The sequence below is a fragment of the Carlito syrichta genome, unplaced genomic scaffold (assembly GCF_000164805.1).
Source record: "Carlito syrichta isolate Samal-C Ts95f unplaced genomic scaffold, Tarsius_syrichta-2.0.1 Scaffold312208, whole genome shotgun sequence".
Lineage (NCBI taxonomy): Eukaryota > Metazoa > Chordata > Mammalia > Primates > Tarsiidae > Carlito > Carlito syrichta.
In genome coordinates this window covers 1-50,779 of record NW_007256304.1, presented here as the reverse complement: position 1 = coordinate 50,779, position 50,779 = coordinate 1, and the positions used below count along the sequence as shown (strand labels likewise).

General features: G+C 41.8%; 1 protein-coding gene across 1 annotated transcript; it reads left to right on the top strand.

Annotated features, from left to right (window-relative positions):
- The first annotated feature begins 24,359 nt into the window (after positions 1 to 24,359).
- On the top strand, positions 24,360 to 35,200 carry LOC103272303 (zinc finger protein 43-like). The gene is made up of 5 exons (XM_021718476.1): positions 24,360 to 24,392; positions 27,890 to 28,016; positions 29,110 to 29,205; positions 32,510 to 32,593; positions 33,411 to 35,200. Exons 1-5 carry the CDS (start codon positions 24,360 to 24,362, stop codon positions 35,198 to 35,200), a joined length of 2,130 nt encoding a protein of 709 aa, XP_021574151.1.
- Positions 35,201 to 50,779: the final 15,579 nt, after the last annotated feature.

Here is a 50,779-nt window from a genome sequence, read left to right as displayed (position 1 = left end):
AGAGGGGGGATGGGAAGGGGAGGGTAGAGGGGAAGAGGAGGGGGCACGACAGCCCCACCCACAGAGACAGTGCTCCCCCCACCTCTTCTAAAGCCTTTCTCCCCAGGTCCTCCGGGGACCCCACACCAAGACCCCTGGTCAGGGTTCGAGATGCAGATCTGCTGTTGGCCCATGTGAACTCCTTAAGGCCATGATGGAGTCTCCATTTAACCACAGGGAGGAGGGTGGGACGGGACCAGAACCACTGGCCCCTCACCACAAACGGGTACCTATGCAGGTCGGATCTTCCCCATGACCCTCCGGAGTCCCGCACATCCGGAGCTGGGGGTCTGTGGGAAGTGGGTTTGCAGGTGGGACAGCATGGCAGGCAGGGACCAGTCCCAACCCCACCTACACCGAGGGGACCGGGCCAAGCCGCCAGAGGGGGCGGGCCCAGGATGGGAGCTGACTGGGAGGCCCGTCCCACCACAGCTGTGTTATCCATGTCCATCCTCTCCCTCTCAAGACACCCGCCCTACACTCACCAACTCCTGGCTTCCAAGCATCCCGACATCCTCACCATGGATTCCCAGGACAAGCTGGTCACAGGGCGACAGAAGAAGAAGCAAAGATGTGCGATCCCCTGGGAGGTGATCTGCCACTTCCACAGTCACCAAATACAAAAAAAACCCGGTCAGAGACCAGAAGCCACCCCCTCACTTCCGCCTCTCGTCTGATTGGCCAGGTCAGACCTCAGTGTTCGTGGATTGGATAAAACTCTAGTCCATCTGGTCTTGAGTGACAGGAGATGTGGGCTACAGTAGGCGGGAAAATATGGAAATTCCTCCCTGCGCCGGAACTGTGGTGGGGAGTGGTAGGGTTGTGGGCGCCTTTCAGAGCTTGCTGGGAACACTGTGTTAAACCCAAAATTTAAATCCGAGACCACAAAGAGCCAGCTCCGATGCAAACACACGAGGGTCTTTATTCAGGCTTGAGTCTGGGCTCACGTATGAAGCTGGCAGCAACTTCAGGGACGAGAGCCCCGATCCAGTATGGCAAGCAGTTTTTATGCACAATTACAGAGGGAAGGGAAAGAACTTTAAACTTGATTTTTCACGATTGGGTGATTTCTCCTAATGGGTATGGGAACACTTGGGATTGGTAGGTTCCTTGCATGGGCTTTAACCTGACTGCCTGTGATTGACAAAAACCCACTTAACAGGCAGAGTGGAATGTCAGATAAGTTAGGTTTATACAGTCACTGCGTGTAAATTAACTTGAGCAAGCAGGCAGGAGGTTGCTAGCACCACCAAGTCTGCTGATCTAAACAGAGAAATGCTTAGGAGGGCTTGTTTGCTTAACATTTACATAACATAACATGGTCATTATGGGACAACAAAAGCTAAACTTAACAAAGTTTTAAATGCAAATGCTGCAAACAAATACAGTGAACGTGTTGTAGGAATTCATATAGTACAGTACTAGTTCTAGGGATTTATAAAATTTCATAGTAAAGTGTTTTTTCTAAAAGTCTTTTGATTCTCTCAGGTTTACACAGCCACTACGTGTAAATTAACTTTGGCATGGGAACCGGAGGTTTAAACCAACATGGAGCCCACCTGAAGAGCGGCTAGTGCCTCAGAGTCTACTGCAATAGCAAAGGAATGTTTGAAAGGGGCTTATCGCTTTAACATTTATATCCCATTGTAAAAGTAGAAGTCAGCATGGCAATTGGGACAAACAATGCTTAACCCATGAGTTCTAAATACAAACACTACTTAAGACATTGTATAACCACACAATCAGTCACTACCCAGCACCCGACATGTGCCCAATTCTACGGGATCTGAGGTAGGATTTAAAGTACAAGAATTCATAAAATACAATGAACGTGAGGTAGGAATACACAAAATATATAGTGAACGTGAGGTAGAGATACATAAAATATAATGAATATGAGGTAGGGATACATAAAATATAGTGAACGTGAGGTAGGGATACATAAAATATACTGAATGCTTCTTTTACAGCAAGTATGGCTTTTTAAGTTTCTTGGGTCCCTCAACTGGGGTCTACATGGCTCCTGGTTGGGGGTCGTGGAGTGGCAGGTCTACTATCCCAGCATGTCCTGGGAGAGGCAGAGTCGACCTATAGTCCAACCACCCACCAACCAAAAGCTACGGACAGTCCTATCATGCTCTGCGATGAGCCCACAACCCTCCTCCTCCCACCCTTCAGCTCTGACTCTGGGGCAAGGACAAATCTAAACACGTTTTTGCCTATGGAGTTCCTCTCATTTTGCATCTCGTGTCAGTCAAGACTGGAAGGGCAGGGTCTTGAGTCTTGTCCAATCAACGGAAGCTGAGGTCTGAACTGGCCAATCAGACAAACACCAGAATCGAGTGGGCAGATTTTGGCCACTGACCGGGCCTTCATCTCCTGCGCCTGAGCACAGAGCTGGGTCGCCCTCTCAACTTTGACCTGCTCTCCGGAATCCACACGCCTCGTGGGTCTTCGCTTCAGCTTCTGCCGCCTTGTGACCTGCAAATCCTGGGAGCCCATGGGAAGGACGCCGGGACACCCAGAAGCGGGGAGATCATTAGTATATTTGGGAATATATATATTATATATATTATATGGTCTCTCTATATAATATATTCTATATATTATATTATTATATATCATATTATATGATATATTGATAATATTCTATATCAATCATATAATATAATTATATAATATATAATCATGTGATATATTAATATATTATCTATTAATTTTAATTAATATACAATTAGGGTTAGAGTTATGTGTAATCATTTATTAATATATTATATAGTCTTTAATTATAATTAATGTATAATTAGGGTTAGGGTTATATGCAATCATATAATATATTAATATATTACATAGTAATTTATTATAATTAATATATAATTATATAATAATATGAATATATATAATTATATGTTATACTACTATATACTATACATACTGTGTAAATATAATATATCATATATATTATATCATTATATATTATACCATGAAATATATTAATAATTATTATATATTAATTATATATAATATAATTATTACATACTAATTATACATAATATAGTTACTATATGTTAATTATAATATAATTGCTATATATTAATTATATATGCTATAATAATCATATGACATATTAATAGTCTGTTAATTAATTATTATATTAAGATTATTAATAAGGTTAGGTTATATAGAATTATATATTGATATATTATATCGTGATTAATTATATATGTATTTTTTGAGTTAGAGTCTCACTCCGTCACCCAGACTGGAGTGCAGTGGCTGCTCTGCCACTGAAGCCTCGACCTGCTGGGCTCCGGCGAGCCTTCCATCTCATCATTCCAAGTAAATGGAACTACAGGTGTGCGCTACCATGCCTGGCTAAATTTTTTTGATTTATTGTAGAGATGAGGTCTTGCCAAGTTGCCCAGGCAGATCTCAAACTCGCAGGCTCAGGCAATTCACTCACCTCGGCCTCCCAAAGCGCTGGATTACAGGCTGAGTCACCGAGCCCGGCCATTCTTTCCTTTTTTCTGATGAGGTATGTCATGGAAGTGCTTTACAATTTCCTGCTCTTAATACACATGAGCACTGAGTCTGAATGATTTTGCACTGGGTATTTTCTCATCTGAAACTAAGTGAATAGACAACCCCTTCAGGTCCCCTCGCACTGTGGGAGTTTTTCTGTCCTCTCAATAAGTCCTGCTTTCTCTAAATAAATAAATAAATAAATAAAATGAAACAAAGTGAGTTAACCTTAACTGGGCCCAAAGATTCCAAGCCAAAGTCAGTCCTGATTCTGCAAAAAAAAAGTCTTGGAGGCCCAGCTTGTTCTTCCAGGTGAACTCCCCTGCAGGTGCACCCATCTGTTTATAGCAGTCATAGAAGGAGTCCATGATAGTGAGAAAAGCCTGGAATGCTGTGGGTCTGCTGGGAGATGTGGGCAGAAGTGAGTAGAAATAAAAAATGTGATGCTCTTTCTGAAGGTAGGATTGGTACTGCACTGGAGCTATTTCTAGACATTGCCACATAAAATACATTTGAGTTTGGATTAAAATAACTACAATACATAAGTATTGCAGAAGCATGGAAACCTATTATAAAATTATCTAGCATCTCAAAGTTTTGGTATACTTGGATTTTGTTTCATGGGGAGGAAAAAAAAAAGACCAGAAAGAGTGTGGAAAGGGGAGAACAGGTTGGAGAATGGCACCAGCAGATCCTGGGTCACAGAATGTCTCGCTTTGAGGTCAGACTGTTCTTTGGTGGGCATAAAGAGGGGTGTGTGTTGGTTCAGGCTGAGGATGGGTTAGAGTTAAGGAGTATGGGAGAAGGAGGAAAACTAAAGCAAAGCTTGGTTTGTATAAGTTTGTTCAGACCACTGATGACAAACGTATTCATGTCTTTGTGAGGCAGAAAGTGAGAAATTGCCGTGTCTGTGACCGGCTTTGAGATAGAAAAAAGAAGGGAACATTACTTAAGTCCTAATGGAAAGAGGGATTATTTGCAGTAAGCTGCTCATGTAGAACAGGAATGATGGGGTATTTTCTATCAGAGATATTTACCAGAATTTATTTCCCACCCATGTTTCCTTCCACTGTCCCTTGCCTCACACTTCTCTTTCACTTGGCTGTTTCTAAGTGGTGTCCTTTATAATAAAGTGGACAACACAAGTGAAATGCTTTGCTGAGTTCAGTGAGCATTTTATCAAATTATTGGGCTGCAGGGGGTGATTTTAGAATCCCCTGACTTATAGGCAGTTCCTCAGAAGAAAAGAGGGCCCCTGGGTTTTCAACTGTCATCTGCAGTGAGGGCAATACTGTGAGACTTAGCCCTGAATTTGGGGGTTTGTGCTAACTCTGTGTGGTGACAGTTGAATTGTTGGAAAAACAATTGGTGTTGCAGACTGGTTGGTGTCCAGCACTCTTTGCACAGTTGGGGTTAGAAAAAAGATATCACAGATCAGAATTTTGAACTGCCCCAGGTGAGTGTTTGGTTCCTGTTGAGTATTGAGACCCTGGAGGATGGAGAAATTCCACACTAAAGAAGGGACAGTAGAGCAAGTGTGAGGTCCCAGAATTAAATTCCCAGATGCTCAGATTTCCCACAGATTTCCCTGGGAGTGAGCCCTCCAGGCTACATCTCACAGTGAGCCCCAAGCCTGGGGACATGATGCCACTGATTATGATTGGAGTCTCACTCTATTTACCAGACTAGAGTGCAGTGGCATGCTCAATGAAAGGGCAGACTATGAGTTGAAGCCATTTTTCATCTTGTTCTTAAACCCTGACACAATGATGAGAAAGTAGAAGCTATGCTTTTGAAGAAATGCACACTTTAGGTAAAACTAACTTTACCGACATTGTCTTTTCAGAAACAGACTTCCTGGTGCCAGGTATCAGCGGTATCTCATAGAGGCAATCAAGTTTGCCTAGAGTAAAAGGGATTTACAAGGCTTAGGACATCATGCATTGGGCAAGGACTGTAAAAGTCATCACATTTGTAATTAGAAAAGTTATAACAGCTCAGAGGGAGAGCAGGTGGGGATTCAATCTTCCAGGAAATTGGGCACTATCTACAGGGAAAACAAGGATCCCCCGAAGCTGGGCTCAAGCGATCCTTCTTCCTCAGCCTTCCAAGTAGCTGGAACTGCAGGCACACCACCACACCCAGCAAATTTTCTGATGAATTGTAGAGATGAGGCCTCACCAAATTACCCAGGCTCGCCTCAAATTTGTGGACTCAGGCAATCCTCTCACCTTGCCTTCCCAAAGTGCTGGGATTATAGGCATGAGATACCACACCCGACCTAAAAGCAAGGGAATTTTTGCAGTATTTAGAGGTTGACATGCCTGTCCTAGGAAGCGGGGCATTGCCTAAACTGCAGCAGTCATGAGCATGCCACTGCACTCCAACCTGGATGACAGTGCAACTGACAAAAATAAAAAAGACACAGAAGCAACAGTGCCAGAAAACAATTCAGTATTACACAAGCTGTCACAAGGGTTCTGATTACAGATTGCTTTTCAAATCTTTTATAACATAGACCTTTCTACTATGGGACACTAAAACTAAAGCTTATAGTAGAAGTAGAATTGGTGCCATATGGAAACGTTTTTAGAAAAATTAATATGTAAAACTTTTTTTTTTTTTGAGTTGTAGTCTCACTCTGTCACCCAGGCTGGAAGGAAGTGGAACACTCCCGGCCACTGCAGGCTCAACCTGCTGGGCTCAGGTGATCCTTCCACCTCAATTTTCCAAGTAGCTGGAACTACAGGCATACGCCACTATGCCCAGCTATTTTTTTAATTTATTGAGGAGATGAGGTCTCAGCAAGTTGCCAGGACTGGATTTGAACTTGTAGTCTCAGGCAATCCTCTCACCTCATGCTTTCAAAGTGCTGGGATTATAGTCATGAGCCACTGTGTCCAGCCTCAGACAGATATGAAGATGTGTTTCTGTGAAACTGCACCAAATGTTCAGCCTCTCCTGCCTCCCCTCCCCCTCTTCCACCTCTGTCACCCAAGACTTCAAGACCAGGCTCCCCCATTCCACCACATTCTCAGATTCTCATGGTGAAGATGATAAGGATGAAGAACTTTAGGTTGACCCATTTTTACTTAATGAACTGTAAAGATATATTTTCTTCTTCATGATTTTCTGATTTTTTTCTCTTTTGATTTTAGTGGGTATCTGCAGGTTTGTTACATGGGTATATCATGTAATGGTGAGATTTAAGCTTCTGTTAAACCCATCATCCAAACAGGGATGATGTGATCCAATAAGCAGTTTTTCTATGCTTGACTCCCTCCTTCCCCCTTCATCAGTCCCCAATGTTTGCCATTTTCATCTTGATGTCTGTGTGTCTCCAGTATTTAGTCCTCAATTATATGTGAGAACACTCAGTGTTTGGTTTTATTTTTCTGAGCTAATTTGTTAAGATAATTGTAAACATACAATTTTTAATACACATAACATGCAAAGTATGAGAGTGGACTGTTTATAGAATCCACATGTAGAATCAATACAATTTCATCACTCTGGCTATCTTCAGTTTCTTACATAAAGCCACCAACTCACTCTAAGAGACATATTTGTATTTAATTATGAAATATTTACTGTATGCCAAAAACTGTCTTGTTTGATAGACGAAAACAGACAGAAGTCAAAGCAACCTCTTAACTTATAAAATCGTCCTATTTATCACCTGAATAAATTGGACCAGTAAAATAAACAAAAGCAACTATGTTAATTATACAAAGTTAAAGGAATGATACCACAAAAATGTGTTCAATATTATTCTGCAGTTGAGAACAAACATATGGAAAATACTCCTTGAAATGTAACCAGGCCAGGCTCGGTGACACAGCCTGTAATCCCAGCACTTTGGGCAGCTGAGGCAAGTGAATTTCCTGAGACCATGGATTCAAGACCAGCCCCAGCAATTTTGCAAGACCTGGTCCCCACAATGAATCAAAAGTAACCGGGCATGATCACGGATGCCTGTTGTTCCAGCAACTTGGAAGTCTGAGGTGAAGGGATCACCTGAGCCTATTGGCTCTACGCTGGCCATGAGTATGCCACTGCACTTCATCCTGGGCAATGGAGTGAGACTCCAACTCAAAAAACAAAAAAAGAAAAATGCAACTAAATACACTCACTATGAATGACTTCGTCATTGTGCTTAAATTTCAGCTCAAAAAATCCTTGAAATTTCTAAGTAGGCTAAATAATAAACACTGTATGAACCTATATCAATGTATGTCCTCATGGACTGGGTGGGGCACCCTGAACACTCCCAGTCCTGGAGACTACCCTTGACATGACACAGATGAGAGGCAGTAGTTTGATGAACATTTTCCTGCCTAGGCCTTTCTCTGACCATGCCCTCCTGGGCACAGCTGAACTGCATCAGTGGCCAGAAAGGACCCAGCACTGAACAAGTAGGTGGTGCCCAGGGTTGGAGCAGGATGAAGGAACAGACGTTTCACAGGGCACCCTTTCCAGCCTGGCTCTCACCAATGTGTCTACAGTACCTCCTGAAGCTGTTCCTGTTAGGTCTGCAGGAGTTCTTTCAGGACAGGCTATCCTGGGCCTAGTCCCTGGAGCATGACATGGTGCTGAGGCACCTTCTGATCTCCAGGGCTCAGCTGAGAAGGATACAGTGTGATCTGTCCCTGAGGTTGAGTCCAGCACCAAGTCAACTCCCAAGTCCTCCTCTGGGGTAATAAAGAGGGGAGAACACAGGCCCCATTAACTTATTTCTGTGGGTGTTTCACCTCATCCTCTACTCTAAGATGCTTCTGAAAACAAGCTTAGATGGGCCCCAAGGCAGGTGCAGATCTTGAGGTTACTAAACATGCCTCAGAGACAGGGTAATGGATGATGACTAGACCTCTCCAAACCCTTCTGCCATACCCTCCTGCACCTGCTTTTGAAGGTACCTGTAGGAAACCAGAGAGATCACAGTCATATGTGTGAGCCAATAACATCCCCAGGAAGCAACAGGAAATCCTTCAATCCTAAGCACCTTCCTCACAAGATGGCAGGAAAAAATATGCCCTGAACAAGGGAGTGGAGGAAATTAATGTCAAGACCCAGGAAGAATTTGGGAGAGAACCAGTTGGGAACACAGGACTCAGAGTTCAGTTGAGTGTGGCAATATTCAGTCCTTCCATTATGTGGAGTGACAGCCCCAGAGGGTAGGGGGCCCAGTGCCTGGGAGCATCTATTCTGCAGTGGAGACAAGTTTCACATTAGGATGGCAAAGGAGCTTGGCTGATAGCAAAGGCCGCTCCAACCTGAGTTCTTTGCCAGGGCTGAAGGTGAGGTGAGAGCATGAGGCAGAGAGCCCAAAGCCAGTCCAAATCCTAGGGAGACATCACAGGAGAAGCCTGAGGTGTCCCAATGGCAAACATATCCCAGGCTGTACACACCCTTAGCTCTGGTATCAGTTTGCTGCATGGGTGTCTTTAATGTTGGAATGGGGTGTCACACAGAAAACATGAGGACTACAGGGACCAGGGTCCATGGGGTCCCACTCAGTGAGAGCCAGATAAGCTTAGTGGAGAAACTAATCTACTCTGTAGGCATCCATCAACTTGGAGACCCTCTCCAAGTTAGATAGCCTGGGTCTCTCCAGCCCACCATCTCGGCTTCTAGAAAACCATGGAGCAGGCTGGGCACAGTTGCTCACACCAATAATCCTAGCACTTTGGAATGCTAGGTGAGAGGCCTGCCTGAGCCCATGCATTGGAGACCAGCCTCGGCCATTTGTCAAGGCCTCATATCTACAATAAATGAAAAATTAGGCCAGGCACGGTGGCTCAGACCTATAATCCCAGCACTTTGGGAAGCTGAGGTGAGAGGATTGCCTGAGAACACAGGTTCAAGATGAGGCCGGGCAACTTGGTAAGATCTCATCTCTACAATACATGAAAAAACTAGTTGGGAATGGTGGCATGTGCCTGTAGTCCCAGCTACTTGGAATGCTGAGGTGGGAGGATTGCCTAAGCCCAGCAGGTTGAGGTTGTGGTGGCCGGGAGCATGCCACTGCCCTCCCACCTAGGTGACAGAGTGGACTCCGACTCAAAATACATAAAGAAATAAAGAAATAAGTGGACATGGTGGCATGTGCCTGTAGTTCCAACTACCTGGAAGGCTGAAGTAGAACCATCACCGAGTGCAGCAGGTTGAGGCTGTGGTTGCCATGAATGCTACTGCACTCAAATCTGGATGACAGAGAGAGATTTCAACTAAAAAAAAATGTGAGCCAGGCTCGGTGGCTCGGCCTGTAATCCCATGCCTTTGGGAGGCTGAGGTGAGTGGATTACCTGAGCCCGTGGGTTCAAGACCCGCCTGGGCAGGCGAGACCTCATCTCTACCATAAATCAAAAAATTAGCCAGGCGTGGTAGCATGCACCTGTAATTTTTGCTACTCGGAAGGCTGAGGTGGAAGGATCGCCGGAGCCCAGCACGTCGTGGCTGCAGTGGCCGGGAGTAGCCACTGCACTCCAGTCTGGGAGACAGAGTGAGACTCCAACTCAAAAAAAAATGTGGCAGCACCCCTCAATTAGTAGACATCCTCGCCTGAGATCACCTGACTGGACTGATCCCAAAACTAAGGCACAATTGCAGGTAGGAGCTTCCATTGATTGCAGGGAAACAGGTTGCTTTTCTGGGGCCTGGAGGCTCAGGTGTGGCCAGCATTCCATGGCTGTTTAGTGATGTCTTTCTTGAAATTTGTTCCTATAACTTCCCATGCATCTGGAGACCAGGAGTCAATGGTTTTCATTCACAGCTTTGAACAAGGATGCTGGGCTCCTGTCTTATCCTAGGTTCCCTGTGAGATTAGGAACACAGGACAACCTCACCTTGCTATCCCTCTGAGACTCCAACACCGGGGCCTGCCCAGTCCACAGGAAATACTGAGATATCCTCCTCTCATATGGTGACACCTACATATTAACTTTCTTATGAGAAAGTGACCCACATGGCCCAAAATAAGTCAGGGCAGCACCAAGCAAGGTGCCCCAAAACTCCACATAACTCCTCAGCTCTATGAAATCAGTGTCAACAAGGAAACTGGACACTGGAAGCCTCTGGATGGGAGGGTGAGTATGACATTTTCAAAGCCTCAGCCAGTCAACAGCATGTCTTGTTTCTCATGCTTCCAATCTGTGTGACAGTGCCTTCTTTAAAGGGCACAAATCTCACACCCAAAGAGGCCCAATGTGGCCTCACCTGACCTCTGTGAGAGCATTTGTACTAGGGATATCTAGGATGATCATATAGTGAACATGTGGCCTTGACCAAAACTAGGATTTTGCCCAAATAGGGTAAAAACCCTAGGAATAGTGTTTGGGTTCCTGAGGCCCACTCATGTCCAGCAGGGCCAGACCAGTAATTTCACCAAGTTTGAAAAGCAACAAGTCACCTCGACTAGGGTGCACAGAAACTCACAGATCAGCCATCAGCCTTATCCACTTAAGAAGGGAATGATGGCTGAACTTCTGTGTCCTGAGTGGCCATGACCTGACCACTGAAGCAGATGTCTGAGGCCAACAGACAGCACTGGGGCTATGATTTCAAGGTACAATCCTTGCTCTCGGTTACAGGTATGGTGACAATTGAGCAAGTGAGGTCCCAGGAGGCCACATCCCTAAGTCTGTCATACTTGTGGGTTCTTTTCAAGGCAAGAAATAGGAAATGTGGCCCCATTTTGTGCAAGGCTGCTCCAAAATAGTGCCCAGAACTGCATAACGGGGAAAAGTTCCTGCCTATGCAGAAATAGGCCTTACCTGGATCCTACAGTCTGCAGTCTGTCCCCGTTTTTTCATCTGGCTGCTTGGGATTCTCTTATTTTTTTAATTTTTTAGTTGGAGTCTCATTCAGTCTTCACAGCTGGAGTGCAGCTCACATCCACCCGAACATCAACCTGCTGGGCTCTGGTGAGCCTTCTGCTTCAGCCGTCCAAGTAGCCAGAACTATAGACGAGTGCTACAATGCCTAGCTATTTTTAAAATTTTTTCTTTTAGAGATGATGTCTCGCCAAGTTGCCTGGGCTGGTCTCTAACCCACGGGTTCTGGCAGGATTCTCCATTTTTTGTTGAATCTGCAGGTACTGAATATCACCGAATTCCTTTTCTTATCTCATTTTGCTTTCAGGAGAAAAAAAAATATCCTTCTATCAAATGAAAGGTCAGCAACCCTTTCAGCAGCCTGCTCTGTGGAAAAGCACAGTGCTGTCTTTGTACAATAGAGTGTCCAGTTCTCTCCAAACCCATAGAGATGAGTTCTTACAAGAGTGAACATCCCGAATTCTCCTAATGGATGGAGATGATTTGTTAGATCTGTCTCAGTAATGGCATCATCCAGATCACTAACATTGTCCTTTGGGGGTTCTAGAGAATATGTCCTTGGTAGCCTGTTTTAGAAGTTCATCTGTCCAGGGTCATTGAGTGCATAACATAAGTTTTTAATTTTTTTTTTTTTTCTGAGTTGGAGTCTCACTATGTCCCCCAGGTTGGAGTACAGTGGCCCACTCCTGGCCACTGCAGTCTCGACCTCCTGGTCTCAGGTGATTCTTTCACTGTAGCCTTCCAAGTAGCCGGAACTACAGTCACGCACTACCACACTTGGCTAATTTTTTGGATTTATTGTAGAGACGAGGTTTTGCCAATTGCCCTGGCTTGTTTTGAGGCCCCAGCTCAGGCAATCCACTCGCCTCAGCCTCTGAAAGTCCTGGGACCACACAAAGCCTGGACTAGAGTCTTTAATACTCTGATACGCAAGGAGATCATCTGAGTTTGTGGACTTCTTGCATTTGTGTATTCTCTTTTCTCTTACACTCTCCCTCTTTTTTTAAAAAGCAGAATTTACTGAGGACAGAAAATCTCCCACAGTGGGAGAGGACCTGGAGGATTTACCAAACTCTCCTTTCATCCAAGAGCATTGGGGGCTTATTTCTTTTTTTATTTATTTATTTATTTATTCATATATTTATTCCTTTTTACTTTTTACTCTTCTTTCAGGGGGCTTGTTTCTTTGGTACGTGGGTGTGGTAATGGCCAGTTTGTCCAACATGTCACTGGTGGATGTGGATTTCCACAGCATGGCAAAACACGTGGACTCCCCTTCAAACTACTCACAGGGTACCTTGAAGTGTTTTGCTGCCTCTGCTGACCGGGATGGAGTCCTGCAGCTCAGCGATCAAGTCACCAGGCCTCATTCTTGAACTACAGTTCCCAGCATGCTCCGTAATGCAGGGCACATCCTGCTCCTCCCCCCAACTTCCGGTGCAGGGAGGCAACTCAACCTCAAAATGCTACAGGGAAAAACATGCTTTTCCTTTTTCTTGCCTCCTCCATCCCTGTTGGATCACATCTGCTGTCATTCAAGATCAGAAGGGTGGTGATCTGTCACCTTATCCAATCAGCAATGCTAGTTCGGAAGCTGCCCAATCAGAAAAGAGATTAAACTAAGGTGGTGGATTCCAGGTTCTGACCGGGTCTTTTATTTTCTGGGCCTGCGCACGTTCCGAATCATCTCGGAGACAGCCACGTGTATTTGCTTCTTCCCTTTTCACCCTGTGACATGCAGGTCTGGGGAGTCCATAGGGAGGGCGCTGGGACACCCGGAAACCGGGAGATGGTGAGTACGGGTGTGGGTGCGAGAATGAGAGGCAGGATGGACCCAGATGACCCGGCTGTGGCCGACCGGCCTTCCCCTCACTTCTGATCCTGGACCTGTGCCCGCAGGCAATTCGGCCCCTGTCCCCTCTTCACAGGGTGGATCTGGATCGGTCCCCAACATCCTGTCCCATTGGCGACCTCGATCTACTGGAGGCTTCTCTAGTATGTATGTGTGAGACCCAGGCGTGTCGTGAGTGATCTAACCGGCGTGGAGGCCCCTGGGGGAAGGAGTGGTGGTTCTTTCCCCATCCCTCTCTCCTCCTAGAAGGTAAACGGAGGCTCCAGCACAGTGTTAAGGGATTCCTTTGGGCCAACAGCGGATCGTGAATCCCTCAGTCCCAGTCAGGGCTTGTAGTCTGGGGTTTCCGGAGGACCTAGGGGTAAAGGTTTGGAGAAGAGGTGGGGGAGCCGATCATGGGCCGGTGGCAGTGGGTGACAGCCCCACAGTCGCCTGATCTGTAATATCCAGGTGGAGATCCCTAGATCAAGTCATCAGGATTGTTAGGATACTGGACAGGGTGAGGGAAAATGGATGGAGCAAGGGGCGCAGCACCGCCAGGGCTGGCAAGCCAGAGGTGCGCACTGGGAACCCAGAAATACGATTAAATTGCAAAGAATTGCAACGCAAAGAGGTGAAAGAAGAAAAGATTTATTTAAGAAAATTTCACCCCCCAGAGTCCTGGTTTAAAACGTTTTCTTGGAGATGTTACATGTGACTGCCTTGTCGACCACCTGTGGATGTCTTGGGGATCCTGTGACACAGAGACCTATTAACGTCTGTCCATATTATCATTGCCCTAGGTGTGACAAGAATTCTAATTCTCCTGCACCTTCCCAAATGACATTCCTTAGAGTTAGTGGAGGGTGCACCCCCCCTTATCTTCTAGGCATTCCCAGTGAGTAGCTTCGGGGGATCCTTGGCTTCCCTGTAGATAGTGCCCAATGTACTGGACGATCGAATCCCCCCCGTCTCTCCCTCTGAGCGGTCATAACTTTTGTAATTACAAGTTTTGTGACTTTTACAATGGCTTCCCACTCTTGGTCTGTCCTTTCAAGGATCATTGGCAGTTTGTCACCAGGTTCTGTGTGGTGGAACAGCCAAAGTCAAGACAAGGTGTTGGAGCAGGGGCTGTGACTTTATTTAGAAGATGATTAAAACCGAGAATATGAGGGGCTAAGACCCCTCTTGGGTTTTGTGTACTTCTGGGGGTTTTTATCCAGGTTGGGGGAGAGAGAGGGGAGAGAATTGCTTGAGCCCAGAAATTTGAGGTTAACCTGAACAGCATAGCACATCCATGTAGATATAAAAGCTGAAACAATTTAGCTAAGAGTCGTCTCACATGCCTGTAGTTTCAGATTCCTAGGAACCTGAGAGGGAAGAATCTGTTGAGGTCAGGCAGTCAAGATGGTGATAAGCTCTGTGGTCACACTTCACACCTGCCTGGGTTACGGAGTGATACTCAGACTCATAAAATACATTTAATTTAATTTAAAAAAAATAAAGGCATATCTTCAACATGTAGATGTGACTTGTCCAGATAATGTCATCTGATAATAAATTCCAGAGGCAGTGGTGGCATAAATGGCTGGTTCTCAGGTAAATGTGTTCCAGGTCAGGGGCTGTGTCTCCCTTCCTACTGGAATGTCAGGATTTTAGAGTGTGCAAACCTTGACTGATACTCATCTGTTTTCTTATTTTTAAAGTTGGAGTCTCACTCTGTCACCCAAGCTAGAGTACAGTAGCATCCTCCATCCCCCGTAACGTCGACCTGCTGGGATCAGGTGATCATTCCCCCTCAACCATTAAGGTAGCTGGAACTACCAGCACACAGCACCATGCTCGTCTAACTTTTTGATTTATTGTAGAGATGAGGTCTTGTCAAATTGTCCAAGCTGTTCTCGAACCTGTGGGCTCAGGCAATCAATCCTCTCACCTCTTTCTCCCAAAGTTTTGGGATTATAGGCATGAGCCACCATGCCCGGCCTTCATATATGTCTTATTCTACTTTAAAACTGTGTATTCCCTTGATTCATCAGTATTTATTTTTAAGATGTGGGGTACAATTCAGAGCTATATATACAAATGTCCATTATGCAGGTACACTTGATGAGGTATGCCCCACACTTCCCCAGCAGTATTCCACTTTCAGTCTCTTTTTTTTTTACGTTATTATCACACTGTTTTACTTTTCAAGTCCTTATTATGGATAATAACGTCTTTGAAATTTTTTATGGATTTCCAATTTAAATATTGTTTGCAAAACAATTTGCTTTCATCAGAACACAAACAACTGTATATCATTATCAAACTCAATTGATAATCTGATTAGAGGATTATTGACTTAATGATACCATTTACTTGATAATCTGATTAGAGGATTATTGACTTAATGATACCATTTAATCTTTAATCATTAAGTCAATAATCCTCTAATTAGGCACGTGCTACCACACCCGGCTAATTTTAAATGGTATCATTAAGTCAATAATGTATTTTCATTATTTTCATGTATTTTCATTATTTTTTCCTATTTTTCATGTATTTCAGAAATACTTTACACTTCTTTATAATTTGATCTTTAAATGTAAATTGTTTTGTAAATTTTACAATATCTTTTTTAAACTATTAAGAAGATTATATGTCTTTCTCATCAATTTTATTAATATGACTAATTGTATTTATGGATTCCCAAATGTTGACTCTCCTAAGCATCCGTGACATAAAGGGAGCTTGATCATGATTTAATATTGCAGCATGCTGACACAGTGTTTCTACTGATTTTTTTTTTCTTTTTTGAGTTGGAGTCTCACTCTGTCACCCAGACTGGAGTTCAGTGACTGCTCCCAGCCACTGCATCCTCCACCTGCTGGGCTCTGGCAATCCTTCCACCTCAGCCTTCCAAGTAGCTGGAACTACAGGCCCGTGCTACCACACCTGGCTAATTTTTTTTTGATTTATTGTAGAGATGATATCTTGCCAAGTTGTCCAGGTGGGTCTCGAACCTGTAGGCTCAGGCAATCCACTCACCTCAGCCCCCCAAAGCACAGAATTACAGACTGAGTGACTGAGCCTGGCTGGTTTTTACATTTCTATTCAAATGTAATTTTTCTACAAAGAAATGACTTGAAATCCTTAATATGGAATAGAAATTGTGCTTTGACATTTTCCTCATCCAGGGAGACAGGGTTTATGTGGTTTTCTCTTTTGTTTTTTCTATTTTTATTTTAAAATGTAGGGTATGGCCAGGCTTGGTGACTCAGCCTGTAATCCCAGCACTTTGGGAGGCCAAGGGAAGTGGATTGCCTGGGGCCGCAGGTTCGAGACCAGCCTGGGCAACTTGGCGAGACCTCATCTCTGCAATAAAACAAAAATTAGCCAGGAGTGGTAGTGAACACATGTAGTTCTGGCTACTTGGAAGACTGAGATGCAAGGATCACCAGAGCCCAGCAGGGTGAGGCAGCGGTAGCCGGAAGTGTGCCACTCCACTCCACTCTAGACAACAGAGAGAGACTCCAACTCAAAAACAAAATAAAATAAAAGATAGGGTACAATTCAGAGTTAGGTCATAAACGTCATTGTACATGTAATGCTTGGGGACCCATACTGAAGTTATATCCCCCACAATGGCAGTGTCCCATTACTGCCAGTCACTTTCTTATAGTATTTTGATAATTGTTCAGGATCCACTCATGAGTGAGTAGTGTTGTACTCAGATGTTTCTTATGAGATAAAACATTTGTGTGTATTATATATATTTTAGTTGGAATTTCACTCTGTCACAAAATGTATTAATAATGTTGTGGCCACCTCCTGTGTTATGTGAACTACAGGCATATGCTACCACATCTGGCTAATTTTTTATTTGTTGTAGAGACGAGGTCTCATCAAATTGCCCAGGCTTGACTTGAACCCGCAGATTCAAACAATCCTCTCCTCTTGGCATCCCAAAATGCTGGGATTACAGCTTGAGTTACCGAGCCCAGTTTTTCTTTTTTTTTAGTAGGAGTCTCACTGTTTCCCCTGATTGTAGAGCAATGGCACAGTCATGGTCACCGCTGCATCCACCTACTCGCAATCCTTCCACTTCAGCCTTCCAAGTAACTGGAATCACAAGTGTGCACCACCATGCCTGGCCAATTTTTTTATTTATCGGAGAGATGAGGGCTCATCAAGTTGCTGAGGATGGTTTGGAAACTATATGCTTAGGAAATCCTGTCATCTCCTCCTCCCAAAATGCTGAGATCATGGGCATAAGCCACCTCACCCATCCTGAAAGATTCTTAGTGATTTTTATTATGGGTTGTCCTATTCTTACATCTTATGAGATTTTCTTTTGATTTACCAAAAGGTGGGAAAAGCTGCCAGATTGGTCTATAGTAAAATGTAATTTTAAAATGTCTGAATGCTTCCTAAAAGCAGCCTACGGGAAATTTATCTATCGATGTCTTACCTGTCCTGGCTACCCTTCCTTATTTTGACATTTCATGGTTATATTCACTGTTGTTTTAGTCTAAGATTTGTCTTCTTCCAAGATAATAATTTATAGGAAATACATTAAAGTTGATTAGGTAAGTGGTTTCTTTGCATTTTCCACACATTGATGGTATTGAGGGGAAAAGGACAGAAATGATTCCTGTCCTCTGTGTAAGTATAAACTGTGGTGAGGTGGACCATTGTCATGGGAATAATGCAAGATTGCAACAAAGGGGAAAGTAGAAAGAAGTAAAGTTTAATAACTACCTTTCACAGATTGGAAAGGGGCAGACAGAGGCAAGTGAGGTGTGGAAGGGCCAAGTATTTGGTTATTTAAAAAGCCTTTGGGGAAAGGGAATTTAAGTCCACAGGACTGTACAGAGCCATGGGTTTTGGATATAGATTGTAGCCACATGAGTTTTATATTTTGCTGGTTGCCAGACACTAGCATCTCATGCCCTCAGGTGATAGGCTAGATGGGAGGAGTCAAAGGGAAGGGGTTGTCCAACAAGAGACTTGTGACATGTTTGAAATCCACAAGCTTCTTGACCAAATAGTGGTCTTAGTATAATTTCTATGGCTTTGGCCAGCCAAGAGGTGACTGTTGATTCCCCCTTGACAAGGAACCTGAAAGTTTCCTAGATGTTAGTATGTAAACCTTGAGTTGAAAGGTTGGGTTGTTGGGTTGCCCTGGTTTTGCATGTGATGGAGATTTCTTGAGGGGAATGAGGTAGGCTGCCTCTTGACTTGCAGAAAAATGTAAACTTAAGATTTCTTAATGCCTCCTAAAACATGCCTATTGGAAATTAACTATGTCTAACCTGTGCTTGATTCAAAATGTGTCTAAGGAAAAATAGCTATGATGAGGCATAATGTGAACTAAGTTGATTTTAAGTTTCTCGGAGTCCTCAGTTTCATTCTGGATTAAGTGCACTTGTGAAAGGAATACAAAAATCCAAAATTATAAAATAGTTCACCTACTGAGAATGTGTAAGATCCCGTATGAAGCCTCTCAGACACATGGGAGGGCAAGTTCAGTGTCTCCTGGGAGTGTAGTCATTTTAGCTCTAGTTATTCACCATAAAATGTATTTTATCAATACAGCTTGAAAAGTTTTTTTTAAAATTTCAGTCAAGATATAGATAGATGTCTGGAAAAGATTAAATATCTAAGGTTGGTGAAGTGGCCCATGCCTATACTTGCAGCACTTTGGGAGGTTGAGGTAGAGGACAGAGCCCACAGGTGCGAGACTGGCCCGGGCAACTTGGTGAGACCTCTTTTCTACCATAAATCAAAAAAAAAAAATAGCCAGGATCCATCTGACAACTAGAATTATGCAATAAGATAATTTGTAACACAGAAATATTCACTAATACATTAGGTCTGAGAAAAAAGAATGAAACGAAATCCACTCAGCCAGTGTACACACTATTTTTGTGAATGATACAGCATAAATTTGGGCATCGACGCAGGCATGTACAATTGCGAGTGCTATATGTACATCACACAGAAAAAGTTGCATATACTGCTCAGAGGGAAAATTCACAGTAGGTTGGAAGGTCCTCATCATTTTAATGTGTACAAAATGAACTGAATAGCTTCTTAAAATGCAAATCTGATTCAGAAGATTTGGAATTTGCCTGAGCTTCAGCACCTATTTTTTTTTGTTAGGAGGATCTCATTCTCTTACCCATGGTGGGGTGCAGTGGCATATTCACAGCTTACTGCAGCCTCAATCTCCTGGCCTGAAGCCTGCTGGGACAAATTTGTATCAGGTGCCAATGCACACAAGTGCAACACAATATCCATGCTGAGATTTATAGACACCTGAAATAGTAAATTTTAACGTCAATCTAATAATAAACAGGTCTTAGGCAGAAATCCATGTACAGAAATCTCCCATGGTGTGTAATCTTAAAATCTGTACTTACATTGTTTGTTTTTAGCATCTGGAAGAGCAACTCGCTTCTAATAATTCTTTTTTCTTTTTTTTTTTTTGAGTTTGAGTCTCACTATGTCACCGACTGGAGTGCAGTGGCTGCAGCCTTGACCTGCTGGGCTCTGGCCATCCTTCCGCCTCAGCCTTCCAAGTAGCTGGAACTACAGGCACGTGCTACCACACCTGGCTAATTTTTGAGTTCTTGTAGAGATGAGGTCTCACCAAGTTGCCCAGGCAGGTCTCAAACCCGCAGGCTCAGGCAATCCACTCACTTCGGCCTCCCAAGGCATGGGATTACAGGCTGAGCCACTGAGCCCAGCTTAATATTTCTTTATTTAGTCATTTTTGTGTTGTTCTGGGCAGTAACTGCCATCCTGTGTAAATGTGCTTGCTATTAACAGTGTTCTCCATGGAGCTGATGGAGCATCATGTGAAATCTTTTCTTTTTTTAATTTAATTTATTTTTATTTATTTATTTTTTTTGCATTGGAGTCTCACTCTGTCACCCAGATTGGAGTGCAGTGGCCGCTCCCAGTCACTGCAGCCTCGACCTGCTCGGGTCCGGTGATCATTCTGCCTCAGCCTTCCAAGTAGCTGGAACTACAGGCACATGCTACCATGCCCGGCTAATTTTTTGATTTATTGTATAGATGTGTTCTCACCAAGTTGCCCAGGCCTGTCTCAAACACATGGGCTCTGGCAATCCACTCACCTCGGCCTCCCAAAGCACTGGGATTACAGGCTGAGACACTGAGCCCGGCATCATGTGAAATCTTAATCGTTCACAGTCCCATCCTTTGCTTGTATCTGAGGATCCACCCCATTTCCAATGGGAAGCTTGGATATCCACACATTGCCATGTTCCCCAAGCACAAGGAAACATTTTTAATACTGCAGGCCATACAATCATGGTGAGAGCAGTTTATAGCAACTAGGCAACATGGATGCTGAGAACAATGGAGCCTCTAGTATGTAGGAAGACATGTCCTTCAAAGCCCTTGAATATCCAGAAGAACAAAAAAAATGGAAAAATACTCATTAGGCAAGACCATCACAAGTAGCAGTGTAGTTTACAAGTTTTAAAATTGACATTCCTTCTGACTTGGTACACATTTATCTGAGAACCAGGTATTTTTTTCCTTTTCCTCCAGCTTCTCTGACATTTTTTCTTTTTTTTTTGAGTCAGAGGTCTCACTTGCCCAGGTTGGAGTGCAGTGGCATGCTCACAGCCACCCCAAAAATGACCTACTGGGCTCAGGCAATCCTTCTGCCTCAGTCTTCCAAGTAACCATAACTGTAGACTAAGCTACACTTGGCCAATTTTTAATGTATTGTAGAGAAGAGGTCTTGCCAAGTTGGCTGGGCTGGTTCAAACCTGTGGGCTCGGGCAGTCCTCTCTCCATGGCCTCCCAAAATGCTCAGAATACAGCCAGATGCATGCAGCCTGACCCTCTGGGATTTCATTTCAGGTGAAATGATCTAGACAAGTCACACCTACATGTTGAAAATATGCCTTTATTTATTTTTAAATTAAATTGAACATATTTATTTTTTGTTAGCGTCTCACTCTGTCACCCAGGTAGGAGTGAAGTTGCATCGTCATTACCACAGCCTTGAACTCGTGGGCTCAGGCAATCCTTCTGTCTCATCCTCCAAAGTAGCTGAAACTACAGGGCTTTGCTAATATTCCTGTCTAATTTTTCTTTAATTATTTTTTATAGTGACATGAATATGTTATGTTGTAGAGGTTGGACTCAAACTTCTGACCTCAAGCAATATTCTCACCACAGCCTCCCTAAGTGATAGGATTCCTGGCATAATTATTATGTGCAGCCAGCATATTCCTTTCACATAAGTATAATCATTTCCTTGCTACCACCACACCCACAAGCAGGAGGGTCCAGAAAGGGTGATAAAGGCTACTTTTTTTCTGTGTTTTGTCACAGGAGACAGATTCAAAAACAGTGAGCTCCTGCAAGGAGTGCAAAGTGTGAGTTACTTCTTTCCTTTCCACAAGTGCCCTCCCTTGCCAGAAACACTGGCAATTTCTCCTACAGCAATAAATATATGGCCCCACTGGCTTACCTGCCTGACCTAACCCAAGCAGATCAGGACAGGTGATCTCCCTTCTGAATTCAACTTTCATGAACATACCTAGCAACCCTCAACTTGACAATGTCACCATGTTAGAATCACATAGGGGAATAGCTGGGCACAATTGCTCACACCTATAATTCCAGTAGTTTGGGAGATGAGATAAGAGGATTGCCTGAGCCCCGGGGTTCCAGACGAGCCTGGCCAACTTGGCAAGACCTCATTTCAGCAATAAATCAAGCAATTAGCTGATCATTGTGGCACATGCCTGAAGTTTGACGTGGAAGTATTGCCTGTGGCCAACAGGTCAAGGCTGCAGTAACTGTGAGTGTCCCACTGCACTCCATCCTGGGCACAACAAAGAAAATCTATATGGTTATTTTTAACAATGACAACCCAGCAGAAATGATAATGAAAGTAATTCTGTCTGTGAATGTTCTCTTAAGCAGTAACATCAGAACTCACAACAACAAAAAATCAGGTACCATGGACACCTGCCTTCTTTGTATGGACCACATGGTGCTGATTCAAGCATTTACTCTTTTACAAGAGCTGGAAGTTTCTGAGGTATACGGATATTGACCACTTGATCTGTTTTTTTCTAGTGGCTTTGTAATATGGTAGTAAACCAGTTATCTACTAGTGTGTTTTTCCAGACCTACTCCTCATTATTTACCCAAGTAAAAGGAAACTGGAGCCAATCCATATGGCTAAATTCATTCTTGTCCATGGAGAGTTATATTCTTATTACTGAACTCAGCATTAAAAAATAATTTACTGAAAGTATTATCGGTAGGCTTGGGAGGTCGTGGCGAGTGGATCATCTGAGCCCGCATGTTCAGGACCAATTCAGGCACCTTGACGAGACCTCCTCTTTACAATAAATAAAAAAAAATTAGCTGGGTGTGGTAGCATCTGCCTGTAGTTCTAGCTACTTGAAAGACTGAGGCAGCCAGGCTTGGTGGCTCAGTCTGTAATTCCGCACCTTTGGGGAGGCTGAGGTGTGTGGATTGCTTGAGCCCGCGGGTTCAAGACCCACCTGGGTAACTTGGCGAGACCTCAACTCTACAATAAATCAAAAAATCAACCGGGCGTGGTAGCGCATGCCTGTAGTTCCAGCTACTTGGAAGGCTGAGGCGGAAGGATTGCCGGAGCCCAGCAGGTCGAGGCTGCGGTGGTTGGGAGAGGCTACTACACTCCAGTCTAGGCACCAGAGTGAGACTACAACTCAAAAAAAAAAAAAAAAAAAGGAAAGAAAGAAAGACTGAGGCGGAAGGATCACCAGAACCCTGCAGGTTGATGATGGGTTGGCCGTGTGTGTGCCACTGCACTCATGCCCGGATGACAGAGTGAGATTCACTCAAAAAACAAATGTAATGGATAATTTCATGCACCTGTGAAACTCAACAATTAATCTATCACACTTTCTGGTGGAAATGTATTGATCTCCAGAGCTATAAAGACAGAAATTTTTTCCTCAATGTTGTGATGTAACCTTGGGTTAGAGAAAGGAGGGAGTTGGAATAGTACCCCAGACCCTCTTTCCATTGGCCCTGCCAGCCAGTGGAATCCTCCCCACTACTCTTTTGGGTCCCAAACACTTTGAAAGAGGGGTTGTTCACAGAGGGCTTAGCTTGAGGTCGTGGATGGGACAAGTCCCCTGGGTCCCAGCCTAGCCTCACCTACACCGAGGGTACCAGGCACAGCTGCTGGTGGGGACGTGTTCACTGTCAGCTGAGGGGAGGCTGGTCCCAGCACAGCCGGGTCATCCAAGTCCATCCACTTCCCCTCTTGTGACACCCCCGGCATACTCACCTTCTCCCAGCTTCCTAATGTCCCGGCAGCCTCACCAAGGGCTTCTACATCCTGCAGATCACAGGACAACAAAGTTGAAGCGAAGACACACGTGGGTGCCAGAGTACAGGACACTGCAGAAAGAATTACCCAACTCTGTGCAGGCGCAGGAGACAAAGTCCCCCAAACCGCCCTCACTTCCAGCTCCCATCTGATTGACCAGTTCAGGCCTCAGCATCCATTGATTGGAAAAACCATCACCCTTCTGGTCTTGACTGACAGGAAGTGCAAAACAATAAGGACTCCATAGGCAAAAATGCCTTTAGACATCTTGTCCCAGAGTGTGGGCAGAAGGGTGGGGGGAGGAGGCTTGCGGCCCCCTTTGGGCCATGGTGGGAGTTTTTGTAACTCCTTGTTGGTGGGTCGCTGGACTTTAGCTTGACACCGCCTCTCCCAGGACATGCTGGGATTGTAGTCCTACAGCTCCGCAACCCACCAACTGGGAGTCATGCAGACACCAGTGTTCCCGCAATTCCTGTAAGGGGCCACCCTCACAAGTTCCTACCACATTCTGGAGCTGGGAGAAATCTCAAAATTTTCTTGCCTCATGCAGCCCGCGTCTGATCACATGTCTTGTCACTCAAGACCAGATGGCCTGGAGTTTTATCCAATCAACTGATGCTGGGGTTTGAAGTGGCCAATCAGACAGGAGCTGGAAGTGAGAGGGCAACTTCTGGGCTCTTACAGGGCCTTAGTTTCCTCCGTCAGCCTCGTGTTTCTTCATTGCAGCCTGTGTTTCCTTGTGACATGCAGGTCCTGGGAGATTCATAGGATGGACGCCGAGACCCTCGGAAGGTGGGAGGTGGTGAGTGTGCCGGGAGATTACCAGAGACGGGGAGTGGGGATGAACCCGCATGACCTGGCTCTTTAGGGACTGGCATCTCCATCAGCTCTGTGCCTGGACCCATCCCCACCGGCAACTCGACCTGGTCTCTTCAGTGTAGGTGGGCCTGGGCCGTGACCCTGTGGTCGTGTCCCAGCAGCGACATCACCTGCTGAGCACTCTTCGTGCAGCTAACCATCTCCAACTGTGCCGAACCCACGAGGGCTGTGGAAAGCATCCGACCTGCATTGGGGGCTGGGGTGGGGAAAGGGAGGCTACGATCCTGGCCCACTCCCTCTCTCCTCCCCAGTGTTAAACGGTGGCTCCATCACAACGTTCCAGAGGCCACTTGGCCAACAGCGGTTCTTGAGTCTAGAAACTCCAGCTAGGACTCGTGGTGTGGGGATCCCGGAGGACCAGGGAGAAAAGGGTATGGGAAGGGCCAAGGGGAAGCCGGGATGGGCAAGGGCTGTTGGGTGACAGTCCTGCAGTGACCTTATCTGAATTATCTGGGTGGAAATTTCCAGGGTCTGTCATTAGTGTCATTTGGCATTTGTGTCACCAGGTCCAAGTCCAGTTCTGTTGACATAAGGAGTTGGAGCACGGGTTGTGACGTTATTTAGTAGGGACACTGAAATCAAAGAAATGAGGGGACGGCATCCTAAAGACCCCTCTTGGGTCATGTGTGCTTTTTCAAAATTTTTATCCAGGCTATGGGACAGAGAGCGGCTAAGATCAAGAGGTGGCTTAGACTTGTAGATGTCTGGGTGATGAGAGGGGTCTTGGAAAGTGGTGAATTATCTTTGTCCTTGGTTCACAGTCTCCTTGTTTCTTTATTAAACAAAGCAGAGTTAGTGTACATACTCCCACTTTCGCAGAGTTAGTCTGGACAGATGCACACTGGTGCCAACCTTGTCAGCATTTCAAAAGTATTTTAGCTACATTCAAACATACAAAAAGGCCAGAGATCTCCCCCCCACCGCAGTCAAAAATGGAGTTATGTCAAACATTTGAGAGTTGACTGTCCCATTTTGGATTGATTAGGTCTAAGTTTTATATTTTTTAATTAGTAACTTAAAAAAATTTATTTTAATTCGACGGCTGGTTTCTGTGCACTTGTAGACACATCACTGTTCTTGAAGGGCAAAGGCAGAATTGATGTCTGTCCTTTGGATTATCTTGCATTTGTAAAGAAGGAAAACTGTCCTAAATGACAAAGTAGACCCACCTCAGGGAGATGTGGAAGAATTAAATCAGACAACTTCAGGCAAACAGGAGAGCAAGCAAGGGTCTCCAAAGAGGATGATAATACTGACAAAAAATAAATACATTCCATTTAATTTTGAAATAAGTAAAGGCATATTTTCAAAATATAGGTGTAACTTGATTACATAATCTCACCTGAGAAGAAATACCAGAGAAGTAGGAGGAAAAAGAGAAAAAGATGCGTCTCAGGTAAATAAATTTGTCCCAGATCACAAGGAATGTCATGTGTGTAAAACTTGCAAACCATGCTGCTGTCCTTGTGATGGTCCTGCCTAATGAGTTTGTTTCAACTATTTTTGTTCTTCCTGTGATATTCAATGGGTCTGTCAGACACTGCTCCTACATAGCTTCTTCTGTTCTATTCAACCATATTGCTTAGTTGTCATAAACTGTTCTCACCATGAATGTATGACCTGCATTTTATAAATGATCCCTTGTTACTGGAGGACATGGGAAGGCATGGTACCCAAGAATCCCATTGGAAATTGGGTAGATCTGCAGATCCTAATGAAGGATAGAAACATGTGTATGTAGTCTTCCTCTGATTTCCAGCATGACATGCACTGGCACACTCATGGCCACCAAAGCCCAGTTAATTTTTTTAATTTATTGTAGAGATGAGGTCTTGCCAAGTTGCCCAGGCTGGTCTCACACCCAAGTGTTCAGGAAATTCTTTTGCCATGGCCTCACAACGTGCTGGGATTATAAGCATGAGCCTCTGCTCCTACCCAGAACATGTACTCTTAAGGTCTTCTATGTGCTCCATCTGCTCCATGCAGAACACAGTTAATAAAATGTACATTTAAACAGGATGGCAGTTACTGCCCAAAATAACTCCAGAAAGTCTGAATAAAGAATAATTAGAAAAGACTTGCTCTCTAGGATGCCAAAAAATAAAAATATAAATATACTTTCAGATATTACATGCCATGGGGTTACCTGTAGGCTGATTTCTGTGTAACATGAGCTTACTTGTTATTAAATTGAGATTATAAATTATTATATTGGATGGGTGTGGTGAAATCACCTGTAATCCCAGCACTTTGGGAGGCTGAGGCAACACACTTGCCTGAGCCTGTGTTTTGAGAACAGTTTGGGCATTTGGTGAGACCTTGTCTCCACAGTAAATTACAAAAACTACCCAGGCATGATTGCATGTCTCTGTAGTTCTAGATACTTGGAAGGCTGGGGCAGAAGGATTACCTAAGTCCAGCAGGTCGCGGCTGCAGTGGCCATGAGCATACCACTGCACTCCAGCCTGGGCAAGAAGAGTGAGACTCCAACTCAAAAAGTAATAATAAATTACTATTACTTTTGGATAAAAGATCTCAGCATGGATGTTGTGTTCCACCTGTGTGACTGGACATCTGATAGCAATTTGTCCCAAATACTTGGGATGCTATGGAGGATGGATTCTTTTAGCTCAGGAGATTGAGACTGCAGCAAGGTGTGATTATGCCAGGGCACTCTAGCCTGGTTCAGAAAGAGACACACCTAGCCAGGTGTAGTAGTGCACACCCGTAGTTCCAGCTACTTGGAAGGCTGAGGCACAAGGATCACCAGAGCCCAGCAGGTAGAGGCTGCGGTGTCTGGAAATGGCCACTGCACTTCAGTCTGGGTGACAGAGTGAGACTCCAACAACAACAAAAAAGAATGAGACACACCAACTGAACAAAAAAGCACAGAATCTCAGGCTAAATCCATGTATTCTCAATCGGAATTTGCATTTCAACAAGATAATCAATTCATTGTTGTACAAATTAAAACTTGAAGAGGATCTTCTGACTTACTAGGAGCAGTATATGTAATGTATTCTGTGTGATATTAACAGTAATTTTAAATGTATGTGCCTGTGTTGGTGTACATTTTATGCTTTTTCACAAAAATAAAGAGTCTACACTGGCTGAATGGACTTTATTTCATCCTTTATTTCCACACTTAATTCATTAGAGTAGAGGTCCTCAAACTTTTAAAACAGGGGGCCAGTTCACTGTTCTTTTTTTTTAAAACTATAGTCCATCCCTCCAATGGTCTGAGGGACAGTGAACTGGCCCCCTGTTTTAAAAGTTTGAGGACCCCTGTATTAGAGGATATTTCTGTGTTACGAATTTTTTTATTGCGTAATAATAGTTGTCAACTGGAGCCTGTTTTCACACTTGCTTTACCTAGAGGCCATGGTGACTTGGTAAATATGTGTTTTTTGTTGTTTTCAGGGGTTGTTGTCATTCAAGGATGTGGCCATAGAATTCTCTCCAGAGGAGTGGGCATGCCTAAACTCCCCTCAGCGAACATTGTACAGGACTGTGATGTTAGAGAACCATAGAAATCTGGTTTTTCTAGGTGAGGAAACTTTTAAAACACAATCCCTATTTCATACTAAGGATTTTAAGCCCTTCCTTTGTAGAATGTTTTCTGGGAATTTCTGCTTTGCATAAATGAGTTTCAGATTCCTACTATCAACCAAAGTTGGTAATATGTTAACATAGAAAATAAAAAATTAATGATGCTTCATTTTGACATGAAGTCTTCATTTTTTTTTTTTTTTTGAGTTAGAGTCTCACTCAGTCACCCAGACTGGAGTGCAGTGGCTGCTTCTGGCCACTGCAGTCTTGCCTGCTGGGCTCCGGTGATCCTTCCCCCTCAATCTTCCTAGTAGCCAGAACTACAGGCATGCGCTACCACACCCAGCTAATTTTTTGATTTATTGTAGAGATGAGGTCTCACTGCCCAGGTGGGTCTCAATCCCATGGGCTCAGGCAATCCACTCACCTCAGCCTCCCAAAGGCTCGGGATTACAGGCTGAGCCACCGAGCTCAACTGCCTTCACTATTTTAAATTGACCATTGTCCTTCTAGCTATATTATTGGTAAGCTCAGAAATTTGGTGGCATAGATATCATTGCCCACATCTCCTTCCTGTTGCTGCCATAAGTTATTGACTCAGAGTACTGAACAAATAACTCAAAAATTTAAGGCCAGTCATGTTGGTTAAGCTGTGTAATGCTGGCACATTAGGATGCTGAGTTGAGAGGACTGCCAGAGCCTGTGGGGTTAAGAATAACCTGGGCAACTTGGGAAGACCCCATCTCTACACTAAATCAAAAAATTGCCTGGGATTGGTTACGCACACCTGTAGTTCTGGTTATTTGATAGGCTGAGGGTGAAGTACCTGAGCCCAACAGATGAGCACTGGGGTGGGTATGAGCTTTCCACTGCACTCCAGCCTGGGTGACAGAGTGAGACTCTAACTTAGAATAAAAAGAAACCCATAAATTAAAAATTTTTATCTAAATGTTCTAAAGGTTTTATTGGGAAACCGTATTTTGGGGTTAATTATCTAGAATCTTGTATAATGTGTTCTCTACTGATCAAATACTAGGTTTGTAATCTAAGAACCCCAGCAAGAGTCATGTTACTTTTTTCTAATTAAACAGGACTTGCTGTCTCTAAGCCAGACCTTATTACATGTCTGGAGCAAAGGAAAGAGCCCTGGGATATGAAGAGACATGGCACATTAGCCAAAATTCCAGGTAAGAGGGAGTGAATGAAGCAGATGATACAGGTCAAGGAATCAGAGCTTGAAATGTGGTTTGGGAAAGTGGTCTGCTCCAATGGAAATGGTTTCTGAGAAGCCTGGGATTCTTTCTCTTCCTGTCACAAAGGGATATCTGTTATTCCATGTTCTGAAATTCTCCAAAAACTCTGCTTCTTCAATGATCTTTCAAGTTTACACAGGAGATCAAAATCCACTTAATGTTTTGTTAGAAATTCCATGATCTGACAACCTTTCTGATGCTTTGGAGATGTGCAAGTATTTGCTTATCTATTTGGAAATCCATGTCAAAGTATTTTTTGTATTTTCTCTTGGTATCATGGTTGGAAGTATATGAGCAATGATTTTGTTATCTGTTTGAGAAATTTTAAGAACACTCCGGACACATGTTACATGTTTTCTAATATATGATTTTCTCTACTAGGGAGATTTCCAATGATTTTATTTAAAGTCATACTCAATGGTCCTACCCAAATACAAATTTTCTCTTTTTTTTTTTTTTTTAGTTGGAGTCTCACTCTGTCACTCAGACTGGAGTGCAGTGGCCGCTCCCAGCCACCGCAGCCTCAACCTGCTGGGCTCCAGCAATCCTTCCACCTCAGCCTTCCAAGTAGCCGGAATTACAGGCATGCGCTACCACGCCCGGCTAATTTTTTGATTTATTGTAGAGATGAGGTCTCACTGCCCAGGTGGGTCTCGAACCCGCGGGCTCAGGCAATCCACTCACCTCAGCCTCCCAAAGGTGCAGGATTACAGGCTGAGCCACCGAGCCCAGCTAAATTTTCTCTCTTAATAGAAGAAATACTGATATTTCATTTAAATTTTACTTTTATAGTATGATTTGAGACTGGTAATTTTTTCTTTATATTCAAATATTGAAGTGTATTATGTCATGTAGAAGGTTGTTAAACATACATTAAATTCCTACCTTTTACCTTGTGTCTTAATCTTATTTTCTAATTTTCTTTTTTATGAAGCTTAGGACTTGCTTCATATTTGCATATATTCAAACACATACGTATGCATGTTTATATGTGATTACCATCTGATTTTTATACATAAATAAAAATGAATAACCATGTTTTATAAATAATATAATAATTTAATATGCCTATACAGTGTGAAATGATTACCATTATATTAATGAACATATCAACCATCTTACGTAGTTGCCATGTTTATGTTTTGTAAGGAGAACACATAATGTCTTCTATTTTAGCAAATTTTCTAACCATTACTAACAATAAGTTACTATGGTACACAATAGTTCCCTAAGACTCAGTTATAACTCAGATTTTGTAACCATTGGAGAGCATTTCCATTTTCCCACCTGCAGGCCCTAGTGACCACGTTGTATTTTCTTCCTCTATGAGTGCAAAGTTTTTTGATTCCACAGGAGTGAGATCATGCAGGATTTTTTTTTTCCCGAGTTGGAGTCTCACTCCAGGATAGAATGCAGTGGCATGTAATGACCACCACAGCCTCATTGCTGGTCTCAGGCGATCCTTCCATATCAGCCTTTCAAGCAAATGGAACTACAAGTGTATGCTGCCATGCTAAGCTTATTTTTGTGTTTTTCTCACCTTGGTGCTTGGACTGGTCTAGAACCCCTGAGCTCAGGCAATCCTCTCACCTCAATTTCCCAATATGATCGGTTTACAGACTTGAATGACTATAACCATTCTCACTCAGTATTTGTGTGTGTGTGTGCCTGGCTCACTTCAGTTAGCATGTCTTACAATGTCATCCATAAGGTTAAAATTGCAGAATTGTTTAAAAATTATTTTGGCTGAATCATATGCTATTGTGCATATATACGTGTGTGTGTGTGTGTGTGTTTGTGTGTGTGTGTGTGTGTGTGTGTACACATTATTTTCTTAATCAACATAGATTCCACAAATATTTAGGTTGTTTTCAAGCTTCGTCATCTTGACAAATGCCGCAATGCCCATAGGGGTTGGATACTTCTTTTTGGTACTGATTTAATTTCCTTTAGTTATATACCCAGGAAGGGATTTCTGTGGTATGTGGCAGTTTGTTTTTATTTTTAAAAGAATGTTGATAATGCCTTTTATGTGACTCTACCAAGTTTAAGCTCACCAAAAGTATACAGGATTTCTTTTTCTTCACATCTTTATCAAAAGTTTTCTCTCTCTCTTCTGGTTGATATTAGCCATTCTAACAGCTGTGAGACAATATATCATCATTGTGTTTATTTGAAATTGCCTCTATTAGTGATGTTCAGTGACAATTCATATACCTGTTGGCAATTTGTGTGTCCTCATTGGAAAATAGCTATTCATTTTGGGGCTGATTTTATTCAAGTGATTATCATTTTCTTTCTTTAACATCTCATCAAGTATATGGTTTGCAGAATTTTTTCTTGTCCTGTAAGGCTTGTCCACTTCCTTTTACTCTGCAGAAACTTTTCAGTTTGATGTCTCCAACTTGTTTGTATTTATTTTTATACCTGTAGTCATAAAAAAAGTTATTACTGAGACCAATATCCATATCAAGGATGTTTTACAAATCCTTTTTATGGTTATATTTTATCAGCATGTTCTCTGTCACCCAGGCAGTAGTGTTGTGACTCACCTAAGGCTTTCTACATTTCATAAGAAATTTCTCAAACTGTTTTGTAACTTGTAGCTCCACAAATTATTGTTGTACCCTTAATTGAGTCATTTATCCTGATTCTTTCTATGCTTTGACATAATTTGTTTGAACTGGGGTATTTGAAATTCATAGATATACACATCATAATGTTTATGATGTTGCTTTGTCTAGATTAATATAACAACAATCACTAAGTTAGAGATTCTAGGAGACTCATATCTGTTTTTAGGATGTGTCTTCTCTGTATGTTGCAACAGAAACCAGTCTGTTCATAAACCCCCAAAGAACAGAAATGTGGACTCATACTCCACTCTTCTGTTTATTCCCTGAGGAAGAATTCAAGAGTTAGAACATCCTGTCTGATTGCATCATGTTGCATTGTAAAGGAAGAGAAATTATGGTGGCAAAATTACTAAACTTTCTCTTCCATGTAACTCATTTTATCATGTGGATTCTGCAAAGTATTAGATGTTTTTTGAGCTTTCACGCAGGCATTGGGGTAAGTATTTTCTTAAGTACACATATTTATGATGGAGTGGAAACCTATGATTTGTACTTGCCATCATGCTCATGTCCTTACCATGGTATCATATTATGTTTTATTTTCAAAGGATATTCATCTGAGTCTAGCACATGGAATAAATTTTTATTTTCACAATTTTCAGCTGTGACTTCTCATTACACTGAAGGCCTTTTGCCAGAGAAGAGGATAGATGACTCCCTTGCAAAGGTGCCAAAGGGAAAATATGGTAAATATGTCCTTAAGAACTTATACTTACAAAAATGTTGGGTAAGTGTGCATGAAGGTGAAGGGCAGATAGAATGCTCAGTTGCAAATGACCAATATAAATGTACCAAGAGTAAGAAAGTCTTTCATTAATATTCCAAAATTGTTATTTACCAGAGTATCCATATTTTCGAAATGGCTTTCAAACATCAATATGGCAAAACCTTTAACCAGTCCTCAAATTGTAGTGAACATCAAAAAAATAGTGGAGAAAATATACACAATATATGTGGGAAAGTTGTTAAGAAATAATCCTATATAAATAGACTTGAAAGAATCCATAGGGGAGAGAGAGAGCCTTCAGAAATGAATAATATGTCAAAGCCCTTAGCTATTACTAATGTCATTCACAACATCAGAAAATTCATTATGGAGAGAAACTCTAAAAATGTAAAGAATGAGCTGGGCTCGGTGGCTCAATCTGTAATCCCAGTGATTTGAGAGGCTGAGGTGATTGGATTGCCTGAGCCCATGGGTTCAAGACCTGCCTGGGCAACTTGGCAAGACCTCATCTCTACAATAAATCAAACAATTAGCCGGGCATGATAGTGCATGCCTGTAGTTTCAGCTACTTGAAAGGCTGAGGTGGAAGGATCGCCGGAGCCCAGCAGATCAAGGCTGCGATGACCGGGAGTTGCCACTGCACTCCAATCTTGGTAACAGAGCGAGACTCCATCTCAGAAATGTATATACCTATATATATGTATATATATAATAAATAAATGTGAAGAATGTGGAAAAGCCCTTTCATTCTCATTCACATCTTATTCAACATACAGTGATCCATACTGGAGAGAAACCCTATAAATGTGAAGAAAGTGGCAAAACCTTCAACTCTCATTTACATCTTACTCGACATACAGTGATCCATACTGCAGTGAAACGGTACAAATGTGAAGAATGTGGCAAAGCCTTTCACATTCGTTCACGCCTTACTCGACATGTGATGATCCATACTGGAGAGAAACCCTACAAGTGTGAAGAATGTGGCAAAGCCTTTTACTCTCATTCAAATCTTACTCGACATTCAATAATCCATACTGGAGAGAAACCCTACAAATGTGAAGAATGTGGCAAAGCCTTTCACATTCCTTCACTCCTTACTCAACATACAATGACACATACTGGAGAGAAACCCTACAAATGTGAAGAATGTGGCAAAGCCTTTCACTCTCGTTCATATCTTACTGAACATACAATGGTCCATACTGGAGAGAAACCCTATAAATGTGAAGAATGTGACAAAGCGTTTCACTCTCGCTCACTCCTTACTCGACATACGATGATCCATACTGGAAAGAAACCCTACAAGTGTGAAGAATGTGGCAAAGCCTTTTACTCTCATTCAAATCTTAGTCGACATTCAATAATCCATACTGGAGAGAAACCCTACAAATGTGAAGAATGTGGCAAAGACTTTCACATTCGTTCAAACCTTACTCGACATACGATGATCCATACTGGAGAGAAACCCTACAGATGTGAAGAATGTGGCAAAACCTTTAACACACGTTCACTTCTTAGTCGACATGTGATGATCCATGCTGGAAAGAAACCCTACAAATGTGAAGAATGTGGCAAAGCCTTTCACTTTCGTTCCTGTCTCACTGAACATACAATGATCCATACTGGAGAGAAACCCTACCAATGTGAAGAATGTGGCAAAGCCTTTCACATTCGTTCAAGCCTTACTCGACATATGATGATCCATACTGGAGACAAACCCTACAAATGTGAAGAATGTGACAAAGCCTTTCATACTCGTTCAATTCTTAATCAACATAGAGTGATCCATACTGGAGTGAAACGCTACAAATGTGAAGATTGTGGCAAAGCCTATCACACTCATTCACACCTTACTCAACATAAGGTGATCCATACTGGAGAGAAACCCTACAAATGTGAAGAATGTGGCAAAACCTTTCAGGGTCATTTAAACCTTACTCGACATAAGGTGATCCATACTAGAGAGAAGCCATATAAATGTAAAGAATGTGACAAAGCCTTTCACATTCGTGCACGCCTTACTCGACATACGATGATCCATACTGGAGAGAAACCGTACAAATGTGCAGAATGTGGCAAAGCCTTCAACTCTCGTTCACATCTTACTCGACATACAGTGATCCATACTGGAGTGAAACGCTACAAATGTGAAGAATGTGGCAAAGCCTTTCACTCTCGTTCAAATCTTACTCAACATACAATGATCCATTCTGGAGAGAAACCCTACAAATGTGAAGAATGCGGCAAAGCCTTTCACTCTCGTTCATATCTTCCTCAACATATGATGATCCATACTGGAGATAAACCCTACAAATGTGAAGAATGTGGCAAAGGCTTTTACTTTCGTTCTTATCTTACTCAACATACAATGACCCATACTGGAGAGAAACCCTACAAATGTGAAGAATGTGGCAAAACTTTTCACATACGTTCACTCCTTACTCGACATACAATGATTCATACTAGAGAGAAACCCTACAAATGTGAAGAATGTGGCAAAGCCTTTCACACTCATTCACTCCTTACTCGACATACAATGATCCATACTGGAGAGAAACCCTAAAAATGTGAAGAATCTGGCAAAGCCTTTCACATTTGTTCATATCTTACTGAACATACAATGATCCATACTGGAGAGAAACCCTACTAATGTGAAGAATGTGGCAAAGCATTTTGCTTTCAAAGAGAATTTACTGGACATAAGACCATTCACACTGGAGAGAAACCCTATAAATGTGCTGAATGTGGCAAAGTCTTTCACACTCACTCCATTCTTAATCAACATACAGTGATCCATACTGGAATGAAATGCTACAAATGTGAAGATTTTGGCAAAGCCTTTCACACTCATTCACACCTTACTCGACATAAGGTGATCCATACTGGAGAGAAACCATACAAACGTGAAGAATGTGGCAAAGTCTTTCATAGTCATTTAAATGTTACTCGACATAAGGTGATCCACACTGGACAGAAACCCTACAAATGTGGAGAATGTGGCCAAACCTTTCACACTCATTCACACCTTACTCGACATAAGGTGATCCATACTGGAGAGAAACCCTAGAACTGTGAAGTTTGTGACAAAGCCTTTGTGGTTCATTCACTCCTTACTCTATATACTATGATCCATACTAAAAAGAAACCCTCCAAACATGAAGTATGTGGCATAACCTTTCGGTCTCAAGGGCAATTTGCTGTAAACAAGACCATCCATACTGGAAGGAAACCCCACAAATCTGCAGAATATAGCAAAGCCTTTAAATGTCATTCATACCTTTGTTGACATACAGTGATCCATACTGAAGAGAAACCCTACAAATGTGCAGAACGTGGCAAAAACTTTTTCAGAACTCGAGTCTTATTGTATATCAGCATATCCATAATGCAGAGAAACCCTACAAATGTGAGGGATGTGGCAAGGTCTTTCACGTTCACTCTGGATTTTCTCGACATAAGACTATGCATACTGGGGAGAAATTCTACTAATGTGAAGATGTGGCAAGGGCATTTACTGTCATGTAGGGTTTGCTAGACATAAGCCCATGCATACTTGGGAGAAATCCTACAAATGTGAAGAATATGGCCAAGCCTTTTGCTACCATTCAAAGCATGCTGGATATATCAGGGTGCATACTGGGGAAAAACCATAAGTGTGAAGAATGTGAAAATGCCTTTTGCTCTCACAAAGGATTTTCTGGACATAAGACAATCCCTACTGGAGAGAAACCCTACAAATGTGAAATATATTCAAAAGCTTTTCACTCTTATTCACTACTTGCTCAACATGGCAAGATCCATACTGTTGAGAAACTCCACAAATGTGAAAAGTGTGGCACAGATTTTTGTACTCATGGAAGACTTCCTGAACATAAGACCATCTATATGGGAGATAAACCATACAAATGTGAAGAGTGTGGCAAAGCCTTTCACTCTATTAAGGATTTGCTGGACATAAGACCATCCATACTGGGGAGAAATCCTACAAGTGTAAAGAATATGGCAAAACCTTTCACTCTCACAATTAATTTGCTGGACACATGACCAACCATGCTGGAGATAAACCCTACAAATATGAAATAGGCAGAAAAGCTTTTTACTCTCATTCACTACTTGCTTGACATGTCAAGATCCATACTATTGCACACCTTACAAATGTGAAAAGTGTGGCAAACCTTTTCACACTCAAAGAATTTGCTGGACACAAGACCATCCATAGTGGAGAGAAATCCTACAAACATGATGAATGTGGCAAAGCCTTTTTTTCTCAAATGATTTGCTATACATATGAGGTGCATACTGAAGAGAATCTCTACAAACTTGAAGAATGTGGAAAAGTCTTTTGCTCTCATAAAGAATTTACTGAACATAAGTCCGTTGATACTGGAAAAAATCCCTACAGATGTGCAGAATGTGACATAGCCATTCACTCTCACAACGTATTTGCTGGACACATAATCATCCATACTGAAGAGAAACTACAGATGTGAAAAACATGGTAAGCCCTTTGCTCTCATATACAAGTAGCTGGACATATGAGAATCCATACCAAGATGAAACTATATAAATGAGAGGAATGAGATAAAGCCTTCAAACCTCATTCAATATTTGGTTGACATATGAGCATCTATATTTAGGGATTCCCTATAGATGGGCAGAATGGGGTAAAGTTTTTCACTGTTATTCCAAGTTTTCTCAACATCAGACAATTTGTACTCTACATTTTCAGTATCTCTAATGACTGGAAAATCATATATCTAGTTATAAACAATAGAGACATGGTGAGAAATTTATAGATGTAAAGAGTACTGTTCTCTTTACTCAAACCACAGATCTTTTGAATGTACAAATGTAAAACATGTCTAAAGACATTAATCAGCAAAAAGTTTATTTGACATTAGACTGTGCATTGTAGGGAATCTACAAATTTAAGGAATGTGGGCTGACCTTTGTTCAAAATATATGCCACTGGAAATACTAGGGTATTCAGACTGAAAACTTTACAGATGCAATTTATATGGAAGTTTATTTACTGAAAGGTCAAGTTGAAGTAAATATCTAGTGGCATTAGAAAATGTTTTTTTTTGTTTGTTTTTTTAGGAAAGCATAAGTATATTCTACGTATAATTTTGGTTTTGCATTGACAGAATATCAGGATATTTCAGAAAACAAACAATATTGATGTAACTCAACTCACATGATGCTATGCCTTCATTAATAGTGTTTATGTAAAGGCATGGGGTCAGCTGTTGGTACTTTAGAGCTATGAAATGTCCTTGTATAGTAGGTCATCAGCACTCACCTCATGTTTTTCATGGAGGATGAAGAACACTGATATGTAAACTCCTTTAAAGATCAAAGTGAATAGTTTTTTTTGTGGCTCACATTAAGCATTATTGTAAGTTCAGAATGAGGATAACATTTTTGTTTTGAGGATAACATTTTTGTTATGAGGATAACATTTTGTTATATAATGAGGATAACATTTTGTTAATGTGCTCAGGATAACATTTTTTTTTTGGAAATAGATGACAAAGAATCATTGAGAATTTTAGAAATCGTTTGTCTTATTACTTACATGCAAATGAGAAAATGAGGCCAGAACACTAATATCTTGATGCGTGTTCATACTATCAATACTTACAAGCCATCAGTGTAATTTTATATAATATGAAGAAATATTTTCATAGACATCAGAGCAAAGATAATTACTCTTTTAAAGTGTATATATTATAAGTTTACATTTAGTAAATAATCAGATTCACCTTTTAAAACTGAAGAAAGCTGTTTGCACATGGATCACACTATCAGAAGAACAAAAATGCTTGAATATTTGTAATCTGGTTTTGCATACAGTGAAATTTGAAGGTTTATTTAGGCTATGTAAATTTGTTTGTTTTAATGAACAGAATTGTTTATAAAGTATTAACATTTGTTGTCCACACAATAAATTGTTATGTTACCATGAATGTTGATCTATTCTATCTTACCCAAGATTGTAGGTACATGATGACCATATACTATTGAGTAACTTATGGAAGGATGTTTCTAGTGATCCTTTTATATATGTCATATTTTCTTCCTTTTTTTTTTTTTTAGGTCTGTGTCATTTTGATTATTGTAATAAAGATTATATAGGAGTATAATTATAAGACCTAACTTTCTAAATCCTGACTATTGTAAATAGTTATATATTAGCTTGGATTTTGACTCTGATGCCCGGGCTGGAATACAGTGGAAAATTCATGGTCATTGCAGCCTGAACATGATGGTATCAGGTCATCTTTCTTTTTTAGCCTCCTGAGTAGCTGGTGCCACAAACATTTTCCATCATACCCAGCCAACTATTGGATTCATTGTTAACACATGGTCTCACCAAGTTGCTCAGGCTGGCCTGGAAGCCCTAGACTAAAGTGTTCTGCTGTACTTTGCCTCCCAAAGTGCAAGAATTATAGGCATGAGTCATCTGGCACTATGTTGGAAGCACTTGTCACCTTAAGTCATCTGCCTCTAACTCCAGTGGTGTGGGTTCTGCGCTGTGGAATATCTTCAGTATTTATATCTTGATACACTTTCCTTTCCACTGTTTTGCCATAAATACAATGATTCTTTGTAATTTCCTTGATTCACTCTGAAGAGACCAAGTGCTTATGTGGAAACATTAACATCACATGGTATGTGGAACAGAATCTCACAACACTTGCATTAATCACCTGACAGCAGGAAGTTTTCAAAAAATTATTGACTGATACACTTTGTGTCATGGCTAATTTTATGCAGCTATGAGTTAATATTTCATCTCTACATTTATTTACACATTTCCCAACTGCTGATGGTGCCGTGCATACCCTGTAAGAGCATAAATTATAAGTTTACCTTTGTATGATAGATATGTATATGTTTTATGGTAGTAAATGTCCAATTAGACAAGAATATACTTCTTTCTGTTGTGCCTATGACAGATTGATGTGTTCATGATAAATTGGTAAAGTATATTTCTAAAGTACAGTTTTTCTGCTAGTTTTAAATAACCACAAATTGTAAAAAAAATAAATAAATTCAGTGTATTTGTTAAAAAAACATGGACCTATAGATGTCAAACCCAGGTTCTTTTATTTTTATTTTTATTTTTTTGAGTTGGAGTCTCACATTGTCGCCCTGACTAGAGACCAGTGGTCGTTCCGCCTCAGCCTTCCAAGTAGCTGGAACTACAGGTGCGCACTACCACGCCCAGCTGATTTTCTATTTATTGTAAAGATGAGGTCTCGCCAAGTTGCCCAGGCGGGTCTCAAACCCGCGGACTCAGGCAATCCACTCACGTCAGCCTCCCAAAGCGTGGGATTACAGGCTGAGCTACCGAGCCCTGCTAAACCCATGTTCTTTATGGACCAAAATACAGGGAGAAAATAAATGTGGAAATAACAAGACAGTATAAGCTTCACTAGCAATATTTGGAAAACAACCAAACCAAAGAAATTATGAATATTAGAAATCAGTAACATAAAATGTATGTGATACACACAAAACTAGATTGAGCTGATAACAGTAACAGTACTACTGTGTGAAAATATTGAATGCAATTTATATACTCAAAGTGTCAAAGTCCAAGTGATTAAAATACAATTACAGTTCTACATAAATGGTGACTTGAATGTAAAATATGAAATGTCTCTCAAACATTTATGTAGTGGTTTGAGTAAAATATGTTTAAAAATAAAAGGTCATTTCCAAAGATTTACAAGTTTGTAAAATAAGTAAAAACCAGACATAAATTCCTAAATTTAGAAATAAAGTGTGTCCAAATTAGAAAAATAAAACAGTAATATAAACAATATTAGTCAAACTACATAAAACCACAAAGGAGGAAAACACCTAAAAGCAGTGAGGGGCAAGGCATGATGGCTCAGGACTGTATTCACAATAGTTTGGGTGGCTGAGGTGGGAGGATGTCTTGATCCCAGGAGATTGAGAGCAGCCTGGGCAACTCACATCTACAAAAAATAACAAAAAATCTGTTGGGTGTTGTCGTGCATGTCCTTCCCAATTACTAGGTAGTCTTGGATGAAGAATTGCTTGAACCCATTGAGCCATAATCAGGCCACTGAATTCCAGTCTGGGTGGCAGAGAGATGCCACAAAATAATAATTATGTATATAAATTATAAGTAGAAGTATGTAAATGAATATGAATTAAAATTACAAAATAAATCTACACTAAAGGTACTATGGGTATTTCCAAAACTTGTATTTTCTTGAAAACAGAGAAACTAGTATTAAAAATGCTGGTATAAAGTATTATTAAAGGTAGAATTGGATATATTTAAAGAATAGGAAAAAAGAGAAATATTTTCCAGATAAAATGCCTGAGAGATTTGATTGGCAAGAGCAGCTTCTAAGAAGCATAATTTGAGAAGAAAAAGTCATAACTTCTGTATGAAGATATAATGGAAATGAAAGAGTAAGGGACATAATGAGGGAGAATCAACTTATGGTGGACACTGAGTTGCAGACATCATGTCTGTGGCAACGTTTAATTTTAAAATATTTAGAAAGAATAAAAGTGTAATTCCACACATTTTATTTAAATATTCCAGAATTCTGTGCTTCCTAAATGACTAATGGAAGAATCATGTAGTTTTTAGGACATTATTCATCACTGACTTAATATGTGATGTGTCTTCCATTGCATGTAATATTAGTTACTCTTTTATCAAAACTCATTTGTAATTAAGGACTTACTGTGCATAAACATTGACCCCCAAGACTCTGAACACTCTGAAGGGCTGGGTCATCTCTCCCTAAACATGGGTGAGAAGAAAGACCTTCAAGAAGAAAACACTGGAAACAAAATCTAGTAAGTATTACTAGCTCCATAAGTTTTTATTTTCTTTTATAAGCACATGCACTGTATTTACTTCATTTGTAGAAAATGGTTTGAGAGGCCAGGCTCAGAGTCTCAGCCTGTATTTCATCACCTTGGGAGGCCAAGGCAAGTGGATTTCCTGAGCTCATGGGTTCAAGAACAGTCCAAGCAATTTGGCAAGATCTCCAATTCAAAAATTAAAAAAATATATTATCATGTTCATAAACTTATAGACATTATGACACTTCTGAACAAAATATTTTACAAAATTCAATTAATCAGAAATTAGTGTAAAATATTTGCAAAGTACATGAAAAATAGTACAAATACAAAATAAAAACACTATATGCTTTGGCAGGAAAATTCAACAGTATAATTAAGCCAACAATCCTCTAGTCAGTTAATAAATTGAATGTCACATTTATATAGATGCCATCTGTTTGTGTCCTGAAGATATAAATTTTCTTGCATGGAAGAATAATTGAATGAAAAATCCATAAAAAGTCTGAAAAGAAGAAAGTGACATCATATAACATAAAGCCCTGGAAACTAAGCAAGTGTGATGTTTGCTTTAAAAACAGAAACCAAGGCAATACAAGTTTAAAAGTAAAACAGGACATACCTGGAAAAAAGCCACTGTCAAGGAAGCCAAGATGGGCCTTGTGACTCACTGGTGACTGAAGTGCACACATGTGCAGAGGAGACTTTGTCTTCCAGTGTGTTGGTTCCTGCAAGCCATCCATCTCACACGTTTCAGGGAGAGATGACTGAACCCTTTGGAGGGTTCAGAGTCTTGCAGTTAATGTCTATGGACTGTGAGGCCTTTAACATAAGTCAATTCTCATAAAAGAGTAACAAATGAAATAAATAACTGGAAGCCCATCACATTTTAAGAAGTTAGTGATGGATATTGTTCTAAAAACTAGGTTTTTGTCATTAATAAAATTATTTAGAAAGCAGGGAATTTGCTATTCTATTTACATAAAGTGTGAAATACACTTTTATTATATCTCAACATTTTAAAAACTGATGTGGCCAAGGACTACTTGGTTTCTATAGTTCAATGTCTACCATAATTTGACTTAGCAAGTCCTTTTCATTTTATCTTAAAACAAAAGAACAATGTTTCCTTCTTTTTTGGGGAAGGGGTTAGAGTCTGTCACCCAGGCTGAAGTGCAGTGACACACTCATGGCCACCCCAGGATTGACATGCTGGGCTCTGCCGATCATTTTTCCTTAGTCTTCTCAGTAGCTGGAACTATAGGCATGCACAACCACACCTGGCTAGTTTTTGATTTTTTGTACAGATGAAGTCTTGCCATGTTCCCTGGTGTGGTCTCAAACCTGCAGACTCTAGCAATCCACACACATCAGCCTCCCCAAGTGCTGGAATTACAGGTTAAGCCATCAAGTCCAGTGATTTTCCTTCTAAAAGTGTGCTCCTTAGAAGCTGCTGTCAATATTAAATTCTCTCAGGTATTTTTTGTTTCCTTGGAAAGTATTTCAAATTACCTTTATTCATGAAAAATACTGAGTGTTTAAAAGCAAGGGTTGTGAGATTCTGTTTAACACACTATGTCTTACTGCTGTCTCTATATGAGCAATTGGGCTCTCTAGAGCCAATCAGCAAAATCAGAGAAAGCAACTGTGTATATGGCAAAAAGGTGAAGAGGAAAGGGTCTCAAGATATAGATCTTGAAGACATTCATCAGCTAACAAGCACCACACCAGAGGAGTTAACAGCAGGTGACTTGATGGAGAGGAGTATTTTCAATCCAGTGTCAGGTGACTAGAAAGAAGACAGAAGAGGCTGAGTGTGGTGACAGATCCCAGCAGTTTGGGAGGCTGAGGTGAGAGTATTTTCTGAATCCAAGTGTTCAAGAATAGCCTGTACAATAAATCAAACATTAGTTAGACATGGTGACACATGCCTCTGTTTTTAGAGACTCAGGAGACTAAGGGTGAAGGATTGAGCCCAGCAGGTCAAGGCTGCAGTGGCCATGAGCCTGCCATGGCACTCCAACCTGGGTGACAGCAAGACTGACAAAAAGAAAAAGACGCGAAATCATCAGTGCCAGAAAACAATTCAGCATTACAGAAGCTGTCAGAAGTGTTCTGATTATAGATTGATTCTTCAAATTTTTTACAACAGGTATCTTTCTACTATAGGACAATAAAACTAAAGCATATAGTGGAAGTAGAATGGGAGCCATATAATAACATTTTTAGAAAAATGAAAATATAAAAATGTCAGTTAGAAATGAAGTTGTGCTTCTGTAAAACTGCACCCAGTATCCAAGCTCTCCTGCCTCCCTTCCATCGCTTCCAACTCTATCACCCAACACAGTAATACCAGGCTCTCCTGTTCCACCTCTACCTCAGCTTCCCATGGTGAAGACAACACAGAAGAACTTAATGATGATGTACTTTCATTTAATGACCAGTAAAGATATATTCATTATTTTCTATTTTTTTCTCTCTCTTTTGAATTCAGTGGATTCCTGTGCAGGTTTTTTGCATGGATATATTGTGATGGTGAGATTTAAGCTTCTGCTAAACCGATCACCCAAGCAGGGTAGATGGTGCCCACTAAGCAGTTTTTCAATGCTTGGCTCCCTCCCTCCCTCTTCACCAGTCCTCAGTGTTTGCTATTCTCATCTTGATGTCTGTGTGTACCCAGTATTTAGCCCCCAGTTATATGTGAGAACATGCAGTATTTGGTTTTATCTTTCTGGGTAACTTGTTTACATTACTGTAAAAATGCAATTTATAATACACACAACATACAAAATATGTTAGTGGGCTGTTTATGTAAGATCTACATGTAGAATCAATGCCACTTCATCTCTCTGGTTATCTTCAGTCTCTTACGTAGGAAATCCTTATAGGTAATTATGAAACATTTATTGCACACCAAAACTGTCTTGTTTCTGTTCCCTTGATAGAACAAAACAGACAAAAGTCAAAGCAACCCCTTGACTTATAAAATCTTACAAGTTATCATCTGAATAAGTTGACCAAGTAAAAAGCAATAAAATCAAGTGTGTTAATTTTACAAAGTGTCTTCAATGGTATTCTCCAGTTGAAAACAAACATATGGAAAGTCCTCATTGAAATGTAACTAGGCCAGTCTCCATGGCTCAGCCTGTAATCCCAGCACTTTAGAAGACTGAGGTGAGTTGATTGCCTAAGCTGGAAGGTTTGTGAACAGCGGGGGCAAATTGTTGAGATAGCGTCTCTACAATAAATGAAGCAATTAGCAGGGCATTGTGGCATTTGCCTGTAGTTCCAGCTACTTGGAAGACTGAGGCAGAAGTATCACCTGAGCCCAGCATTAGAGGCTGCAGTGGCCAGGACCATGCCACTGCCCTCCAGCCTGGATGACCGAGTGAGACTTCAACTCAAAAAAAAATTCTTTGAAATTTCTAAGTAGGCTAAATAATGAACAGTGTATGAACCTGAAATAGTGTATGGCCTGATGGACTGAGTGGGTCATCATGAATTCTCCCAGACATGGAGCCTGCTCATGACACGGCACAGAGAGAAACAAAAGAGTGGTGAACATTTTCCTGCCTATTCCTTTCTCTGACCATGGCATTCTGTGAACAACTGGATGGCATTATTTGCCAGAAAGTACCCAGCACTGGCCAGTAGGAGGTGCCCAAGGTGGGAACAGGGTGCAGGCACTGATTCTTCCTGGGGGACCTTTTCCAGCCTGCATCCCACCACAGTGCCTACATACAGCACCTTCTGAAGCTGTCCCTGTTTCACCTGCAGCATTTCTTTCAGGACAGTTTCTCCTGGGCCTGGGTTCTGGATGACAACATGGTGCTGAGGCTACTTCAGACCTCCAGAGCTCAGCTGAGATGGAAAGAGGGTGATCTGTCCCTGAGATTCAGTCCAACACCAACTCCACTCCCATTTCACCTGGGGCAATGAGGAGTTGAGTACACAGGCCCCATTAACTCATCTCGCTGGGCTTTTCTCCCCTTTCTCTACTCTAAAAAGCTACTGGAAACAGGTCAAGTGGGCCCTAGGGCAACCTCTTACCTTGAGTTTGTGGAACTCATCTCAGAGACAGGGCAAGAGATGAGGACTAGACCCCTCTTAAGTCCCTATGCCACACTCTCCTGCACCTGCCTTTAGAGGTACCTGAAAGACACCAGAGCGGTCAGTCATTTCTGCAAGCTGATGCCAACAGCCCCAGAAAGCAGCAGGTAATCGTTCAATCCCAAACACCCCCTCCCTCACGTGGGTTGCAGGACAACATTCCGTGAACAAGGGAGTGGAGAAAACTAATGTCCCAGACCCAGGAAGAATTTGGGAGACCCAGTTGGGACCACAGTCCAGACTCAGAACTCAGATTTTAGTTGAGTGTGGAAATATTCAGTCTTCCCGTGGCATGGAGTCACAGCCCTGTGTGGAGTCACAGCCCCAGAAGGCAGGGGACACAGTGCCTGGGAGCATCAGCACACAGTGGAGACAATTTCATGTTATAGTGGCAAAGGAGCTTGGGTAACACTGAAGGCCTCTCCCACCTGAGTTCTTTACCAGTCCTGAAGGTGAGGGAGAGTAACCTTGTGGTGAGGGCATGAGGCAGGGAGCCCCAAGCCAGTCTGAATGCCAGGACACCCATCACTGGGGCCTGAGGTGCCCCAATAGCAACCATGCACCAGTCTGCAAACACCCCTAGCTCTGGCACCGGTTTCCTGCATGGGTGTCTTTAGTGTTGAAACAGGGTGCCATACAGAATATCTGAGAACTCCAGGGACCAGAGTTCATAGGGCCCACCCTGTGAGGGCCAGATGAGTGCAGTGAACAAACTGATCTAGTCTGTAGGCATCCACCAACTTGGAGACCTCCAAGATAGACAGCCTGGCTCTTCCCACCCCAGCAGTTCAGCTCCAGAAAACCATGGAGTAGGCACAGTGCACTGGTTCATGCCTATGATCTCAGCACTTTTCTTGGCCGAGGTGAGAGAATTGCCTGAACCCATGGGTTGGAGACCAACCTGGGCACCTTGGTGAAAGTTCATCCCTACAATAAAATAAAAATTTGGCAGGCTGTGGTGGCATGTGCCTGTAGTTCCAGCTATTTGAAAACTCTGAGGTGGAATGATCACCTGATCCTAGCAGGTGGAGGCTGTGGTGGCCATGAATGTCACTGCACTCCAGCCTGGGTGACAGAGTGAGACTGCAAGTCAAAAAGAAAATGTGGTGGTGCCCCTCCATCAGGAGTCATCCCCCAATATGTCCTGGATAGACTGACTCCAAAGCTGAGGCACAGTTGGGCCCGGTGGCTCAGCCTGTAATCCTGCGCTTTGAGAGGCTGAGGTGAGTGGATTGCCTGAACTCGTGGGTTTGAGACCCACCTGGCCAATTTGGCGAGACCTTATCTCTACAATAAAATTTTAAAAATCAGCTTGGCATGGTAGCGCGTGTCTTTAATTCTGGCTAATCAGAAGGCTGAGGCGGAAGGATCACCGGAGCCCAGCGGGTCGAGGCTGCAGTGGCCTGGAGTGGCCAATGCACTTCACTCTGGGCAACAGAGTGGACACCAATTCAAAAAAAAAGACCAAAGCTGAGGCACAACTGCAGATTGGGGCTTCCATACATTGCTGGGATGTGGCCATAGAACTGTTTGCAAAAGAGTGGGAATGCTTAGACCTTGCTCAACGAATTTTGTACAAGAAGTTGATGTTAGAGAACCAAGCAATCTGGTGTTTGTGGTTGAGAAAAATCTCATGAAACAATTTATCTTCCATATGAAGGAATTCATATACTTCTGTAGAATGCTTTCTGTGAGTTTCTGCTTTGCACAAATGAGTTTCACATTCCTGCTTTCAATGAAAATTTTGTGATTCGTTGGTGTAGAAAAGAATTAAAGATGTTTCATTTTGACATGAACCTTTAGCTATTTTGAACTGATCTGTGCCCTTCATACTATATTAGTGTTATGTCCAGAAATTTGGAGGCATAAAATATTATTCCTTGGCAACCCCCTAGGGTCCCCGCCTGTTGGAGTCCTGCTCCAGTGGGGTTGGGCCTGAAGGGGAGATGAGAGAAGCGGTGATAGACAGAGACCATACACCTTTGATGAGGATGGCAATCACTGCAAAAACTTTATTGCTCATGAGGCTATATTTATAATGCTCCTTTTGGCTTAATCTTAACATTACACGTATATTTTTTCCAACTAGTTCCAATTGAAAACAACATGTGATATCCAAAGCCCCTTTAGTTGACCTTTAACATTTAATGATTTAAACAAAAATGTTTATTATTTATGCTAACCTTTAACTTTATAATACTTATGTATCTATTTAATATTTTACAACTGTAGCAGCAAATATAGGCCTGTGCTCCCAGGGTGTGAGACTTGCTCACGCAAAGCGAGCAGGTCTGTTTTACTTTTTTTAGGGTTTTTTTTTGTCTTATCTATCTACAAATTTCTATATCCTATTTTTATCTTACTCTAAACATTAATTTTTTAACCCTAACATCTTTTATTTTATTTCCTACTCATTAATCTATATCATAACTATATACTATCTATTAACCAACACCAAACTTTATATGTCCTGAATCACACCTATGTTTCTTTTTTTGTTCCCACAAGCTCTGTGCCTTTTCAGACATAATTAAGGGTCTGACACATTTTATTCCTTCTCAAGTAGAAACTTCACTAGTTTTTAACTTTGTGCCCATCTATCTAAAACCATCTTATGAGGTTTTCATCGTATGTACCAGTATAAGGCAAGGGTGGATCAAGCCATTCTAAGTTCTGCATACTACTTTTTCCCTCTGGGTGCCCACCATATTGTTATTAATTTTATATCCAACATATCTGTCAACCTTTACTGTGGGTAAAACTTGTCTACTTGATTTAACATCTCTAGTACTGCTAAGGGGAGGAGGGAGAGGAGTGGTAAGAAAATGTTTAAAGGGATAATCAAGCTGTGTAATGTTCTTAAAAATGTTTTCCCCTGTTGTGTCCAAGCCTGGGAGAGAATTTTCTCATCTTCTTGTAAGAGGGTAAGGTACGTATTGCATCACTGGAGGGGGAAATATAAGCAAGAATTTTGTCTTTATTTTTGTTAATGGTCTATTCAAAAGATGATTATTAACTAATGACCTATGGACATCATGTCTGGTTTTGATAGTCTCATTATGCTGGGTTTTCATTGAAAACAAAATGCTTAACTGGTAAAATTGTCACAGAAATACAAAATAAACATATCATGAGAATGAACATTATGAGAAGTATGTCTTCGTTTTCCACAGGGCCATCTGAAGTCCCTCCGCCTTCCCTTCCATGGGGCTTTGCCAATTACATGGTTTTCACTGGTAGCTATGCCTGCCTGGTGAAGTGGGTATGCTTCCGGCAGCTTCAGAACTGGCACCTGTAAGATTATGGCTCCCGACACCCGCCTACGCAGCAGCTCTTCTGTCCTCTCAATAAATCCTGCTCACTAAAAACAACAACAATGTATTGTTGCCCACACCTTAAAAATCATCTATTTTTGATTCACTAGCACTGACCTAAGGACCTAAAATCTTAACATTATTCTGAAATGTTCTACAGGTTTTGTTGAAAAACAATATTAGGGATTAATTTTCTAAAATCTTGTGTAGTTTATTCTTTCCTGAGTACAGTACTAGGATTGTAATAAGTGAGTCCCAGCAAGTGTCATGTTACTTTTTTCTAATGAAACAGGTCTTACTGTCACTAAGCCAGACCTGATTATCTGTCTGGAGCAAAGTAAGGAGACCTGGAGACACAGCACAATAGCCAGACCTCCAGATAGGTAGGAGTAAATGAAACAAATGACACAGGTCAACATGGAAGCAGAGCTTGAAATGAGGTTTGCAATGTGGTCTTCTCCTATGGAAATAGTTCCTGAGGACCCTGGGTTTTTTCCTCTTGATCTCCAAGGAGACATCTGTTGTTCCATGCACTGAAATTCCCCAGAAACTCTTGTTTTCCTTCAGTGAATTTTCTTCAAGATTACACTGAAATTCACTGTTCTTTTAATGGTTCATAAGGGACTGCATGATCAGAGTGCTTTTCTGTTGCTTTGGGACACATGAAAAAATCCACTCATTTATTTACAAACTATTTTTTAGGTTTTCTTTTTGAGTCATGTTGGAAATATGTGAGAGTAGTGGTGATTTTGTTCTGGAACAAAATCTCAAGAACACCGTGAACAGATTTTTTATGTTTTCTGCTTTATGATTTCCTTACATAGGGAGGTTTCAAATGTGATTCTATAGCTATCCATACTCCAGGTTAGTCTTGTAGCTCATGCAGTAATCCCAGGACTTTGGGAGACAGAGACAAGAGCATTGTCTGAGCCCAGGATTCTGAAACCAGCCTGGGAAGTTGGTCAGACCTCTCTTTAAATAAATTAAGAAAAATGAGACAAGTGTTGTCCTGTATGCCTGTATTTCTAGTTACTTAGAAGGCTGAGGTTGAAGGATCACCTGAGCTCAACAGGCCACGGTTGTGGTGGCTGTGTGTATGCCTCTACACTCCAACATGTGTGACAGAGAGACTCCATCTCAAAATAAATAAGTAAATTCATACTTTGTAATTTACCAGGAGCTCCCAGATAACAGTACAACCCAGCAGGGAAGACCCAACTGTGTGAGCAGGTACAGGAGATGAAGACCTGCCCCCTCACTTCCAACTCCTGATTGGCCATTTCAGAACATAATGCTCATTGATTGGGTGAGGCTCCAGGGTCCACCCCTCTGGTCTTGAGTGACATACTATGTGATCAAATGATGGCTCTATGAGGCAAGAAAAGGTTAAGACTTTCCCCCTCTTGTTACATTTGTAATAGTTATTTGCAATAGAACATTGTATCTGCTTCAGCCTAATGCACACTTTTCCAAGATTTTTCTTAAGTGTAAGGTCTTAAAGTCAAGTCTTCCCATTGGCACCTAGGTAAGTGACTCTTCAATGCTCTGCTCTGGCAAAGGACCCTCAGTGTAATGAGAAGTTGCAGCTGAAAATCATGAAAATAAAAATTTATTCCCTGTACTAGACTCAGGTGTATCCTTTAAAAATCAAACATAGGCTGGGCTCAGTGATTCAGCCTGTGATCCCAGCACTTCGGGAAGCCAAGGCAAGTGGATTGCCTGAGTACACAGGTTTGAGACCCACCCAGGCACCTTGACAAGACCTTGTCTCTAGAATAAATCAAAAACATTAACCAGGTGTGGTAGCATGCACCTGTAGTTTTGGCTACTTGAAAGGCTGAGGAGGAAGAATCACT

What these genes read in the sequence shown, in the direction of transcription:
- LOC103272303 (XM_021718476.1), top strand. Translation starts at nt 24,360, where the DNA reads ATGGACGCCGAGACCCTCGGAAGGTGGGAGGTG. An exon ending in CCCTCGGAAGGTGGGAGGTG is followed by an intron (nt 24,393 to 27,889) that starts GTGAGTGTGCCG and finishes TGTTGTTTTCAG; the next exon opens with GGGTTGTTGTCATTCAAGGA. An exon ending in CACATTAGCCAAAATTCCAG is followed by an intron (nt 29,206 to 32,509) that starts GTAAGAGGGAGT and finishes CACAATTTTCAG; the next exon opens with CTGTGACTTCTCATTACACT.